We start from the raw sequence: 72,089 nt of genomic DNA, 5'->3' as shown, positions 1-72,089 counted from the left end.
TGAAAAAGGGAAAGCATATCGACCCCAGATGCTCTTTGGGAGGACAGTACAGGACTAATCCAGCCCCCTGATCATGGATGCCAATGGGGAGGCCCCTGCACTCCTGGGAGCCTCTGGAGGTGGACTGGCGTTTTGCCCTGGTGGGTGGGAGGGACTTCGAGAGCCCATCCCACTTGAAGGGATTCGCTCTGTCTCTGAACACATGGGGAGGGGCCTAGGCCCAGCACAGGAAGATTTGGTGGACTTGGTGGAGCCCTGGTTGGGGGCCCTACCCTGCCTGGGGAGTGGCGGGTGGATGGGGTGGGGGGTAGGTTGGAGGTGGGGGAGAAGGAATGGGGGTGGGGGGAGGGAGAGGGAGAGGGAAAGTACATGTGAAAATATTAATAATTTAATAAAAAAAAGAAAGAAAAAAAAACTTAAAAATGAAACAAAAAAAATTATTTCAAAAATAACTTTCTACTCAGTTCCCTAGAATATTTGTTGGTTGAAATGTAGTGTGTGTGCACATGTGTGTGTGTGTGTGTGTGTGTGTGTGTGTGTGTGTGATTAGCTTTTGGATCAGGAAGCAGAAATGTGACTGCAGCCTCCACTTACACTGGGCAGTAGAACACACAGGTTTTGGAGTCAGAGGCAGAAATATGATGAGAGTGTCTGAGGCCGAGCTTCTTCGTGAGTACACGGGCGTGGATAACCCAGAAGGAGTTGTGGGGGTCGATGCCTGCACTACCACACTCACAGGAATGCAAGAAATGAGTTGCTGAACTTGGCCGTTGTCTTACCTATGGGGGGGCTGGGAAGACACAGCCTTACGACAAAGGTAAAATCAGGCCAGCAGGTTTTGTACCCCTCCTCTGTGCTTTGATCACAGAAAGCCCCGTATGGAAAGGAAGACCCCCAAATCCCAGAGATCAAAGTCGTAACTGTCAGGTGTGTATATGTGTGTGGGGGGTTTCCACAAACCAGAGGATTCTGATGGAAGATAGTTCCCATGTGAATTTTTAGTGGGAAAGGACTCAGAGACCTGGCTTGTTCAAACAAGTGCTTGGCAAGATCCCTGTGAATCTAAGGTCAGCCTGGTTTAGATAATGAGTTCCATGCCAGTCAGGGCTACATAGTGAGACCCTATCTTAAAAAGAAACCAAAACAAAACAAAACACTGAGCATCTAATAATAATAAATATTAATAATAAACAGACAAATGAAGTAAACAAGGTAATTCAGGCTCTACATAAGAAAGTTAACAAAGTGGATGAAATGTTAGCAAGTTGAAAGAGTAAAAAAAAAATCAAACATGGAAGAGTGATTCAACATAAAAGAACCAAGCAGAAATGGTAAAAATAAGAGTTAATTGTTCGACGGGCAGTGATGATGGGCACGCCTTTAATCCCAGCACTTGGGAGGCAGAGACAGGTGGATCTCTGTGAGTTCAAAGCCAGCCTGGTCTACAAAGTGAGTACAGGCTCCAAAGCTATAGAAAAACCCTGTCTTGAAAAAAAGTTAATTGTTCAAATAAAAAACACAGTGGAAAGCCATCAACATAAACAATAAATGAAAATGACCAAAATGTCTAAGAATTCTGGGATATACATATATATATCCAAACGTGTAAATCCCTGGGGTAGAAGAAAGAGCTAAGATAGTGTCTAAAAGCATAATAGATGATTTATGTAATAAAGTTACAGCAGAAAATTTCTCAAACTTAGAAATGGATATTCAAACTCAAGAGGCAGACTATAAAGAACTTCTCCAAAACACATGCTAGTGAAGACATTGAAAAACAGCCAAGAATCAATATTAAAAGCTGTAAGAGATGTATATACTAGAGAGATAGCTCAGTGGTTAAGAGCTCTTACAGAGGACCAGGGTTCAGTTCCCAGCACCCACATGGCAGTTCACAACTATCTTGTCTATAACTCCACTTCCGGGGAGGGGGGTGTGGTTCTGATGCCCTCTTCTGGCCTCCTTGGGAACTTGTGCACAAATGGTACACATGCACTCAGCAAGCACACATATGTCCATATATATAAAATACATTAATCTTTTAAAAGTTATAAGGGGAAATTCAAGTTCACCTACAAAAGAAAGTGTATCAGAATCATAGCAGATTTCTCATTAGCAACTCTAAAGGTGAGGAAAGCATAGAATGACATGTTATGAACCCTGAAAATAAATAAAAATTGCCAACCAAGATTGCTGTACACAGCAGTTGCCTTGACAATTGATAGAGGAATAAGAACATTTCAAGACAAGTCCAAACTAAAGCAGTTTGTGGCAAGCCAGAAATGCAGAACAGACTGAAAAGAATATTATACACAGAAGAAACAGGGCTGTTTCATTCATGAGAACACAGGAGAGAATACATTTCATGTATTGGATTAACAAAGAGATCTAGAAGAGAACCACACATCCGCAACACAATAAACCAGCCAACTCCCAACACCAGTGGGGAAGAAGGAAAGGAATATGCAAATGTTAGCAATTTGAAACAAAAAACTTTAAAAATGGAGGGATAATTCAGCAAAACAGAAACGCTAAAAATCAGTTAATTAATTAAAAAAACAGTGGAAAGCCATCAACAGAAGTAAAAAACTTCTAAGAACCAAAAAAGCAACCAGTGAAGTGACAAGATGCATTAAACATATCTCAATAGTAACTCTTCTTTGTTCCTTCCTTCCTTCCTTTTTTTGTTTTTTTGCTATTTGTTTTTTTTTTGAGACAAGGTCTCACTATATAGACTGGCCATTGGCTGGCCTGGGACTCATAGAGATCTGCTTACCTCTATCTCTCCAGTGCTGGGATTAAAGGAGTGTGCACAATGCCAGGCCTTGGAGTAACTATTAATGTAAATAGTGTTGGTTCACCAATCAAGAGATTCAGCCTCACTGACTGGATTAAAACACGGGATCCAGGGCTGGGGAATGGCTCACTAGGTAAAATGCTTAAAACATAAAGATCATAGGACCTCCAGAACCCACAGAAAGGTGGACAGGCATGGCAGCCACCTGTAAGTCAAGTATTTAGGAAGCAAAGACAGGGAACTCCTGGGGCAAGCTGGCATCTACACTAGCCATAATTGACACACTCCAGGCTCAGTGAGAGACCTGCCTCAATCAACAAAAGTACTGAGCAACCAAAGAAGATTCCTGGTATCAACATCAGTCCACTACATGCATGCAGGCATGTGTGCATGCACACACACACTCACACATTCACACACTACACAAGTACTCACAAACATGTGAATGTATACACAAACATACACATGGGTACCTACACATATGTGAATGTATACACACACACACACACACACACACACACACACACACGTACCTACACACATGTGAATACACACGCATCACAATTAATATACCTAAATGTAAGCACTAAAAAAAAAAAAAAGTAGGAGTGACTCTTCATGACCTTGGTCTAAGAAATGGTTTCTTAGGTGTGACACTGAAGGCTTATAAAACAAGTGAGCCTGTTTGCATGTGCCCATAATCTCTATACTTAGGAGCCTGAGACAGGATTTGAGTTTGAGGCCAGCTTGGGCTATGTTTTTAAAGTATTCCCTTACAACATTCTGAATTTCATCGGTGTCTGTTGTTAATGTTTCCCTGTTCATGTCTAATTCTGTTAATTTGGGTCCTTTCTTCAATGAAATTGGGTGTGCCAGAATTTGATACACATATGGTTTGCACAGTAATGTCTTCTTGGTTAACTCTTTCCTTGGTTACACTGGTATCCCTCTTTATCTCCTCTAATTAGTTTAGTGTGAAGTCTATTGTGCCAGATATTAGGACAGTGACACCCACTTGCTTGTTGGTTCAATGTGACTGGAATATTTTTGTCCATCCTTTTACTTTGGATACATCTTTTTACTGTGCCTACTGCCTACTTTTAAGGTTGTGTTTTTGCAGATATCAGATAGTTCATTGATACATTCTGTTAGCGTCTTTTCATTGGAGAATTAAGAGGGTATTGATACTTAGAGTTATTATTGAGGTGTGTATGTTAATTGAAACCATTCTGTTGTTGAGTTTTGGTGGTGATGTTTATGTTCTCAGTGGTACTTTGTGTTTTAGTGATTTTGGCTTCATATTTCTTTCCTTGGTCTCTCAGCTTTGCTGTCCCTCTCTTCAGCTTAAAGTAATACTTCCTGTATTTTCCTTATGTTTAGTTTGTTGGGTACAAAATATTTTAGGCTGTTTTATATTATGGTAGATAGTTTTTATGGGTATATTGCTCTAAATTGCTCATCATGGTCTTTCAGGTGTTAGAATGCATTGCTCCAGGCTCTTTTGGCTTTCAAAGAATCCATTGAGAAACTGGCTGTTATTTTCATAGGTTTTCTTTTATATGTGATTTGTGTTTTTTTTTTTCTGTTGCAGCTTTCAATACTCTTTCGTTATTCAGTATACTTAGTGTTTTAACTATGATGTAATGTGGGAATTTTCTTCTCTGGTCTTGTCTATTTGTTGTTCCATGTGCTTCTTAAATCTTTATGGGTATATGTTTCCTTAGTTAGAGGAATTTTTCCCTATGATCTTGTTGAAGATCTGGTCTATGTCACTGACCAGGAATTCTTCTCGCTTACCTATTCCTACAATTTGAAGTTTTGGTCTTTTCATGGCATGCCATATATCCTACATATTCCTTTACTGTCTTTGTTTTTCATGTTCTTTGCTTATTTCATCTAGATCTCAACTTTATCCTTGAGTCCTGATGGTCTGTATTCTTCTTGATCCATTCTACTTGTGAGGCTTTCCTTTGAGTTGTCTGGTTGAGTTACTGGATTTTTCAATTCCATATTCATTTCAGCTTGAGTTCCCTTCAATATGTCTGTCTCTTTGCTAAATTCCACTTTCAAATCCTAGATTGCCTTTATCATTTCCATCAGCCTTACATGTGTGTTTTCTTGGGCATTTCTTAGGTGTTTGTGGCAGTTTGAATGCAACTGGCCCCCTTAATTCCAAAAAGACTGTCACTATTAGGAGTGTGGCATTGTTGAAGTAGGTATGGCCTTGTTGGAGGAAGTGCGTCACTGTGGGGGCAGCCTTCGAGGTTTCCATGCTCAGGATACTTCCCAGTGTCCACACCATTTCTGGTTGCCTGCAAGATGTAAGACTCTCAGCTACTTCTTCAGCACTGTGTCTGCCTGCATGTCACCATGCTCCCTGACATGATGATAATGGACTGAAGCTCCAAACTATTAGCGAGCCACCACAATGAAATGTTTTCCTTTGTAAGAGTTGCCGTTGTCATTGTGTCCCTTTGCATCAATAGAAACCCTAAGACATTGTTTATTCTCTTTAAGTTCATTTTAATTAAGTTCATTGAGCTGTTTATTTTGTATCTTTCTTAAACTCCTTGAATTCTTTAATGAATTTTATAATCCTTCTTCTAAATTCTGTGTCATGGAGTTCATCTAGGCAACTCTCATCAACAAACATTTCTCTATGACTAGCTGGTTTTTGAAGGAGGACACTGTCTTGATGTTTCATATTGTTTGTAGTTTTGTGATGAGATTGGACATACAGACTACATTTGTTAGTTCTGTGTCTGATATGGACAGAGTAGGTTGGGGCAGAATACAAAATGGACACAGGAGGCTGGATGTGTGTCCTGGCCCAAGCCTGGAGTTTATGGAAAGTTCTGGGGATTAGAGAGGGTGTGTGGAAGGAAGGATAAAATGAATTCACCTGGCTAGACCCCGGTAGAGGATGTGCAGGATATAGGTGGGCAGAGAGGCTGGATATGGCATGGGAAGGTCCTATAGGTTGAGAGCAGGAGGGTAGGTTTGCAGCAGAAGTCTAGAAGTTGAGGATGCTGTAGACTAGGCTGGGGCATTAGCTGTGGGGCCCAGACTAGATCCAGAGGATTGAAGAGGGTGCATGGAGGGGAGGATCAGGTGGACTCACCCAGCTGGACCCTGGCAAAGGACCCCAAAGTTCTAGAGAAAAATCCCAAGGCCAGGCTGTGTACAGCAGGAATGGGTTCTTTGCATGAGCTACAGCTGTGAAGGAAAGATCTAAGTTTCAGTGGAGTTGGGACCCCAGGATGTTAGAGATGCCAGAAATGTGGCATGTCTGCTGGGGAAAGCATCAAATACTGAGTGCAGCACTCTGAAAAGAGAAGCCATGTGTGCTACAGCTGCAAGTGTCTTAGGGGCAGTGCTGTCCAGGCCCACTGGACCTCAGCAGGTTCCTGCTAGACATAGAGTTACAGAATTTCAACTTTTCCTGACTGGATTCTCTTCTTGCTTTGGTTCAATCTCTCCTTGGTAAAGTGTCTTTCCCCCCTTTTGGAATGGATATGTTTATTTTGTGCCACTTTATATTGGGAATATGTAACTTTTCCCACCACTTTATAGGGGATCACAGTTAAAGAGATTGCCTTTTGGAGTGGCGTTGGGTTGTTACGACTATGGAAACTTTCAGACTAAGTGCATTTTGTAACCTGAGATGGACTTTGCTGGCCTGGTTTGATTCTGAAGTGTCCCCCATAGGGTCGTGTCTCAAATGCTTGATTCCCAAACTGAGGTGATCTTTGAAGGCTTTAGAAGTATCAGGCAGTGTAAATAAGTCAGTGGTGGTGGTGGTGTGGAGGGGCTTTTAGTTACATCCACTGTGACTCTGGCCCTTCTTTCTATGACTTCTGGACCATGCTATGCAAGTAGCCACTGCTCTAAACACCTTTAAGCTGTCAGGTGTTTTGCCACAACAATGAGAAACATGTCACTGTGTAGCCCAGGAGGCTTTAAACTCAGGATCCTTTTGCCTTATCCTCTAAAGTGCTGAGATTACAGATGCCCACCACCACAGTCTAATACTCTCTGTGAATGCATGTGACACTCTAGAACATTCTAGTGGATCCAAAAGCTTAAAAAAAGAAGGAGTAGAGTAACAAAATTTTGTATTTTAATTTCAGTTGATTTCTGTCCAAGTACACCTCATTATTGGCCTTACATCTTCTAAAAATTATAGAAATGATATAAAGCATATCTTTGGTTACAATGGTATTGAACTAGAAATTAATAACAGAGAGGTAAGTAGAAAATCACAAAGTATTAGGAGATTAGACAATATACACCTAAAAATTCAGGAATAAGAAAAAGGAGTCACAACAGAATTAAAGTATCTGGGACAAAATGATGTAAAAATGGTAATAAAAATTTAATATTAAAATGTGGGATCAAAACATTTTATCCAGAGCATTACATAAAATTTGTAGGTATACATGGTATCATCAGAAAAGAAAAAAATTTAAAGATTTAAATTTTTTTATTTTAAGTATATGGACCTTTTGCCTGCATTTGTCTGTGTAGTAGCCTGATGAGGTCACATGAGGGCATCAGATCTCCTGGGACTGGAGTTACAATGGTTGTCAGTTGCCTTGTGGGTGCTGGGAATGGAACCTTCCTCCTCTAGAAGAGCAGCCAGTGCACTCAACCACGGAGCCATCTCTCCAGTCCTTACAGAATTTTTAAGAGGAAAAAAAAAAATCACACTTCTACTTCAAGAAGCAGGGAAAATAAAACCACAGGACGGAAAAGTAAGTCAAAAGCAGAAATCAATGAAACCCAAAATGTTATTCTTTAAAAACACTTTTGCATGGATTCTTGGGGTTTTCTGAATTTCTCGAATCCAATGAAGAGTTCATAGAAAAACCAATCTAGCCTTGAAAATAAAAGGGAGGGGGGAAAAAGCTGGCGGTTGAGAGTTATGAAGTGCTTTTGTTACAGTCCTCTGCCAGTCAAACTAACAGGTCTTTAATGGCCCTAAGTAGACTCGCACATTTTTAGTCAATGATGTCTGTTTTTTTTTTGTGGTGAATTTTTTTTTAAGATTTTATTTATTTAGTATACAGTCTTCTGCCCGCATGCCAGCAGAGGGTACCAGATCTCATTCAAGGTGGTTGTGAGCCACCATGTGGTTGCTGGGAATTGAACTCAGGACCTCTGGAAGAACAGTCAGTGCTCTTAAACGCTGAGCCATCTCTCCAGCCCCAATGTCTGTGTTTTTTTAAAGAGTTATCATTGAAATTTAATAGCACAAAATGTCTTTCAAATAAATGATTCTGGGAAGATTTGATACCTGACTGAGAAAAAGCATTAACAACGAGCCTTTATTCCGTACCTTTCTAATCTAATTTGTGAAGAATCATTAGTATAGATAGGATAGAAAAATAGACACTTTTTCACAAGCTTCCATATGATAAGATTTTTTTTTTTAGGGCACAGAAAGGGTGATGCATTGGACTCTGCTAAAATTTAAGAGGACTTCTGCTCAACACACATGTAGGGGACAATCTTGATCATAAAGCAGAGAGAGTAAATAGAGAAAGCGGAAGTGGGGTTGAGGCATGAACTCTCAATATTCACCCTGTAATACCCTGTAATACAAAGCTTCACATCCTAAACCTCCCCAAACAGCACCACCAACTGGGGACCAAGTGTTGAAACACCCCAGCCTATAGGGGACATTCTCACACAAACCACCATGGATGTGTACTTATAGAGGAGATTTGAATGTCCTTTAAGTATATAAAACAGTAATCAATATTATTGATCATCCAGAATTTGGTAAACCCATAATCAAACACCACTACATACAATTCCAAGACAGCTAAATTCAGCAAGACTCAAGTGTTCATTGGTACTGCTAGGACTGTGACCAAAACAAGAGTTCTAGAAAGCTCTTTGGCAGTTTGTAAGAAAGTTAACTAGTTAACATTTGCTTAATTTATGATACACATATATCATAATGTATATCCAAGACATATGAATGTGTATGTCCACAGTTAAGGCTTGTGTAAGATAGTCCATATCTGCTTTATTAATTAACATACTTAAATTGGAGGAGCCCAAATGTTTATAAGAACAAGTATATATGAAAAACAGCATTATTCACTGTTGTAGAACATTATTTTAACTATGTAAAGGTGTGTGACATTTGTTTATGCTGCCTTTGTTTAACATGCAAAGATGTGTTGCTGTTTTACCTTGTGTGCCTAAGGCACCTGATTGGTCTAATAAAAAGCTGAATGGCCAATAGCTAGGTAGTAGAGAAATAGGCTGGGCTGGAGGGTAGAGAGAGTAGTAAGAAAGTAAGAGGAGAAATCTAGACTTGAGAGAAAAGAGAGAAGAGAATTAGGGAGAAAGAGAGGGAGATGCCTTAAGTCACCAGCCAGACACAGAGTACGACATACAAAATAAAAGAAAGGTAAAAAGCCCCAAGGCAAAAATGTAGATGAAGAGAAACAAAATGTAGATGAAGAGAAACAGGTTAATTTAAGTTATAACCAAAATATGCAGAGAACTCAAGAAACTAGTCACCAAAACACCAAATAATCCAATTAAAAAGTGGGGTACAGAACTAAATAGAAAATTCTCAATAGAGGAATCTAAAATGGCTGAAAGACACTTAAGAAAATGCTCAAAATTCTTGGCCATCAGGGAAATTTAAATCAAAACTACTCTGAGATTCCATCTTGCACCTGTCAGAATGGCTAAAATAAAAAACACCAGTGACAGTTTATGCTAGAGAGGATGTGGAGAAAGGAGAACACTTTTCCACTGTTGGTGAGAGTGCAAACTTGTACAGCTACTTTGGAAATCAGTATGACGGTTCCTCAGGAAAATGGGAATCAGTCTACCTCAAGATCCAGCAATTCCACTCTTAGGCGTTTACCTAAAGGATGCACATTCATACAACTACGACATCTGTTCAGCTATGTTCTTAGCAGCATTACCTGGAAGTAATCTAGATGTCTCTCAACCAAAGAATGGGTAAAAAAAAAATGTGGTACATTTACACACTGGAGTACTACTCATCGGAAAAACAATGGATTTTTGAAATTCACTGGCAAATGGATGGCACTAGAAGAAACTATCCTGAGTGAGGTAACCCAAAGACAAACATGCTATGTACTCACTCATTTATGGATATTAGACGCAGAGCAAAGGATTACCAGCCTACAATCTACATCACCAGAGGAGCTGGGAAACAAGGAAGACTCTAAGAGAGACATACATTGTCCCCTAGAGAAGGGGAAAGGGACAAGATCTGAGCTAATTGGGAGCACGGTGAGAGGAGGAGGGGAAAGAGAGTTAGGAGAAAGGAAGGGGAGAAGAGGAGGGGAGAGGAGGACATGATGGATCAGGAAGATTGAGTCAGGGGAAGAATAGAGGAGAGCAAGAAAAGAGATACCTTATAGGTTAAAGAGAAATCTTTAAACTAGGGCACTAGGGAAACATCCAGAGATTTACAAGGATGACCCCAACTAACAATCTAAGCAATAGTGGAGAGGCTACCTTAAATGCCCTTCCCCTATAATGAGCTTGATGGCTACCTTATAAGCCATCCTAGAGACTTCAGCCAGTAGCTGATGGAAGCAGAATCAGAGACCCACAGCGAAGCACTGAGCTGAACTCCTGAAATCCAGTTGCAGAGAGGGAGGAGTGATGAGCAAAGGGGTCATGCTGGGGAAACCCGTGGAAACAACTGACCAGAACAAGGGGGAGCTCAGGGACCCCAGACTGACAGCTGGGAAACCAGCATAGGACCGAACTAGGCCCCCTGAATGTGGGTGCCAGTTAGGAGGCCTGGGAAGTCTATGGGGACTCTCTGGTAGTGGAACAGTATTTATTCTTAGTGCACGAATGGACTTTGGGAGCCCATTGCCCATATAGGGATACTCTGTCAACCTAGGCATACTGGGAAGGGCCTAGGCTCTGCCCTCAAATGATGTGACAGACTTTTATGGTCCCCCATTGAAGGCCCCACCCCCCTGGGGAGCAGAGGGGAATGGGATGGGGGTTTGTAGGGAGAAACCCTGATTAAGCAGTACCGCTGCACTCATACAATAAGGACATCTGTTCAACTATGTTCACAGCAGCACTATTTGTAATAGCCAGGACCTGGAAAAAACCAAGATGCCCCTCAACTGAAGAATGGATAGAGAAAATGATGTGGAATATTTACACAATGGAGTACTACTCAGCAGAAAAAGAAAAAAAAAACAATGGAATCTTGAAATTTGCAGGCAAATGGATGGAACTAGAAGAAACCATCCTCAGTGAGGTAACCCAATCACAAAAAGACGAACATGGTATGCACTCACTCATTTTTGATTTTTAGACATAGAGCAAAGGATCACTAGCCTACATTCCACACTGCCAGAGGAGCTAAGAAACAAGGAGGACCCCAAGAGAAGATTGCATAGTCCCTCGAAGAAGGGGATGGGGACAAGAAACCCTGACCAAAGGGAATTGAAGGAGAGTCTTCATCCAGTTGCTGTTCGAAGCAGAAACAGACTGAGCTAAGCACTGAACCATACTACTGGAATTCAGTTGTGGAGAGGGAGGAGGGTTGAGCAAAGGAGCCAAGACGGGGATGGAGAGACCTGCAGAAACAGTGGACCTGACCTACTGATGGAATGGAGACCCTAGTCATAAAGCTGGGGAAACAGCATTGGACCAAACCAAACCCTCTGAATGTGGCTACCAGCTAGGAGCCCAAGACAGTCTATGGCTCCTCTAACAGCAGAGCCAGTCTTTATCCCTAGAGCACAAATGGACTTTGGGAGCCCATTTCCTATGGAGGGATACTATTGCAGCCCAGATACAGCAAGGAGGGTCTAGACCCTCCCCCAAACAATATGACAGGCTTTGAAGGTCCTTGGTGGAGGGTCTCACTATCCCTGGGGGGGGCATGGGTTGGGAACATGGGAGGAGGGGAGGATGAGGGGATGGGGGGATGGATATGTAAATATGAGTAATTAAAAATAATAAAAAATTAAAAAAAGAGGAACCACTGACCATGCCCACTTGGGCGTGATCAGAGTGATATAACAAGGGTTTAAGTAGAAGGGAGGCACTCACTGGGGTCCTTTTCTCTTTTTCTCCTGGCTGAGCTCTCTAGGAACCATCTTGTGGGTCCCTCCTGCTCCGGTGCAAACCTGGTCACTGGCTCCCTTGCGTGAATACTATTCCTTAATAAACTACCTGTTATCAATTTATTTCTGACTCCACTTTTTGTAAACCTCATTAGGGGTAAGTGGGGGCATGGGAGGACTGGAGGGGGTGGGAACTGGGATTGATATGTAAAGTAAGATTGTTTCTAATTAAAAAACCAAATAAAAAAAGAGCTAATGAGACAATCATAAGGCCAAGCATTCATAACTAATAAGAAGTCTCCATGTCATAATTTAGGAGCTGGTTGGTGGCCCAAAGGAAAGCCTGCTACAATTTACCACATCAAAATAAGAAAGGACAAATGATTTTATACACAAGTTGACACTGGATACAGCATTACATACCTGTGTAGGAAGAAGGAACACACGTCCTACAGGGCAACAGAACCATTGCAGTTAGCAATGATCTATTACATTCCATAAGATTACTGGAAGAGAGAGATTGGAATATTCTTTTAATAAATGTTTGGGGTGGTATACATGCCAATTAATCTAACTTCATCTTTACACAAAGTATGCATATATTGAAGTATCATACTATACCCATAAATAGTTACATCAGTTAAAAAGGAACTACACAAATGAATCTTTGAAACACTGTAAAGGAAAAGCAAGATATAAAACTGTATACACTGGGTAATTTCTTATATATGAAGTTCAAGGAAAAGCAAAATCAACTATGGTGATACTACAGTTGCAAAGACAATAAGAATGTTTTGCTTGAATTGTATTATGGCTGCAGAGCTTGCCAAAGTGTACTGAGTTGTACACTTAATAAATCTGTTTTACTGTAAGCAAATTATGGCCTCACAAAGTACTATTAGAATATATGGGCTGAAGAGATGTCTTCATGACTAAGAGCACCGGCTGCTCTTCCAGAGTTCCAGATCCCCTTTAATTCCCACCACTTACATGACAGTTCATCTGTAACTCCAATGCCAGGGGACTTGGCTCTCTCCTGATCTTCACGGATACTAAATGCAGGTGACGCACAGACATACGTGCAACAAAACACCACACACACAAAACAAAACAAATGAAAATCTCCAAAATACCATTAGAGTATAAATATGAGTTGGAATATCACACACACACACACACACACACACACACACTCACACACACTCACACACATACACACATACACACATACACATACACACTCACACACTCATACACATACACACATACACACACTCACACACACATACACACATACACACAAACACATACACACATACACACACTCACGCACACACATACACACATATACACACACTCACACACACATACACACACATACACACATATACACACACTCACACACATACACTCACACACACATACACACTCACACACATACACACTCACACACTCACACACATACACACACACTCACACACACATACACACAAACACATACACACACACATACACACACTCACACACACACTCACACACATACACACACATACACACATACACACATAAACACATACACACACATACACACACACACACTCACACACTCACACACATACACACACACACACACACACACTCACACACTCCTACCTCTTTGAGTCCAGTTTTATTACACTGTTCATATTTCTTCTTGAAATCATGCTTATATTACAGTTTGCTCTTAGAATTTTACCAATTTGCTTTCACTCTTGACATATCCTTTTTGAAAGATAAGTAATTTAACAATACAGATACTTTTACAGGAATGTTTATGGCTGTGATCTTCTTGTAGATAAGAATTCCGTAAAAATAAAGATGAAAATTTCTACTTCTCAATGATAGAGATGCAGGACATGAATAAGTTATAATGCTGTACAGTAAAAAACAGTGAGGTGTCCATACCTGGAACAACACTTTTGAAAGTCTTTGTGAATACCCTGTCAATTTCTGTGAAACAAAATGTTTATATATATATATATATATATATATATATATATATATTATATATATGTTGCCCAGATTTGCAAATAAGTCTTTCATAAGTCAAATGCAATTAAACTCAATCTAAATTACCATCAATATGATGAAAAATGAAGCCAGAGAGAATCCCTAAAAAGCAACTAAAAAGTAATGGTGTTTAGGCTAAAGAACAACAAAAAATAGATTTTCACCTACTTGTCATCATAAACATTGAATGTGTGGGGAGTTTACAACACTGGAGCAATGTTTGATTTAATGTGGAAAGAATAAGGAAGCAGTCATTCCAGAATTCTGTATTCGGTGAAATCTTCTAGAATCAAGGTTAAAGCAAGAATATTCCAGATAAAGGAAGTTAAGAGAGTAAATTGCTGGAAGAGTTGTACCATGGAAATGCAAAGATAAGTTGTCATTCAGGCTGAAGGACAATAATAGGAGAGTCTTGACTCTCAAAGATACCATGAAGAGACCCAGAAAAGGACAGATGTTGGGGTAAATTAGAAAGCCACCTCATTGCTGACTACTAAATCAGCTCTTCTTTCAACTTTGTTGAAAACTAAATCTGTTTTAATTATTTCACACCCCACAGAATTTATGTCAGTAGTTGAGTGGCTTTTATGACCATAAGTCTAATTGCTATTTTTATTGTAACCTAAAGAGGCTTTGATGCCCCCAGGGAAACACTAGAGTAATATTCAGAGAGGGTGAAAGTAGGGCTTCAGACCTACGCAGGGTTCATTCATTGAGGAAGCTTTATTTAAAGTTGAGAACCATGTGACACAGAGAATTTCGTTTTTGCGATTTTGGGAATGCTGTAGGAGCACCGTGAGAGCGAGGCGGCATTTCCGTGGTGACCAGGGGACGTAAGAAGCTATATCCTGCTCGACCTCAATGGTCTTGCGTTTGTAGCTGATGCCCCTGCAGGAACCTGCCCCAGTCTGAAGACAAGGGGAAATAGTTGTACCTTCTTTCTGATTTTGATCTTGTCATTTGTGATTCCGAAGGCTGGACCCAACCAAGAACTCTTACTGCTCGAATGTGAAGATTCCAGATTCTCAACCTTTATTGTTCCCTTCAACTGAGTCAGGTCCGCTGGTTCCACCTGCTTAGAAGTCATGGGTAAGCAAAGAGAAGCTCTTTAAGTGGTGGTGGTTGGCAGCTTTTTTTTTTTTTTTTTTTTTTTTCCCAGCATTTTACAGCAGTCAGAAGATCGTCAGCAGGTGGTGCCCCCTAGTGTTAGAGTACTTGTGTGCAGGCCTCTGATAATGAAGATGCTTGCCTTTTGGAAGTCAAGGTCACCTGTGGTCTCTGCTACTGTGACTGTCAAAGCCAAGTCCCTGGTGTATCTAAGACTTGGCCTCCATGATTCTTCTCCAGCTGTTAAAGTAGCCAGCTACTTTACCATTTTGGTGACTTCTCAGCTGCGCCCCCCTCGCTGTTTCTTTGTAGTGTTCCCTGCTCAGCCCACTCTACTAAAGACAGGCAAGAAGTGACCACTTTAGAGAAGCCTTTTGTTAAAACATCAAGGAAACAACAGAGAAGGGTGTCTTTAAGCCAGGGCACCAGGTGAGCCAAATGGTCTGCAAGTATGCATGGGTAGAAAAAAGTGTAGTTATCACAGCAAATCTGTGAAAGTAAAGGTTTGGGTTGAAAACAGTCATGACATTGGCCCTTTTGTCCCTGTTATAGTGTAAGACCCCAGGAAGCTCAGGCCTCCAGGATCTCAGCCCAGGACCGAGGCCACCCCAATCAGCATTCGGAGTTGAAAGCTTGATGCAAACAGCACAAGGCTTTATTATAGTTGTTTAATGAGCTAACCCCATGTTAGCTCAGGCCTTCCATCCATTCCACCATGGTGGATGGCTAGGAAAGATAGCTCGAAGAGTCTGCATACAGATCTTATAGGGCAGTGTAAGGGGAGTGTCTAGGGGTATGCACAGGCTCAGGATTGGTGTGCCTCCAGGCTTGGAGGGCTTGCCCTATGTTGATTGGTCAACTGGTTGTTATGGCCCATAGGCCCTCCCAGGGCCGTTGCTATGCTCTGCGCATTATTGCTGTGCACTTGTCTGTAAAGCACACCCAGAACTGTAAAGCATAGCACCACCAGCTAACTTCTGATTGGTTCCTTGCCACGAGGCAGGCACCTGACCTTCTTGTGACCAAGACAAGGTCAGACAAGTAGTATTCGGCTATTATGGCTGCCGAAATGGGGAGCTGGTCCTTTCAATAGCAGTCCCTCTGCTAAGTCACCAGGGGAGTTTTCCTCCTTGGTCTGGATGGAAGTGTTTTCAGGGCAAGTCTAACATAAACTGCTTGAAGCGATGATGGCTGAGTCAGCATCTTGGGGTCCAGAGGAAACAGTTGAGATCATCACATAACACCCCAAGACTTTCAGGAAGTGTTCTGAGTGGCTGGTGCTGGTTGGAGGCTGGTTCAACTGACCTTGACTGACAAGAGTTTTCTTCCATTCTATCTGAAGCAAAAATTTTGCTCAAGGCATCAAGACAGAGTCTAACAGCTGCTAGTTAGTGAGTCAGGTTGTCCCATGCTCCTAAAGTCTTTGCTTATGTAAAGGAACATGAACGCCAGAAGGATTCAAAGCTATTCATATGGCAAGCCTGAAGAAATTATCGTCAGTGTCGATAGAGTGTTTCATAGTATTGGAACAGTATTAACTTAAAAAAAAAACAAAATTCTTAACACTTTCTTTGCGTTTTTTTTGTTGTTGTTTTTATCTGTGGCACAGCAGCTGCACCTGATCTTATTGTAGCCTCAACTGCCGACTGTGCCTTCACAGCCACCTTGCTGCTGAGGCCACAAGGAAGGTGGAGGCTTCACTACCTGCCTCAGCAGCCTCCATGTTGTAAATGTTGTTTTAACTAAGTCTAAGTATCTAACTTTTTATTTTACCAATAAACACATGGGAGCCAGATGTTGGGGTGAAAACCTGCTAGCTCAGAGAGGCAGAGAAAGCTTCTGCTGTCATCTCAGAAAGAGTTTTCTTCCATTCTATCTGAAGCAAAAACTCCTCCAACTGAATGTCCCTCCCTTGCACTTCCTGTACCTGTCTCTCTCTGACTTCTGGACTTACCCCCGTTCCCTATGGTTATTTCCAGGTTGCTTGATCCACCTCTTGACCTATGGTTGATTTTATTTAAATAATGAAATCTTGGGATTTATAGTGTGATTAAAATGTCTCATAACACTTCTCAACCCTCCAGGGAGAATCGGGTCCCTCCCATCTATCTCATTATGCTTCAGAAGGGCACAAGGTGGGGAGGGGGGGGCTGAATACCAACTGGCATGACTGGTGGAATTTACTCCTTTGATTAACCAGCAGCCACACAAATCCTTAAGCTCCAGCTTAAACTCATACTCAACAATATCACAGTACTCCTGACTAACACCCAAAACGCACCCTCTTTTCAGAAGGCTTCTCTTAAATCAGAATTCCATGTAGATACTCTGTAACTGAATAATTATCACAACTCATTGTTCACGGACACTCTTTATAAAGAATAGTGAGAAAAAAAAGAGGAGGTGTATGCTGACTTTATACACACAGAGGGCAAACAAGAAGGCCATTGCACATGGCAGCTATAGTTCCCATTACGTGTTACATCTCACCAAAGGCTCTAATCAGCACCATTATCCAAGGGCTTATCAAGCCTTATAAGTCTGTTGACTCATAGGGCTCAAGTGTACAGCATCTGCTTGGAAACTTGAGCCTGTTGCAGGGCTCCATCTGAACCTTGCAGCTTTTGGAAAAGTGAGTAAATGACCAAGAGCAACATACAGATGAGGAATGCATTGACAACAACATCCAGTTTACCTGCTGCATTTGCATTCTGCCTCTTTCCCCCCTTCCATTGTAGGAGAGGTAGATTTGATAACTTGCCTATTACAGGAACTAGCTCTTAAATGCACCACACCACTGGGCCCGAAGTGTTTTTCTAATGCAGAAGGCCTCTGAAATTTTTTTGTTTGGTTTCATTTCCTACCCTTGGACATACAAATGCCTTGCAATTAATTTGACAGTCGTTACATTTTTGTTCACTTGGTCCAGTCATAATATCAGTGCATTGGATCAATGTGTAAACGGTTACCATTCTATTGCTGAAGATGGACTTAGAGAAGGAAGCATTAAGGAATTGGTCCTGGTGTGGGCTTTTAAAACCTCAACCCCCCACCCCAGTGACACAACTTCCCCAACAAGGCCACACCTTCTTTTTTGGCAGGGTGGGGTGTTTCAAGGCAGGGTTTCTCTGTGTAGCTTTGTAAACCAGGTTGGCCTTGCACTCACAGAGATCCACCTGCCTCTGCCTCCCGAGTGATGGTATTAAAGGTGTGTACCACCACCTCCTGGCTCATACCTCCTTTCAAAAAATAATTTATTTAACTTTATTTTATATGCATTGGTGTGAAGGTATCAGATCTCCTGAAACTGGGGTCACAGATAGTCATGAGCAGCCACGTGGGTTCTGGGAATTGAACCCAGGTCCTCTGGAAGAGAAGCCAGTACTCTTAACCAATGGACCATCTCTTCAGTCCTGGCCACACCTTCTAATTCTTCCTAAACAGTTCACCAACAACTGGGAGCCAATCATTCAAGTATGTGATCCTCTGCGGATCGTTCTCATCCAAACCCAACACAACATGTCATGTAGAAGAGGAAGATGCTGATCAAGATGAAGTAAATTATAGCATAGTGCTAACAGGATGAAATGCCCCTGGGGTGGGCATTGCTTCATTGCTAGCTGAAAGCACTTGCTTCATGTGGTCTTTGAATAACATGTATGGAGGAAAAAAATCTACCAGATCAATGGCTGCATACCAGATTCCAGGGGGGAGGTAGCATGTGCAAATTATGATACCACATCTGCTGCAGCAGCTATGATCAGTGTCACTGTCCAGTTTAGTTTACAACAAGTCACACAGACCCGATAGATAGTTGGGATGTGATAGGAATGACCACCACAGCACCCTCAAGTCCTTGATGGTGACACTGGTCTCTGCAACCCCATCAGGAATCAACTATTGATTCTGCTTTGCTCATTTTCTGTGTGGAGGCAGTTGTAACGACTTCCGCCTGACATTTCCCACCATAGTAACCTTCCCTTTACAGGTCAGGAAGACAAGTTCAAGGTTCCAGGTTTGGAGAGATGGCTCAGTGGGTAAGAGCACCAGGGCTGGCTGCTCTTCTGGAGAGCCACAACCATCTGCTTCTGGCCTTCTTAGGCACCGCACATGCACATGGTACACAGACATACATCCAGACAAAATGCCCATAGCACATAACATAAAAATAAATGTTTTAAAATGTAAATGTTTTGTCAGCTACCATATCTATTCAATTTTGCATTCCGGACACAGGAAATGAGCACAGGAGGAGTTCAGGGACCCACTGGTCATACAATGAAATGGGCTTCCATGATCACCTCTCTTCCGTTACTCCTACTCTGACTGTGGTCAGTAGGGATGTTTTGGTTCACCTACAATTCATGCCCTTTCAGAGACAATACCTAGTGTTCCCCCCTCAATTTGATTATTGTCTTTTTCTCTAGATGTTGTTACCTTGGCCAAAATTCCCTTTGGAGAAGGTTAGGAGAGAGATTAGCTGCATAAACTTTCTGTGGTTGTCTGGAGTCCTTCTGTGAGGAGACCCAGCCTATTTGTCATTCAAAGGGTCTAGGCTTCAATGTAGGGACTAGTGGAGGATTCTTGACTGTCTTTTACAGTTCAGGTTTGAAGTGTGTTTCTTTGACCTGGACCATTTGTCTTGTAAAGTAGAACTGTAGCAGACCTTTTAATTCAATTCACTTCAGGGACCAGTATGGCCAACTAACTAAAGTCACAGATTAGCACAGGATTGGGATTGCTGCCTCGACTTGACACTCACTTGACATTGATGGTTGTGTGCCAACACTTGGCCCATGATATCCCCAATACAATCACTCTAACTGCATTTAGGTAATTTCATTGCCACAGTTTCTGTTGTAAGGTAGCTTCTCAGGAATGGCAGGGCTCCTATCTTATACATTCAATTTCCACTGTCACATCTTCTGGCTCTTCACCCAGCAGGTGAATAGATATGAAATCACACATCCATTCTAACATCGAGAGCCTCCATGTCTTTAAATCCTTCCTGTGTGTGAAGCCAAGGCAGGTCCAGAGCTTCTAAGTCACTCACGTGGGAGTCTTCCTGTCCATGCTTTTGCCAACCAGAGAAGCAAATTGTCAGAGCCTGCTTACTTCTTGAAGACTATGGGTTACTTTTCTGTTGCTGTGATATAAAACCATGACCAGGAAAACTCATAGAAGGAGTTTATTTGGACTTTACTGTTCAGAGGAAACAATCTATCACAATCATGTTGGGGGGTGGGTGGGTGGGGCGCACAGTGACTTGAGTGCTCCCGTCTTGAACCACAAACATGTCAGGGATGGAGCAATGGGGATGGTGTGAAGCTGTGAAACTCCAAAGCTCCATCCCTCCAGTAACATACTTTCTTAAGCAAGGCCACACCTCATATGATCCCAGCATTCAAGAGGAGGAGGAGGCAGGAGGTTTGTGAGTTCAAGCCCAGCATGCCTACAGAATGATTTGTAAACCAGTCCCTCAATTTGCTGATCCATCAACTGGCTTTGAAGAGCCTCCCTCTTCTGTGCAGTAGAGTGGGGGATGTGGAAATCTAAGGCACTTGTTCATGCAGTTAACTCACGCCTTCAGCATCTTTTGAGCCTGATCTTTTTTTTTTAAAGACTTTTATTTATTTATTATGTATACAACATTCTGCTTCCATGTATATCTGCACACCAGAAGAGGGCACCAGATCTCATAATGGGTGGTTGTGAATCACCATGTGGTTGCTGGGAATTGAACTCAGGATCTCTGGAAGAGCAGCCAGTGCTCTTAACCTCTGAGCCATCTCTCCGGCCCGAGCCTGATCTTATATGTTCCACTTGCACACAGAAGTGCTGTTCTACTCCTGCGGGTCTTGATAGGTCAAAGGACACATAACTCACATGGACAGCTCCCGTATCAGCACACCAAAGGGATTATTTCTCAAAAGGCAGAGTTATTTGAAGAAAAGAAGATGACTTTGCCCCCAATTCTAGAGGATTTGAACAATGATTATCTGATGGGGGATGCAGAGGTTTTTTTATGGTGTACAATTTGCTATAGATGCTTTCGTCATCATTGGACCAGTTCACTGAGGGTGCCACTCCATCATAATGATTTCTAGTTGACAAAATTAGGAGTTTTTCACATTATACGTAACTGGTAATATTTTAGTTGCATTTTGATTTTAGATCTGCAGATACCACAATATTTAGCCCCTATCAAATATCTCTGCAGATTAAAATATTTGGATTCCTGCTCATTCACATGACCTCTTTCGCTTTTAAATTCCATCATCCCATGTTGTCCAGAGCATGAGTCTCCTAGTCAAACTAGCACCATCTCAACCAGATCAGCTGTGTCTGCTTGCAAAACATCATCACAACTAGGCAGGTTGCCTTCTGACATTCCCCTCGAGAAGGAGGGAGAGGGAGACTCATTGGACCCTCACCTGAGAATTCAGTCAGTTCTCCCAAGCAGCTGTTTGCAATTCTGCCCTAATTGCATATGGCTTTGGTGTCTTTGGCTCAAGTATAGAGACTTCAGAAGGCTTGGGAAGAGAGTTCCATCCATGTGGTTATGGGGAAGCCCTCATTCATATCCAGTGAAGGCTTTCCAGTGTGGTTGCTTGGGGTAGCCCACACTCCTGTAAGCAACTCCGCATCCAGCTTCTGTTAGTAAGCTCCATAAACTCATTGGTGCCCCCACCCCTGGGAACTGAACTTTGGTTGTTGTTGTCTTAGAGGGACAGAGTAGATGTTGCATGGTCCCTAGACCAGGAAGAAAAATTTCCCAATATCCCTTTTGAAACCCGGGAGCCTATTTCAATAATTATATATCCTAGGCTATGGAGAACAGATAGAACAAGCTGTACAGTGATGCTGGTACTCTATTTAGCAATGGATTTTGCAGAAGGTTTGGTCAAGGGGATGTTCTATGTCCCTTCTTTAACTGTTTTATTGGGGGGAGGCTAGGGTAAGAGAGTTACATAAAATGTATGCCCACCATGGTGGACTGTACCCTTAAATTATGAACTGATTAAATCTCCTTCTCCTTTAAGTTGCTTTTACAAGGTGTTTTGTCACAATGACAATGAGAAAAGTAACTAATACCAATCCACATTCCCACATTTTCATGTGTGTTTTGCTTGCATGTGTGCACATGTACTATATGTATGCCCGATGCTGGAAGAGATTGCAAGAGGATATCAGATCCCCTGGAAGTGGAGTAACAGGTGTTGTGAACTACCCTATAGGTACTGGGAATTGAACCCAGGTCCCTCTGTAAGAGCAATAAGTGCTCTCAACTGACAAGCCATCTCTCCACTCCCACATTCCAACAATCTTATGTCCCTAAACCTTGGGATTCCATCCTTTTTATAACATCAGAGATAATTTGGCATCTCAACTTTATGAGAGTTATGCCATTACAGAGTCAACCAAAGAAAGAAACTCTTCAGGTACTCCCTCCAAATTGCTGGGGACAAGGCTTTGGCTCCAGCTTTTCCACCAAGAGCACCCATGTAACTGGGTGACAAGCAGTGCCTTTTCCACTTTGGTCCAGCATCTGAAAATCTGTTAGCATGCAGATTATCAATTTTTCTGTCAAAAACATTGAAATCTTGACATTTTTATTTTGAAATGAATCTGACAAACCTTTAGAGTACACTTTGTGTTACTACCCATAATTTTATTTGTACGTATTATTTGGGATTGGATGGGGGGGCGTCAGTGGGAGGTATGGGAGGATGGGACGAGAGGGAACTGGGACTGATATATAAAATAAGATTGTTTCTAATTTGAATAAAAATATAAAAAAGAATGTAGAGGCCCCCCCCCATAAAAAACTGTAAGTTCTCTCTAGAGAATATAACCAAACTTACAATGCCATGAAGGGTTCCTACTCTGATAACATTTTTCTATATCCTCCAGGACTGCAGAACCTCAAAATCAGCCATAGTGTCTGTCCTGTATCCCCGTCTAGTCTGGGACTACAGTGCCTTGTCTTGTGTCCCTCTCCAGGCCCATGTACTTCCTTGGTGGTCACATGCTGCCCAGTGTCCTGCTGCAGTCCTGTTGTGTGTCTCTTTCCTCTGAGTTGTGTATGATCATTGGAACTCCCTAGTCAGAGTAGCTGAGATCACCTACACAAGCCAATCAGGAGATCAAGCCTTAACATTCCTTTGTGGAGGCAAAGTGGGGGTGAGGTGAGAACCACGAGGCCCAAGAGGCTTATAACCTTCAGGAGATCTTCAGGAGGCTCTTCCATCCTTGGGGTTATATAGGAGGTAAAAGCTTAACTCATGAAACTCTTTTGTAATGTAGCTGCTATGCATTGCTCAGTGAACTTCTTAGTGGTGCCTTTGGGTCACCTATGTGACTTCAAGTTCACTACCCTAGACTTGGGTGGAATTCTTTCTTTGGTCTATGGGTACTCTCTCTCTATCTGTAGTAAGTAGCACTACTTTTCTGTCTCTAGGAAAAGCTACACAGCATCTGTGTGTGTAGGTAGTAGTTGGTGACTTTTTTGATCCTTGGGGGCAAACCACATGTTAGATAGTGTTCATAGGGCCCAGTAATGGTACTTCAGATCCTGAGATTTTCCCCTTGGCTCCTCTGGGTAAAGATCTGTTGTTTGGATGCGGTGTTTATAATTTTCTTTTCTGAAAAGTCCTGGAGAATAGAACAGTCTTCCATGTCTGAGTCTTGTCCATGCTCAGTGAGTGGCTGATTTATAATCTGATGGAATTATTGGAAGGTGGTGGGCAGTGGGACCTGGTTGGAGGAAGCTTGCCCTGAAAAGTATCCATTCTTTGGTCTGTCTCTCCTCCTCCCTGCCCATCTCTTTGCTCCCTGTATAACCCGAGGTTGCCACACTATCAGTATGTTTTCCTCCAGAAGTAAGGAATGAGCCAACCATGGGAGGAAGCCTCCAGAACTGTGAGCCAAAAGAAATCTTTTCTTTTCTAAGTAGTTTTTCTCAGGCATTTGTCACAGTAATGAAATGTCTACCACACAGATTCTTTTGTTCTTTTCTTTTGTTTTGTTTTTCTGTTTTTCAAGGCAGGGTTTCTCTGTGTAGCTTTGGAGCCTATCCTGGCACTCGCTCTGGAGACCAGGCTGGCCTCAAACTCACAATGATCGGCCTGCCTCTGCCTTCCGAGTGCTGGGATTAAAGGTGTGTGCCACCAACGCCCGGTGATTTTTTTGTTCTTACTGTTGTGGGTTTCAAGAGGTAAGTGGTTTTTGATTGTCCAGCCTGATTTCAAAGAGAAATAGAAACCCAAGCCTGTCCTATTCTTCCTATAAGCATCCTGTGCAGTGGGCAATGGCAGCCTGTTAACCACAGTGTAGTCTTCACTCTACACAGAGGTCTACAATAGTACAGAGCTGGATTTCAACAGAAACTATTCCAGAGAATGGCAGATGACAACTTTGAGCCTCTGTTTCATTACTGTACACCACAAGCTATCAGATTCCCACTGTAGTATCCCTACAATATTTCAGCTCTTAGGTCAGGTAGTACATTTGTTTTTTAATACATTAACCTCATTTATTCATTCAGCAAATCTATATCAAATATATCCCAACAGTAGATATTATTCTAACTGTTAGGAAATTATTATTTTTCCTTATTTATTTAAATTAGAAACAAGCACCAGGCATTGGTGGCGTACACCTTTAATCCCAGCACTCGGGAGGCAGAGGCAAGAGGATCTCTGAGAGTTTGAAGCCAGCCTGGTCTACAGAGCGGGTTCCAGGACAGCCTCCAAAGCAATACAGAGAAGCACTGTTTCAAAAAACCAAAAAAGAAAGAAAAAAAGAAACAAACTTGTTTTACATGTCAATTCCAGTTCTCCTTCCCTTCCCTCCTCCCCTGCCCCCCACCAACCCCTTATCCCCTTTCTGCTCCATAGAAGGGTGAGGTCTTCCATGGGGGATCTTCACAGTCTGTCCCATCATTTGGGGGCAGGGCCTAGGCCCTCCCCCGTGTGTCTGGCCTGAGAGAGTATCCATTCATACACTAAGCATTAGTGCCGTTCCATTACCGGGGTCCCATAGACTGCTCAGGCCTCCTAACTGACACCCACATTCAGGGGTCCTAGTTCGGTCCTATGCTGGTTTCCCAGCTGTCAGTCTGGGGTCCATGAGCTCCCCCTTGTTCTGGTCAGTTGTTTCCATGGTGTGTGTCACGTCCTGACTTTTGGAACGGGAAACAGGGCACCTGGAAGAGAGAAAAGGGTGTTCTGGGGAGGACCAGCTCCAGCAAGTGGTGCGTCAGATCTGAGGTTTCAAACCAAGACTCCTTGAAAGTGTCTGCACTGAAACTCCCATGTTTTGGAACACGGTCCAAGAATGGAGTCATGTGAGGTGAATTCTGGGTGCTTGTTGGAAAACTCCAAGGAAAAAAAGACAAGAGTCTTGTGATCTCAGTTTCTTCAAAATCAGAATTGTTCTTGGAATGCGTTGTTTTGAACTTCTTCCTTGTGTAGTGCACACGAGTGAGTTTCCTTCAGATTATTCATTACAACTGGCTATTGTTATTTGTCTATATGCCTCAGGGAAAAACATGTTTTTTTCCCATTTAGCATGTCCTCATGATTATACACCTTACTTATGTGATTCTTCTTAACCCTCAGAATATTCAGATCTCTGAATAGAGTTGGCTCTTGCATCAGACTTTAGTCTACTTCATTCTCCTGCCACTGCCACTCTAGAGCAGTCAACAAGTGGCTCCATGCACAAGGACCTGAAGTTGGCTACGAGATAAGAGGGTGGGGACTCTCCCAGAAGGGGGTGTGTGACAATAATGGGCAGAAACCAGGGAAGGTTTTGTCTTATGTTGAGCTTGTGAATCATTTTCTAAAGAAAGGAGAAGCACAACTATTAAAATCACAACTATTAGGTTACAAGATGTTTGTGATTATAATCCTTGGTTTCCAGAAGAAGGAACTTTAGATGAAGAAATATGGGACAGAGTCCAAAAGAATATTGAAAAGACATGAATAAGGGGAAACAATTCCTGTTCAATTTTGGGTCACTTGGGCACTAATTTGGACTGTTGGGGTCAGTGGTGGGCATGGGAAGATAGGAGGGAGAGGGAACTGGGATTGATATGTAAAATAAGATTGTTTCTAATTTAAATAAAAAGAAAAAATACTTAAGGAGCATAAGGAGGATATTGATCACAAGAAAGATACAGCTAATATCTTGAATAAGTATAAACTGGATAACTAAACATTAAAATTGATAAAAGAGGCAAAAAAGGAGATCCCCTCTCAGGCAAAATCAAAAATTAAACCAGCACTTCCCATGACTATGTCAGTGACAACTTCCTCAGCTCCCCTGCTGGAGCCTCCTTTAAGTAAGTGTCCTCCACTGCCTGAAAGTGATCCAAGCACAGGGTGAGGAACTTATAATTAATCTAACTTTGAATTCTCGCCACTTCCTGGTGAAGATTTAGAAATGCAAATGCTAAGTTTACAACTTATGCGGCGCAGGGCACGCAGGGAAAAGGATTCACTTCCCAGTTCCTCCCCAGTCTCATGAGCTGTGCTCGGTATTTCCAGTGCAATTTCAACATAACCAAAATGTGTATGTGGACTAACCCATCTATTTAAAACTCTAGAAGAAAAGACAGTATTGGAAAGTATAGCATGAAAAATAAAAGACCCAGAGACAGATATTGGGTTCAAGCTTCAAGCTGAAGATCAGAGAAGCAAAGCAGCCAAGCCAGTAGATCTCACCTCTACCAGGCTGAAATGGCAGCCCTGTCTCTAGGAATCCTCAGAGGCAAAAGGCTCTGAATTCCTGTTTCCTCATTTTTCCCCCTTCTCTGCCCAGCCATATCACTCCTGTCTCTACCTCTCTAGTGCTGGGATTAAAGGCGTATGATCTCCAGTTCTGGGACCAAAGGTGTGAGCTCTGTCACTTTTCAATCTTGGGTAGACCAGGGTGGCCTTGAATTCAGAGAGATCCATCTGCCTGTCTGTGGAGTCCCGGGATTAAAGGTGTGCACCACCACTACCTGGCTAGCTAGTATGGCTGCTGGGATTAAAGGTGTGTATCACCACTGCCTGACCTCCATAGCTTGTGCCTGGCTTTGCTTTCTGAATCCTCAGGCAAGCTTTAATAAATCACAAATAATATATCACCACAGGAAAGTCCTCCCATATTATCTGGAGAGGGAAAGGAAGAACTACAGCCATTTGAATCCAGACTGAAAGAGGCCTTTGTGCATCATGTGACTCCTTCACTGCCTTTAAACTTATTTTCAATAATTGAATTGTCTCCTACAGGTATTGTGGCTCAAGAAGACAAACCTTTGGAATGGGTCTATTTACAAGATAAGGGCCATAAAACATTAACTTTTTACCTCATTCATCTTGCTCAATTAGTAAATCAGGAGAGGACTCAATGTCAACAAGTATACGGGTTTGATCCTTGCTGTACTGTATTACTCTTAACTAATATTAGGAGTGTTTTAAAAGTGTTACAGAACTCTATGGATTTTCAAATTTCATTTGTAGATTTTTATGGAAGCATAGAAAATCATTATTCAGCTGGTAAGATACAGGATTTCTTCATATGAACTGCTTTGTGATTACAAAAATTGTCCAACCTTGTAAGACCACTTTGGAAATCAGTATGGTGGTTACTCAGAAAAATGGGAATTAGTCTACCTCAAGATCCAGCAATTCCTCTCTTGGGTATATACCCAAATAATGAACGTTCATACAACAAGGACATATGTTCAACCATGTTCATAGCAGCATTGTTTCTAATAGCCAGAACCTGGAAGCAACCTGGATGCCCCTTAACTGAAGAATGGATAGAGAAAATGTGGTAATTTATACAATGGAGTACTACTCAGCAGAAAAAAGCAATGGAATCTTGAAATTCCCAGGCAAATGGATGGAACTAGAAGAAACCATCCTGAGTGAGATAACCCAGTCACAAAAAGACAAACATGGTATGTACTCACTCATATATGAATTTTAGACATAGAGCAAAGGATTACTAGCCTACAATCCTCTTCACCAAAGAAACTAGGAAACAAGGACTCTAAGGGAAAAATGCATGGACCCCAGGAATGGGAAAGCACAGGATCTCCTGAGCTAATTGAGAGTATGAGGGTAGGGGAGAGGGAGCTGCCAGAATGAGAGGAGGAGAAGAGGAAGGGAGAGGAGGAAATGGAGGAGCAGAAATGTTGAGTTGGGGGAAGAATAGAGGAGAGCAGGATGAGAGATACCATATCAGAGGAAGCCATAATAGGTCAAGGAGAGATCTGGCACTAGGGAGATTTACAGAGGCCTACAAGGATGACACGAACTGACAATCTTGGCAGTGGTGGAGAGGATACCCTAAATGCCCCTCCCCTATAATGAGACTAATGACTACTTTTTATGTCATCCTAGAGCCCTCATCCAGTGGCTGATGGAAGCAGAGGCAGACTCCCACAGATATACACTGATCTGAACTCTGAAACCTAGTTGCAGAGAGGGAGGAATGAAGATCAAAGGGGTAGGTACCAGGCTGGTGAAACCCACAGAATCAGCTGGCCTGAACAAGGGGGAGCACATTGACCCCAGACTGCTGTCTGGGAGGCCAGAACGGGACTGATCCAGACCCCTGAAGATGGATGTCAATGAGGAGGCCTCTGCACTCTTGGGGGCCTCTGGTAGTGGATTAGTATTTTTTCCCTGGTGTAAGAAGGGAATTTGAGAGCCCATCCCACGTCTCAGCCTGGACACATGGGGGAGGACCTAGGCCCAGCCCAGGATGATGTGGCAGACTTTGGGGAGCCCCCTTCGAGGGCCCTACACAGCTTGGGGAGTGGAGGGTGGATGGGGTGGGGGGTAGATGGGAGGTTAGGGGGGAGGGTTGGGGGGAGAGGAGGGAGGAGGAGGAATTGACATGTGAAGCAAGCTTGTTCCTTATTTGAACTAATAAAAATTGTCCAACCTTCTCCCACTCCACAGGCTCAATAAAATAACTAATTGATAGCCCATCTAAGGGTATGGGAGGGACTCATGGTTCAGATATTCGTGAATCTATTAATACTTCCTTTTCCTCAGCTCAATGGGTGGAACTGGCTGTTTGGAGACATTTTATGGTTAATTTGTAAACACTTAAATATTGCTTCAGATTCTGCTTATGTTCTAGGATTATTTCCGCCTTTAGACTCATACTTATGCACATTCTAACTTCCACCCCCCGGTTTTATTGCAGAAAGAAATAAGCAAGCTAATGCATTAACTTGCTTTATTTTTATTTCTCCAGAAGAAAATTGGGAAGAGGTATGCATCTGTCATTGCAGACGGTTCCACTGAAACATGAATTCCTTTCTGGCTCCTCTGGCCCCAGGCCATCAAGGACAATGGCACAGGGGAAGTAGACAGTCGAAGTCATCAGAAAGGTAGCACACCTCTCGCTGAAGGGCCAAAGGAGATATCAATCATATCATTAGAAGTCAGTTTCCCCACCTGGAGCCAAGTTAAGGTCCAGTGCACCGAGGAAGAAATTATTCTATGAAGCACATGGAGCCCTGTGCCACCTGGGAATATTTTTCTAGCAATGCTATCTGTTTTGACCTGTGTATCTTCAGTGGGTGCTTCTGAACTAACATAGTGGCCTTATGTTTCTCATCCTCCTTTGCTTCAGCTTGTAGACTGGATGGATCCAGCTCCTGCTATCGTTACTAATGACTCTGTGTTTGACTGGACCTGGGGACCATAATAGGCTCATTAACTCTCTGGAAAAGGTACTGCATTTAATTTTTCCTTGGAATGTAAGTCATTTCCTATTTTTCATAGTACATCATAACATTTGTATTCCTGTTAAAGACAAATATGGGCTTATTATAAGACACCAGAACTACTGATGATATGGGTCTCTTTTCAAGCTATTCTCTGATCCAGATGATGAGACCAGTAATGCTGGACACAGTTTGGATCTCTGTTCTTGGCAACAGAGTATTAACATAATGCTTTAACTGTTCTAATGTTATTTAGTATGTTTATAATTTGCTTGCTCACAGATAGTCAAATGATAATTTGATTTATTTACAATATCTCAAATCAAAACCACCCTGCACAGCCTACATTTAGAAAATAAAAAAGGTGATGTTGGAATACGGACCAAGAATGGAGTCATGGGTTAAGAATTCTGTGTGCTGTGAGAAAACTCCAGGAAGCAAGACAAGTGTCTTGTGATCTCATTTCCTTCAAAACACGGAATTGTTCTTGAAATGTGTTTTTGTGCTCATCCCAGGTGTAGCAGATAGGAGTGAATTTACTTCAGATTATTCATTACAGCTGGCCATTGTTTTTGTTTATTTGCCTCTGTGGAAAAACACGTTTTTTGCCACATGTAGCTTGTCTTTGTGATCATCCACTTTACTTACATGATTCTTTTTAACCCTCAGAATATAAATTGTCTGATGCTCCAAATAAAGGTATTGCATTAGACTTCAGTCTTCCCCATTTATTGGCCCCATTCTCCCAGGTCCCACCACCTGTAGGGCTGTGACACCCACATAGAATTTTTCTCTAGGTGATTATATGCCCCAATTTGAAGACTACTGGTTGAAGCATGCCCAACACATGGCCCATGGGGCACCAGCATCCTAGGGTAGATAAGAATGAATTCAGCCAAACACAAAACCATAAACTGACTGAAGTGTTCAGAGTTTTCTGTGATTTTCTTTTTGTGGCTCTGGAGCATGAACTTTGTAAATGACAATGATGCATTATAATAGCAGATTGCTGGGTTACCCTCTAAGCATTGCTATTACCAGGGAACGCACAACCTCCAGCTAGTTTTCTCAGAGCACCCTTGACCTCCTTGTTTCTCAGGCTATAGATGATTGGGTTCAACATGGGGGTCACAACACAGAAAAGCACAGACACTAAGATGTCCATGTCTAGGGAGTAGCCTTCCCTGGGTCTGTCATAGTTGAAGTTGGCTGTTCCGTAAAAGACCACCACCACAGTGAGGTGGGAAGCACAGGTGGAGAAGGCCTTTTTCCTGCCCTGAGCAGAGGGAATCCTAAGGATGGCAGAGATGATGAGCACATAGGAGCCTGCAGTGAACAGGCAGGGGCTCAGGCCGATGGTGGCACTGGCCACGTGGAGCACAGACTCATTGACAGAGGTGTCTGAGCAGGAGAGCTTCAGGAGCAGTGGGATGTCACAGAGAAAGTGACTGATCTGATTGGGTCCACACAGGGTGAGTGTGGCTGTCAGTGTTGTGTGAGTCACAGAATTGACCAGGCCACAGAGCCAGGAGCCAGTCACCAAGCAGACACAGACCTTCACACTCATGAGAACTGGATACTGAAGAGGGCGGCAAATGGCCACATAGCGGTCATAGGCCATGGCAGCCAACAAGACACATTCAGTTCCAGCACATGTCACAAAGAAGAAGATCTGGGAGAGGCAGCCCTCATAGGAGATGGTCTTCTTCTCCCTGAAGAAATTGACCAGCATGACCGGAATGGTGGTGGACGTGTAGCAGATGTCCAAGAAGCTCAGGTTGCTGAGGAAATAGTACATTGGAGTGTGGAGGGCGGGGCTGATTCTGGTGGCCAACATTATGAGCGTGTTCCCCAGGAGAGTTGTCAGGTAAATGGCCAGGAAGATCAGGAAGAAGAAGCCCCGTAGGCTGGAGTGGTTGGAAAATCCCAGGAAGATGAATTCTGTGATGTGTGTTTGATTGCTCATTCCAAACAGAGTTGTGGCTACAAAGAGAACAAAGGACTCAGAGTAAGTATGTGCTGAAGACACTGTCAAACACATTTCTGAATTACCCGAGCCATGTTCAGTAACATCAGGTAAAACAGCCATCTGGGCTATGGGGAGAGATTTAGAAGAGAGTGTCCGCTGATTTCCCAGGGGTTTTGCGCAGCTGCTGATTGGTAAGAACAAATAGAGTGGTGCAAAGTCTACAACAAATTGCTAACCTCTTTGTTTCCCTGGGTCTGCAATATCTCCTCCCTAACCCAGAAAGTGGCTGCTAAATTCTTCTTTGCATGTCTCTTAAGTTGCATTGTCCTTTATAACACAAAAGAAATTTCATCTCCATGCTGACTAAACATTCAGATGACTCCCTTCCTTTCGTTATAAATCTTGGGAGGAGAAGGTACAAGCAGAACATTTGGGAATGTTGCTTACTGCTTCTCCAGAATGGAATTTTAAGTCAGCCATTTAAATACGTTGATGTCATTTTTAATAGGAACTTTTTTTTCAGCATTTATAAGAAATTTTAACCAACTAAACTACTAATTTTCTCTGAGGTCTCTTGCTCTTGTCTTTGAGTCATTGTTGGAACCACTGATTTCTGTCAGTCTTAAACGTGAGAGACATTAGGAATTGTGGCTTTCTGATCTCAAAGTGGCTTGAACTCCTACACCGGTTGTTTGTTGACAGTGGGGCAGTACCTGTTCTGTCCCTCAGGCCATTCACTACATTGTGTTATGAATGGTGTTTGTTAATAACTGTTGGAAAAGAAACATGACCTTACTTTCATAATCTGTGCCCTTCAAAATGACAAACATGGTATGTACTCACTCATATATGGACATTAGACACAGAGCAAAGGATTGCCAGTCTACAATCCATACCTCCAGATAATCTGGGAAACAAGGAGGACCCTAAGAGAGACATACATGGTCCCCTGGAGAAGGGGAAAGGGACAAGATCTCCTGAGCAAATTGGGAGCACGGGAAGAGGGGGGAGGGAGCTAGGAGGATGAGAAGGGGAGAAGAGAAGGGGTGAGGAAGACATGAGAGAGCAGGAAGATTGAGTCGGAGGAAGAATAGAGAAGGGCAAGAAAAGAGATACCCTAATAGAGGGAGCCATTGTAGGTTTAAAGAGAATTCTGGCACTAGGGAAATGTCCAGAGATCTACAAGTATGAACCCAACTAAGGATCTAGTGTATCTTTGATAATTTTTTTGCTATTTAATTTGTTGTTGCTTCTCTAATAACCGTCATTTCTTCCCTTTGATTTGTCTAAATTTGTCTCTTGCTCTACAGCTTACTGATTTTAGATACTGTTTTGTTTTCTTTTTCTTTTTTCTTTTTCTTTTTCAGTTCTGAGAATCAAACCCAGAGTCTTGCATATGCTAATCAAGTGCTGTACCACTGGGCTATATCATCAGCCATTAAAAATTTAAAGTCAAGTTCTCACAGTATAAACTTCAATGTGCTATGTACTCCAAGCTGGCTGGAGAGACGGCTCAGGATTAAGAGTACTGACTGTTTTTCCAAAGGTCGTGAGTTCAATTCCCAGCACATACATGGTGGCTCACAACCATCTATAGTGGGATCTGCTGTCCTCTTCTGGCATAAAGGTGGACAAGCAGATGTAGCCCAAGCTTGTTCTGAACTCTCAATCTTCTTGCCTCAGCCATCTGAACTCTGGGATTATTAGTATGGAATTACATTATGTTTGGCTAAGTATAAGCTTTTCTAACATCAATATTAAAGAAATAAATGTAAAACCTGGCTTTTTGATATATTGGATTATTTTGATTCCCCCCCCAAAATATTTAAAAGTTTTCTCTGGACACCTCACCTCTGTCCACACTCTGTCCTTCGGCAGGTACCCAAGCCTCAGGTGAGTCTGGGTGCCGCTCTGTCTCCCCAACCTCCCCCATCAGCACCTGCTCCCTTCTACCTGAATCCCCGCCCTCTGCCCCCGGCAAGAGTGGACCTGCCCAGACTGGAAGGCCCACCCTGAGTCTGGACATACTTCACCTCTGTCCACACTCCGCCCTCTTTCCTGCGGTGGATGCCCGAGCCTCAGGTGAGTCTGGGCGCTGTTCTGCCCCCCCAACCTACCCCATCAACCCCTGATTGCTTCTGCCTGAGCCTACTGGGGCAAGAGTGCACCTGCCCAGACCAGGAAGGCCCACCCTGAGTCCAGACACACCCCACCCTTGTCCACCCACCATCCTTTGCCATCCCGCTGCCACCAGAGGCAGAGCCCTCTGCCAGCCACCAGAGAGAGAGAGAGAGAGAGAGAGAGAGAGAGAGAGAGAGAGAGAGAGAGAGACCCTACCTGCACTCACCGGAAGAAGGGGGATGGGAAGAAGACAGAGTAAGAACACACCCAACAACAGAAAGACCAATATGACACCACCAGAATCTAGGGACTCCACACCAGCAAGATCTGAAAAGCCCAATACAGAGGATGAAGAAGAGATGGACCTCAAAAATTATCTTAGGAAGATGATAGAGTCCTTTAAAGAGAAAACAAGAAAATCCCTTAAAGAAATAGAAGAAAAAACAAGCAAAAAATTACATGAGATGGAGGAAAAGACAAACCAAAAAATTCAAGAAGTAAACAAATCTCTTAAAGAATCTAATGAAAGCCAAGAAAAAACAACCAAACAAGTGAAGGAAGCACTCGAAACAGTTCAAGGCATGAAAGCTGAAATAGAAACAATAAAGAAAACGCAGAATGAGGTGATGCTGGAAATAGAAAGGCTGGATAAATGATCAGGAACTAAAGATGTGAGTATAACCAACAGAATTCAAGAGATGGAAGAGAGAATCTCAGTTGAAGACTCTCTAGAGGATATACAGTCATCGACCAAAAAAAAAAAAAAAAAAAAAAAAAAAAAAACTCAACTCCAACAAATTCCTAACACAGAATATCCAGGAAATATGGGACACCGTGAAAAGGCCAAACCTAAAAATAATAGGTATAGAAGAAGGTGAAGAAATACAGCTCAAAGGTACAGAAAACATATTCAAAAAATCATAGAAGAAAACTTCACCAACCTACAGAAGGATATGCCTATTAAAGTACAAGAAGCTTACAGGACACCAAACAGACTGGACCACAAAAAGAAGTCCCCCCGACACATAATAATCAAAACTCCAAACTTACAGAATAAAGAGAAAATATTAAGAGCAGCAAAGGAAAAAGGCCAAGTAATATATAAAGGCAGACCTATCAGAATCACACCCAACTTCTCAATGGAAACTTTAAACGCCAGAAGGTCCTGGGTAGATATCCTACAAACACCAAGGGAGCATGGATGCCAACCCAGACTACTGCACCCAACAAAACTTTCAATCAACATAGATGGAGAAAACAAGATATTCCATTACCAAACAAGACTTAAACAATACATATCCACAAATCCAGCACTACAGAAAGTTCTAGAAGGAAAACTCCAACCCAACGAAGATAACTACACTCACAAAAACATAGGCAATAGATAATCCAATTTTACCAAACAGGAAAAGAAACAGGAGGGCGAAATCACCACCAACAATAAACCCAAAACAAACAAGAACTAACAATCAATGGACATTAATATCCCTCAATGTCAATGGTCTTAACCTGCCCATAAAAAGATACAGGCTAACAGAATGGATACAAAGTCAGAATCCATCCTTCTACTGTATACAAGAAACACACATCAACTTCAAAGACAGGCCTTACCTCAGAGTAAAGGGTTGAGAAAAGATTTTCCAATCAAATAGGCCCAAGAAACAAGTGGTGTAGCAATCCTAATATCTAACAAATTAGACTTCAAACTAAAATCAATAAAAAGAAATGAAGAAGGGCATTTCATACTCATCACAGGAAAAGTCCATCAAGATGAACTCTCAATTCTCAATCTGTGCCCCAAATACGAAGGCACCCACTTTCATAAAAGAAACATTACTAAAGCTCAAACCACACATAAAACCACACACACTTATAGTAGGAGACTTCAACACTCCCCTTAAACCACTAGACAGGACCACCAGACAGAAACTTAGCAAAGAAACAAAGGATCTGACAAAAGTTATGACCCAACTGGGTTTAACAGATATCTATAGAACATTCCATCCAAACACAAAAGAATATACCTTCTTCTCAGCGCCACATGGCACCTTCTCTAAAACTGACCACATAGTTGGCAACAAAGCAAACCTCCACAGATTCAAAAGAATTGAAATAACCTCCTGTATCTTATCAGATCACCATGCTTTAAAGCTAGAATTCAACAGCAATACAATTTTCAGAAAACCTACAAACTCGTGGAAATTGAATAATACCCAATTACGTCATTCCTGGGTTGAGGAAGAAATAAAAAAGAAATTAAAGACTTCCTAGAATTTAATGAGAATGTAGAAACAACATACCCAAACTTATGGGACACTTTGAAAGCAGTGCTAAAAGGAAAGTTCATAGCACCAAGTGCCCACACGAAGAAACTGGAGAATAGTCACACGAGAGAATTGACAGAACAACTGAAAGCTTCAGAGAAAAAAGAAGCAAACTCATCACAGAGGAGCAGATGCTAGGAAATAATCAAACTGAGGGCTGAAATCAATAAAGTAGAAACTAAGAAAACATTACAAAGAATCAACGAAACGAAGAGTTGTTTCTTTGAGAAGATCAACAAGATAGACAAACCTCTATCCAAACTAACCAAAAGGCAGAGAGAAAGAGAGCATGCTAATTAACAAAATCAGAAACGAAAAGGGGGATATAATAACAGACTCTGAGGAAATCCAGGGAATCATCAGGTCATAATTTGAAAACCTGTACTCCACAAAATTCGAAAATCTAAAGGAAATGGACAGTTTCCTGGATAGAAACCACTTACCAAAATTAAACCAAGAACAGATAAGCAGTTTAAATCGACCTATAATCCCTAATGAACTAGAAGCAGTCATCAAAAGCTTTCCAACCAAAAAAAGCCCAGGGCCAGATGGCTTCACTGCAGAATTCTACCAGAAATTCAAACAAGAGCTATTACCAGTACTCCTCAAATTGTTCCATACAATAGAAGCAGAAGGGACATTGCAAACTCTTTCTACGAGGCTACAATCACTTTGATACCCAAGCCACACAAAGATATAACTAAAAAAGAGAACTACAGACCAATATCTCTCATGAACATCAATGCAAAAATGCTCAACAAAATATTGGCGAATTGAATCCAAGAACACATCAGAAAAATCATCCACCATGATCAAGTAGGCTTCATTCCAGGGTAGCAAGGATGGTTCAACATATGAAAATCCATCAATGTAATCCACCATATAAACAAACTGAAAAAGAAAAACCACATGAACATCTCACTAGATGCTGAAAAAGCCTTTGACAAAATCCAACATCCCTTCATGATAAAGATCTTGGAGAGAACAGGAATAACAGGAACATATCTAAACATGATAAAAGCAATATACACCAAACCAACAGCCAACATCAAACTAAATGAAGAGAAACTCAAAGCGATTTCCTCTAAAGTCAGGAACAAGACAAGGCTGTCCACTCTCTCCATATCTCTTCAATATTGTACTTGAAGTTCTAGCTAGAGCAATAAGACCAGAAAAGGAGATCAAAGGGATAAAATTTGGAAAGGAAGAAGTCAAACTTTCATTATTTGCAGATGACATGATAGTCTACATAAGTGACCTGAAAAACTTTACGAGGGAACTCCTACAGCTGATAAACACTTTCAGCAAAGTAGCAGGATACAAAATTAACTCAAAAAATCAGTAGTCCTACTATATACAGATGATAAATCCAATGAGAAAGAAATCAGAGAAACATCACCCTCACAATATCCACAAGCAACATAAAATATCTTGGGGTAATGCTAACCAAAAAAGTGAAAGACCTGTACAGTAAGAACTTTGAGTCTTTAAAGAAAGAAATTAAAGAAGATACCAGAAAGTGGAAAGATCTCCCATGCTCTTGGATAGGCAGAATCAACATAGTAAAAATGGCAATCTTGCCAAAAGTAATCTACAGAGTCAATGCAATCCCCACCAAAATCCCAACACAGTTCTTCACAGACCTTGAAAGAACAATACTCAACTTTATATGGAAAAACAAAAAACCCAGGATAGCCAAAACAACGCTGTACAATAAAAGATCTTCTGGAGGCATCACCACCCCTGACTTCAAGCTTTATTATAGAGCCATAGTTCTGAAAACTGGTTGGTATTGGCACAAAAATAGACTGATAGACCAATGGAATCAAATTGAAAACCCTGATATTAACCCATACACCTATGATGCTAAATCTATACAATGGAAGAAAGATAGCTTCTTCAACAAATGGTGCTGGCACAACTGGATTCGGACATGCAGAAGATTGCAGATAGATCCATATTTGTCACCATGCACAAAACTCAAGTGCAAATGGATCAAAGAAGACAACATAAATCCAGCCACACTGAATCTTCTAGAAGAGAAAGTGGGAGATACCCTTGAACGAATTAGCAGAGGAGACTGCTTCCTGAACATTACATCAATAGCACAGACATTGAGATCTTGAATGTCTTGAATGTCTCCTGAAACTGAGAAGCTTCCGTAAGGCAAAGGATACAGTCAGTAAGCACATAAACCCCAGACTGCTATCTGGGAGGCCTGTACAGGACTGATCCAGACCAGAAGATGGATGTCAATGAGGAGGCCTCTGCACTCTAGGGGGACCCTGGTAGTGGATTAGTATTTTTCCATGGTGTAAGACAGGATTTTGAGAGCCCATCCCATGTGAAGGGATGCATTCTTGGCCTGGACACTTGGGATAGGGCCTACAACTGGCCCAGGATGATGTGGTGGACTTTGGGGAGTCCCCATTGAGGGCTCTATCCTGCCTGGGGAGTGGAGGGTAAATGGGGTGGGGGTTTGTCGGGGGTGGGGTGGGGGGAGGGGGGGGGAGGGGAGAGGGAAAGGGAGAGGGAGAGGGAGAGGGAGAGGGAGAGGGAGAAGGGATTGATATGTGAAACAAGCTTGTTCCTAATTTGAACTAATAAAAATAAATAAAAAGAAAGAAAAAAGAAAAAAGAAAAAAGTTTTCTCTGAAACGTTCTCTTTGCCTCACAAATTATTATAAAATGTATTGGTTTATTGTTTCAATATTAAGGGATTTCCAGGTATCTATCTTTTGTTGTTACCCCATGAGAGTTGAAGAGCTTCCTTTAACATTTCTTTTGGAATCTGCTAATGGTACACTCTCTCAGTTTTGTTTACATAAGAAAATCCTGTGTCTTACTGTTGAAGGCTATCTTCTGTGTTAATAGGGCTATTGTACAAGTGCTTTAGGGATGGCCATGACATTGTCTTGTTGCTTACATAGTTTTTTTTTTGTGATAAAAAGTTTGTTGTAATTCTTATGAAATAAAGTTATTTTTTCTTCAATTACCTTTAAGACTTCCCTTTCTTTCTTTCTTTCTTTCTTTCTTTCTTTCTTCCTTCCTTCCTTCCTTCTTTCTTTTTCTTTTTTGTGTTTTTTTTCCAATTTGAACACAATATACTTAGGCTTTTCCTTTTTTAGTAATTTTGCTTGGTGGTGTCTGTCATTCATTTTGGAAATATTTCTTCAAATATATCTTTTGCTGTGTTCATCTTTCTCCTCCTTCTGAAATTATAATTCTCTGTGTTTTTTAACAGCTTAATATTACACCGTGTCTCTTGTACATTCTGGTTTAATTTTTTAACCATTTCCTTTGTACTTTGCTTTGGGTAATTTCTGTTGACCTGTCTCCAAGTTTTCAGTGAAAGACCCCAACTCAACCCAGCTTGATACCCACCAGCATATATTTAAAAATCACTTTGGCCACACACAGCTCTGGTACAAAGAACACATGAAGTGGTCGGTCATGATGACTAGTTTCTGGAAATTGTTATTATTACTGGTTTCTATTATCTTCAACAACTGTCTAGTTTCTAAAAATTGTTATGGGTTACTCTGCTCCAGAGCACTCAAGTTTTGAAAATAAGTATGTCACTCTGTTCCCAGAAAAACCACTAGCTGTCCCATGGCCTTGCAGGTGTAAAAACCAAAATAACATTCCAAAACCCTCATGGGCAAAATTGTAAGTTCAGTTCCCAACCAATCAGTAAATGACTCATGTATGTTATAGCCAATCAATATGTTGTCATACTCCTGCCGAATGGCCAAAAAGACATAAAAACTGCTTGCTTTGGAAACTCAGGGCTGTTCTCTTCCCAGGGAACTACTCCAACTCATGGGAATAAAATCCTTTTGCTTTTGCATCGAACTTGTGTCCTGTGAGTGACTCTGTGGGGTGCGTCTCCCGGAGTTGGACTTCACTTTTGGGTCCAACACCAGTACTTTCTTCTACTCTGTCAAACTTGGCAGTACATCTGTTGCTCTTGTTCCTATATTGCTGCTCTCTATTAGATATTTTTAATAGTTTTTAAATCTCTTTTGAAATTACCTATTTCATCTTAGATGCTTCTTAGCGTTTCCATTAAAGGCAGTAGCCTATTAATTATTGAAATTCTTTGTCAGATAGTTTGCAAATCTCTCACAGTTGAGTCTAGTTCTGATATATGTCTTGTAGACTATTTTCCTTACTTTTAAAAATTGCACCGTAACTTTGGAATTAAAGCTAGTCAAATCGTAAAAGACAGATCCTGCGGTTACATTTTTTTTTTTTTTGGCTTAAAGATGCTCTTCCTTTTTGAGACATTTCTTAGGAGATTTAATCTAGACAGTAGGTGGGTTAAATTTGAAGTTTGTTATTCTCGTCATCGCTCTGAATACGTCACGAGCTTCAGTAGTAGTGCACTTGACTCTTAGGGAATAGACGAGCGTATCCACTTACATGCTTCTGCTTGGCTTTGGATATTCTTGTTTCCTGGCTCTCCAGACATAATCTCATTGGTAGACTGTTTCTGAGCAAAAGAGAGGAGAGTCCTGTTCTAGGTGAGCCTCAGCCTTGGACACTTCATACCACCTCCTGGGTACATCGCCTTTCCAAGTGATCCTAACCCTTCTTCAGCTATCGCACTGTGCCTGCTGTGTGTTCCTCGCCTCCCTCAGGGTCAGCTGCTCTGTTCTCTTTCCCACATTGCAGCAGTTCTCACAGTACCTTAATGTGGCACTTTCTGTTCTCTTATTCTAAAAAATTCATGTTTGGAAATATGAATATGAGTTGTTGTTGGTAGGAGTCTTGCCTACAGCTGTCCTTCCCTCCTTAGCCTCTCCAAGAAACCGCACCTTGAAAGACACATCCCCGAATATCTCCCTGACTTCCCCGTGAGCATATGGTAGAATTCATAGAGAAAAATTAAAAAAGTACATACAAGCCATCTCAGATGGCTCTCAAGGACTCCACGTTTTGATGTTAATCTATATTTAGCCTAGCAATTCACCAATTATTCTTATTTGAGTCTTATTAACTTGTGTGACATCTAGTTCTTCTAATTTAGGTAACACATACATGGATTATTTTGGTTGCTGATGTCTCTCAGAATTTCAGCTTAGTTATTTGCTTTGCAATCTCAATTCTCCAATAAGCCCAAGAAAAGATATTGATATGCATTGTCATCAGACTTTTTTGAGGTTGCTGTAATGATTGAAACACCATTATTTTTGGATCTCCAAATCTCCCAGTAGAATCAAAGTCTACACAATAACTTTAGAAAGTAGCTTGGCAATTTCCAGTAAGTTATAAATATAGTTATTCTACAACTTGGCAATTTCAGTCTTAGAATAGTCTCAATAAAATGAATAGCTCACAAAAAATTTGTATGACAATTTACAGTAACCCTAGAAAATGGTATGTCTGTCAATAAAGCAGACAACAAATTGTGGCATATTATATAGTAGAATAATCAATGCAATTTAGAAAAGCACAAAATGCCAAAACATTAATAGCACTGTAAGCCTAAACAGTTTTGGATGTATGAAAGAAGCAAGGCATAAAAGAATACATGTTGTATTTTTTTCCTTAAAATTAAGTTCAAAAGTAGCTAAATATAATATGATAATCAAGTAAGAATAGTGACTATTTCTAGAACTTGGAAATGGTATTATTTGGAAAACAGAATGAAGGTGTTTTCTAGATTGAGGAAAATGTTCTGCATCTTAATTTTGGTGGCTTATATGTGTAAAATTTTATCAATGTATGTGCTTATAATTTTACTAAATAAAAAGTATGACTTGAAATTTCAAAATAAGATAAAGAATAAAATAAACACAGGCAATTTTAATGCAGTTTTCCTCTGAAAATTGGTTGGACTCAGGCTTACTTTTTAAAGATCATTAACACTTTCTTTTCCTTTTTAGGGGCATTATTTATTTATTTTCTACCATATTTCAGTACATAACACATTTTACAAATGATTTCTACTTCTTTCCTGACAATGATCTATTTGGAGGATTAAATGTGATTGGTGGGCAAATGGGACTTGGGTAACATGGTGTGTGTGTGTGTGTGTGTGTGTGTGTGTGTGTGTGTGTGTGTGTGAACACGCATATTATGTGTATTTCATTGATTGAACGAGAGTGTCTGAGAACACTGGTCCATAGCTAAGGGGAGGTAAGCTGGCCTCCTAGGTGTTGTTAAGGTGGAAATCTCAAGGAAAACAATATGGATCTAATAATCTAAGGCCAAGCAAATTCAGAGGATGTCTGTCGGCTTGACTGCTATGAAATGAGGACCCTGAGGTCTCTGGGACATCTGTGAACTTCTATGAGAGCTGCATTGGCTCTAGATTTTGGGTCTTGGAAGCCCCTGCCTCTGTATCCCTCAGACACTGAGAGTCCTGCTAGTTTTGTAGGAGCGGCTAAGCCAATCTAGCTGATTGCCATTAGCATTTCTATTAATTCTTAAGAGCCTTGTAACTTATACTTAAGCAGAACCTCATTGGTGGCCACCCCAGGGTAGGTAGCAGCCAACCAGCCTCTTGAGTATAGAAACAAAATGTGTGGAGCTCTGTCAGGCAAGGTCAATGAGGACAAAACCAGCTAAATATTTCTGCTATAGGGACTCAGAAAGTATTGTTCCTCTTCTATGGGAAGCTTACCATGTCTTCTTGGAAGCTAGGCTTTGGTGTGAGAATAGGCAGGAATGCAGAATGTCAACAGTAGGGGACCATAGACAACTCTTTAGATGAGGGCAGATTGAAAAGTGGGGGACACCTGAAGGGAAACATCTTGAGTTTTAGAAAATCATCAGCTCGGAGAACAGAAAAACAAACAAACAATCCTGCATGCCTAGAAAATGCACGAACATCCATTCATTAAATCTTGCATGAAATTGTGAAACCCAATGACCAGAATCCCTCATTGTTCCAGTGCCTCAGATATAAACTGCTTTATTTAGTCCAAGAGAATCTTCTGAATGCTAAAACAAGAGCAAAATGAAATGGTCCATAACTAAAAGTATAGCATCTGGGAGCTCAGGGAAAAAAAAAACTTGTAAACACTATAGAGTCCACAAGGACATGGGGAAGACACCATCAGTTTGGGATCACTCGTTAAAATGGGTATCACGCGGGACGTAGTGTGTTTAGGAGGACATGGTAGATTAGCTTTGAGTGATGCTGAATTCTAGTCAGCATGGGATATTCACAAAAATTACTTCCAAATAGGCTAGAATTGCAGATGTAGGTTTGAGATTGCTCATCTCAAAGGCAGAGGCTATAGCAGTGGGTACGTCCTGGGGAGAGTGGATGGAACCGCTAAAGAGGAAAGCCAAGATGAGGACTGGGAGCTTAGCATCTATAAGATGTACTGAGCATGTGCAGAGGAAGGACTAAAAACACCAGCTTGTCTTGGTTAGCCGTTTGCATTGCGGTCCCTAAGTAGTCTCCCTAACTAATGAACGCGCCCCTTGTTAGCACTGATTTACAGTCAGCCAACACGGAAACTGCACTGGGACCTGCATGTTCTTATTCTTATGCCACGTGTGTGTTTTCTTTTGCCAGCTGCACAGATGAGCTTCAAGTTATTCTAAAACCAGTGGCAGGTATTTATTTTGTTTATGCTTTGCATATGAACACCACAGACATGATACCCCCGTTATAGGAAGATGTCCAGATGTGTACACTGAAAGAAATGGAAGCCCTTACCACATTTTCTCCCACTGTTTATCACTTAGGGGAAATCGGAACCTAAGCTGTGGGAATCTGAACGGGGAAAGTGTAAATAAACATTCAGCGTTCAAAAATAAATATATTTCTTCCTTTTGTTTGGTTTGTGGTAAGTTCTCACTACGTAGGACTGGCCCAGGACTTAAAGTCCTTCTGGATCAGCTTCTAGAGTTAGAATACCCCGGTTTCTGAAGTTTCACAGCCTATCCACTGTAAAGTTCTTGGAAACTGCTGATTAGTTGCTGTCAATTCCCGAGGAATTCCTTCATGAGGCATTATTTATCTGTATCTCCCTATGCTTGTTTCCATTGATTACATTGTCTAATTTAATTTCTCCTGAGGTGTGGTAGGTGGTGACATCTGATCTTTTTCCTAAGCCCTGATGCTGACTCTGTCAGCGTAGGGCAACTAGGTCGAACAATCATCACCAAAATGTAACAAGTGTTACAGGTAACACTCTGAGACGATGTACATTCAACCCTTGGAATTTACATGCTGCTGCAGTGTTCAGTAACCTCGATGGTAAGCTGTCTGCTGTGTAATAGTGACTTTACTTCCTCAGTCATAGGATGTGTGCATATAATAGAAAAGGGAATTTGAGAGTGAGTTTTCTTTTTTCTTTTCTCCCTCCCTCCCTCCCTCCCTCCCTCCTCCCTCCCTCCCTCCCTCCTCCCTCCTCCTCCCTCCCTCCCTCCCTCCCTCCCTCCCTCCTCTCTCTCTCTCTTTTTAGATTTATTTATTATGTATAGTGCTCTGCCTGCATATACTCCTGCAGGCCAGAAGAGGGCACCAGATCTCATAATGGATGGCTGTGAGCCACCATGTGGTTGCTGGGAATTGAACTCAGGACCTCTGGAAGAACAGCCAGTGCTCTTAACCCTTGTGTCATCTCTCCAGCCTGAAGTGAGTTTTCTTTTCTTCTCTTTTTCTTTAAGATTTTAATATTTTTTGTGTGTGCATTGGTGTTTTTGCCTGCATGTATGTCTGTGTGAGGGTGCCAGATCTCAGATCTCTTGGTACTGGGGTTACAGACAGTTGTGAGCTGCCTTGTGGGTGCTAATAATTGAACCCAGGTCTTCTAGGAGAGCTGCCAGTGCTCTTAAGAGTTGTGTTATCTCTCTAGCCCCGATAGTGAGTTTTCCTAAGGTGTTTCAGTATATGTAAAAGCCTGGCTTTTTAAAAAGCTTTGTATAGCTGGGCATTGGTGGTGCATGCCTTTAATCCCAGAAGAGGCAGGCAGATCTCTGTGAGTTCAAGGCCAGCCTGGTCTCTAGAGCCAGTGCCAGGATAGGCTCCAAAGCTACACACAAAACAACAACAACAACAACAACAAAAAACCAACCCCCCCAAAAGTTTTTGTATAATAGTTTAAAAGAGGTAAATTTTTCTTTAAAAATTAAAATTGAATTTAGTATAACTATCCAATCAAAAACTCAGTGTATTACTTTGAAAAGTTATGTTTTATGTACCTGAATTTAGCCAGGATTTTCCAAATTGAGTGAGAATAGAGAATACAGTAAATAATAATACTGTGCCTAAATGCACATATTGTGATAATCTTTCAAGTGAATTTTATCTATGATATGTATATGCTTTGACTCACTGGGCTTTCACAAGAACCTATGAGATGATGGGTACTATTTCCATTTTGCAAATAAACTGGGGTACAGAGAGAGTTTATTTCATAACAATCATGACTTATAACAATATTTTGCTATGGATAATAGTATATTTGTAAACTGTTTTGTAATCTTCAAAGCCCAAGAATTCTTATCTTTGGTTCTAAGAATTCAATGCACATGATTAATAGTCCAACACAGCTTTCATTAGAAATTCCAAGTCTCAGGGCCTTAAGGAGCTTAAAGTATTTAAATTTCAATAGAAAGTTGCTGCTGAAGTTAAGCATAATTTTCAAACCTAAATATAAACAAACTGTGGAAAATAAATAACCCTAGAGGTCTTAAAAGAGATTTTTTTTTGCAACAAATGAAATTTTCTGTTGACTAACCTTAAGGGGTTCATTTCCCCAAAGGAAACAAAATGGGCATGAACGAAACAAGGAACTGGTGACTGTGAAACCCTTACAGCACATTTGGGAAACATCTATTAATATTTGCTTCCAATAGCACAAAGCAATGATTAAAAAATTTAAATCTAATTCTCATGTAGTCCAGTAAATTGCTGACCTACTTTAAACATGCACGTGTGTGTGCACGCGCGCGCGCGCACGCGCACACACACACACACACACACACACACACACACACACACACACACACACACAAGCCCCACACCACCACCACACATGCTCATCAATTTATCTAATTGAAAACGTAAATGATTTCAAGTGTTTGTAGCAAATTTAACCTATTCTCTGGAATATATGAACTATTTTTTTGAGGGGTGTGGGGGTGCTGAGCCCAGAAATCTGTGTAGTTCCATTAACATGGGTACTGAGGACCAGATGGAACCTTCAGCGAGCATACCGCAATGCTACTGCTCCACCTTAAATATTTGTGTAAATCTCCTGCAGGTCTCATGGGCTCTCAGGTAATACTGATGCAGCTGGTCTGAGGACCACACATTGGTAGGTGAGCCTGAGCTGGTCCCACCTAACAGACAGAGATACACCTACTAATAACCAGTGGGTTAAAAGTCTCAACAAATTCATAATGTTTCTCAGAGATTTATCCTAGCATTTAATTCTTCCAGAACTCCATACCTCATTTGTGCTTCTCCATGTATGGGAGCGGGGGAAGGGAAGATAAATGACTATTTCCTTTGATATGTAAGATCCTTCGAGCTACAACATTCTTCAAGTTATGAATTCTTGTTTCCTTTCAGCTCTTTCCCAAAATCTTTCCCTGATATTGGCAAGTCTCAATTTAAATTTATTCAGTTCTGCTGTAGACTCTAATGCAGCCCTATGCTAGTATTATGAAGAAATCCAGGATCTGGACCTCATCCTTGACCCCATCTAATAGGAAAATAAAATACAGCATGAATCATGAATCTTGATGCTATTTTTGTGTAATTTAAAGTTATTGCCTGTTTATCTTTTGCTAGAGAGCCCCTACTTGACTACCTCTAGGAATAGTGCACGGATTTCCTGCCTGAAGCCCCACATTCCATCTTGAGGTCTAACCTTGGGTCTTTCAATTCTGTATGGAAAAACTAAAAAGGACCTTGTGTGAATGTGCACTCAATGAGTCTCTGATGAATAAAGATCTTTCCAGCACATTTATGGACTAGAGATCTCAAAAGGCTCTTTAAGGGCAGCCTTGAATGACCACGGGAAGATTTGGAGAGAGATTTGAGAATGCTGGGGGACATTTCTGTCCAGCAGTTTGCATGCAAATATCCTATAGACCTGACTTAATGGCTGGTGTGGACATAAATGTGGCACTCTGACCCTTTGGTCTGTGAAGGACTTAGGTCCAGTCCCTTCCAAGAGCAATGGTCCTAGTGGAGACTGTCTGGAGGCATTGGCTCGGTTCCCAATCAAAAGCAGCAATTCCGTTTCTTGCTTTCCTAATTAACAATCATCTCAAGGAGAAATGATTGAGGATGGGAAACTCCAGATAGATGACATTTCTAGCAACAATGATGTGGGGTGAAATCAGTCACTTAAGAGCTTGGGGCTTTACAGCTGCTAATAAGATGCTTGCCACCCATAGGCTAAGCATCACTGCATTTCAACAAAAGATGAAACTCATAGATGAACAAATGAACCCAATGGTATTTTTGTAGTCTTTAGACTTCTTTTGGTCTCATTTTGCGTTTGTGTTTCCTCCATATCTTAATATATATATATATATATGTATATATATATATATATATGTTCTTGTTTTTCGTGGATGTGTGTGTTTGTTTGTTTTATTTTTTAAAGAGAGTGAGAGACAGAGAACATAAGGTTAGTTGAGTACAGAAGTTGGGAGTGAAAGGATCTTGGAGGAATTTGGGGAGGGCAAAACATCATCAAAATATATTACATGAAAAATTTTAATAAAAGAAAATATCTTTTAGTTAGTGAATAAATATATCTCTAAACCCATTTGTACAAAGTTAATTATATTTTCTTAAACAAACATCTTGCTTGCATATATTACCATACTGTATAGGATCCTGGTGGAAATGTGTCCCTGTGCTTTCTCCGTGGAAATTAATTCTTTCTGCCCTGCTTTTCAAAAGCAGAGGATAAACACTTAGCATTGCATATTATTTACCACAAATAAATTTTCCATTCACACTATTTCACTTAAGGAATGCAAATATCCCTTGAGCTTTAAACTAGGTAATCTCTGAAGTGAAATCCACTCTGGTTTTGTAAGCACCATTTCAGAAATTTATACATATACAGAAGGATATTTAAAATGTCATTTTCCATGAATACCACCAAAATTGTAATGGAAATACATATAATATCCTACAATGTTTTCATAAGGGGTTAGCTATATCTGGATACTTGAAGTCTTTTTCAATAATGACAATAAATAAAGAAACACTCTCGACTCTTGCCAAAAGCCTTAGATTTCGGACTTTGGTGTGAGGCTTGCTGCTTTTCAAACTAGTATCTACCTACCTTGAAAATATATTCTTTGTTAAAATCTGACAGTTGACCTCCAAGCATCAGGAAGGAGATTCTTCATTCTGGAAGCTTCATAGAGCATATGCATCGCTTGACACGGGAGTTGGAAATCCTTTGCTTTCTCCACAATTCACTTTTCCAGAATGGCCATTTATAAAGGACCAGCCTTTTGGGAGCATCCCATCTAATCTGCCTCTGAGCAGCTGTTCTGGGACTCCTGGCTGTGCAAGCACAACTCAAGGGCAACTGCCGGAATAGAAATTGGAGAAATGGAGAGCAAGTCTCTCTTGGATTCATTAAGGTCTTGGCAATCATCTTTCCCAAGTCTGCAGTGAGGAGATCAGTTTCCTATCTCTTTTGGGACATTGGTAAATGAAGTTCACTTCCAGATTTTTGCTAAGAGGTGGTGGGCTGCTAAAACCATGAGGCTGGCTTCCCCTTACATTAGAGAGAGGATGTAAGTACAGATGTGTTCTTACTTAGACAGGCATCTGCAACTACAGTACTGCAGTATGCCTGCTGTCTTAGAGCCGTATCTTTCCTAGTAAGGACTGTTCATCTGGACACAATGTTTCTGACTTCACTGCCAGTACCAACTATGCCATTACCCACCCTGACTTTTGGTCCCTTTGTTTCTCCTGACCTGCTGGTTCTATTACATGCTGTGGATGGAGTCTAAAGGAGAGGAAGCCAGAGTCATCGAGCAGCTGTGTGGAGTACACGTGGAGAAAAAGCCTATAAGGTTTTAAGTCTTGCAGTATTTTACTGAACAAAAATAAAAATAAAAACATCAAGCCACGCTAAAAGTCATGTCTCTAAAGCCCAACAATCTCATTAATACCTTGGTTTTTATACATGTGGTGGCTCAGCAGTCAAGAATGTGTGCTAATTTTCCAGAAGACCGGACTCTGGGTCTCAGCATCATATTGGGTGGTTTATAGCTACCTGTAAACATAGTTCCAAGGGGATCTGACACCTCCAGCCTTCAGAGGCACCTTAACACACACACACACACACACACACACACACACACACACACACACACACACACACACACCACACTAAATCTTAAAAAAACATTTCTCATTTACAAGTGTTTTTAGAATAAACTATAAAATAAAGAACAAAACAAAATAATAAAACTATTTTAGATGATTATTGGCCATCAGGGCCTGATCTGCAACCCCAGCCTAGTATGGATGAAACTTGCAAACATCATTCTAAGTGAAAGAAGTCAGATCCACAAGGCACATAGTATTTCACTGATACGATAGCACTATCAACACACCCAGCATACAGACATAGGTTTTTTCATAGGCGTGCAATAAAGACTTCATGGAAACACAACCCAAAATTACATTTGTTATAACTTTCACACATACTAGTGGTGGCAGCAAAATTGGAAAAATTGGAAAGAATTATAATATAGGGTTTTAGGGAGAAAATGGTGCAAATATTCTAAAAGGACTGGAGGACACAGAACATGTGATATATACAACCTGCAAACTAATGAGCGCAGGTGTTATTGTCTGTCCTAGTATGTGCAGTTGTCGATATACTCACTCTATACAATGATCATTGTTATAATTATAGCTTAAACATTCTTGGTTATCTTAAATTGAGGACATCTCCAGAGTGTGAAAAACTATCTAGAATTCAGAGAAGGGAGACAGTGGATTAAGAGCACCTACAATTTTCTTATACATCCAGGAGTCTGAAATAGACCATTAAGCAGATGGAAAGGCTCAGAACAGCAGTAGTGAACAGTAGACAGAAACCAGACAAATCTAAAAAACCAATCAAAGGACCCCTAACATCAGGCACTAAATAACGTGGTGGGGGAGAGAAGAAACCCATAGCAGGTGGGACTCTCCCAGAAGAGCAAAGGAAAGCCTTGGTGAGTTCTATAGACACACAGTCTGGCTGGCCCACTAACAAACACAGTTAAGGTGAGAGATCAATATGGGTGAGATGGGTGAGACGACTCGGTGAAAGTGCTTGTTGTCAAGCCTGAAGAACTGAATTTCATCCCTGCGAAGAGAGTGGAAGAAGGAGACTCCTGAAAGATGTCCCCTGACTTTCACAATGCACTGTAGAATGTGTATGCCCCCAAATAAATAAATAAATAAATACAAATAAAATAAGTAAAAATATAAGAGACAAATGAGAATGTGCATGCAGTCTCTAAGATTGCTATGGTAGGAACAAAAGAACAGAGTCCTCAAATCAGCCAAAAAGTTCAATAAAAATAAGACCCAGTTGTTTGTACTTGCAAGAAACACCCATGTACTGATAGGCAAAGACCCACCCAGACTGAAAGTTAAAGGATGGGAAGTAATATTTCAGACTAATAGGATCTGAAAGTAAGGTGGGGTAGAATACTCGTCTCACAGAGCAGACATCGAGCCAAAATTAATCAGAAGAGATATAAGGCCACTGTATAATAGCAAATGGAACAACAAGATAATATATATATTATATATATGTGTATAATATATATTATATACAAATATATATAAATATATATAATATATAAAATATATATAATAATTATATATATATATATATATATTTGAAATAGACAAAATAATCATGACATTCATTTTGGAAACACAAAGAAAGCTGGTTAGCCAAACCAATTCTAAGCCAAAAGAGCAACGTGAGAGGCATCACAATATATAAATTCAAATTCCTTGCAGTGTTATTGTCTTAGTATTCTATTGCTGCGAAGAGATACCATGGTCACAGCAACAGTTATTAAAGAAAACATTTATTTGGGGTTCGCTTATAGTTTCAGAGTTTTAGTACACAGCATGAAGCATAGCAGCATGCAGGCAAACATGGAGCTGGAGAGGTACCTGAGAGTTCTGCATCCAGATTAGCAGGCAGAAGGAAGAGAGAGCCACTGGGTCTGGCTTGGGATTTTGAAAACCTCAAAGCCCACCTCCAGTGACACACTTCCTCCAACAAGGCCTCACCTCCTAATCCTTTCAAATAATGCCACTCCCTGGTGACTCAGCTTCAAATTTATGAGCCAATGGGGATCATTCTCATTCAAACTACCACAGCTATAGTGACAAAACCAACATGGTATTGCCACAAACAGACCCATGGAGCAGAATAGACAATTCAGAAATAAGTCCCCGCAGCTATAGATACCCAATTTTCTACAAAGGTGCCATAAAGAGGCACTGGATACCCACATATTAAAGTCTGAGACTAGATATTTATCTACAAGAACTAGTTCAAGATAAACCAAATGCCCCAGTGTAAAATCTGAAGATTTGAATCTACTCAAGGAAAACAGAAAAAAGAATTTTCAAGATAAGGATGCAGGCATGGGCTTGAATAGAACTCTGATAGTTTAGAGAAGAAGAGCAAGACTTGGCATATGCATAACTAATCAAACAACTTCTGAAGGTAAAAGAAATGGCTAGGGATTTGTAACAATAAGTCCACCAAAACCACCCAAGCCCCACTGCCATGTGGACTCTTTCTGCCAGGCCATCCGAGTTCCGCCTGCCGCCACGTTATGGTCCCAAGTAACACACAGAGACTTATATTAGGTACAATTGCTGCTTGGCCAATGACTAGGATTTCTCATCTGCTAGCTCAGTCTTAATTATCATAAATCTATACATTTTATAAGACTTATCTTATTGGATGCCAGCAACAAGTGTCCTGTCTTCTGGGCTCACATGGTGACTCTGCACTTTCTACTACCTTTCCCAGAATCCTCCTTCATTCCTAGTGCCACCTATCTTGTTTTCCTATTGGCAAACAGTACTTTATTTAGCAACCAATAAGACAATCATATACACAGAAGGACCTCCGCCATCATGCAGAGAGAGTCATGTTACACATTGAGACTGCAGAATTTGTTCCTGATAATACAGAATACAATTCTGGTTTTAGAGTTGTATTTGGCTTTTCTCCTCTAAATCCAAGCATATTGTTAAAATAAGCTTAAGAATTTCTGTACTAATTCAAGAAACCATTGATATAATACAGAAAAGGAGAAAGATTAGGGACTGTCATTTGTCTTTTCTTGGCTTTTTCTCTCAAGGTGTACACCCTTTCATAATTCTTATTTTCCCATGGTTGCCTTTCAGGGTATGCATACATCTACAAGCAAACATTTTTCTGCTAACATTTATGTTTGAGTACCACACAGCCAATGAAGACCTGCCTGACAGCAATCCCTGGATGCTCTGGAAACAAAATGGCCCACACCTCTTCGAGTACATTGGATCCAACTTGCTTAGTTTCAACTGACACTCCAGCCAGAACTTTGGGTACTGACTTCAATCAACACAAGAACTTCAAATAAGATAAAGACTTCAACCTGAACCTTTAATCAAGCATCTCCCACCAAACATGGACTGGATATAACCCATTCAGGACTTTCACTACACTAACATTTTCTTTCCCCACAGGACCCCATGAGGTTGTCATCGTGCCAGTTCAGCAGGAAGTAGCATGGAGAATACTATGCCCCCTTTCCCCACTGTTGACACCTAGTTAGGGCTAGTTTCCTATTGTTTAAGGTTGGGTTTGGAAGGAAGTGTTCAAGCTTGGACATCTCTTTCAGATGACTTTAAGGTTTAGTTGGAATAGTTATAGTGAAGATGTGACATTAGTAGATTATTATAACTTTGTGTGATTTACCCTTATGATTATTAATGATAGATAATTTATACCATTAAGTTTAATCCTCTTTTGTACTAAAAGGGGAGTTGTAGGGGAAATGTTAGCCATGCCCTCTTGGGGGCTGGTACAGGTGACACAGACCACACACACTAGGGCATGGTCAGTGATGTAGCAAGACCTTAAATATGAGGGTCGCACGCAGGCAGCTCTCTCTCTCTCTCTCTCTCTCTCTCTCTCTCTCTCTGTTCCATGGTTTGCCTGCTTTAGAGGACTGACTCATTGCGTGAGTACTTTCCTATTAAAACATCTGTTCTTCAAACTTGGTCTGACTCATTTGAGGTACACATTAATTGTGCCCCACTTTAGGGGTTGAAGAGACAGACAACAGAATTAGAGAATATCTTCACAAGTCATTCATCTGACAAAGGATTAATATCCATGATATATAAAGAACTAAAACACCCAGCCCTCAAAACTAAATAAGCCAATCAATAAATGGGCAAATGAACTGAACCGACACTTTCAAATAAAGAAGTACAAATTTCATGTATTTAGCCAATAGAGAACTACAAATGAAAGCTATAATAATATCTCATCATATCCAGTAAGGATGGTTTAGAATCAAGAAAAAAACAAGGAATAAAATAACATACTGTCAAGAGTGAAGAGGGAAAAGAAACCTTATACACCATTGCTAGGAATGTTAATCAATCCATCATCAATGGAAATTAGGATGAAGATTCCTCAAAAACTTAAAAATAGAACTTCCATATGATAAGTTTCACAGCTTCTGACAATATAGTCACAACTAGATTTGGGTTACTTAAACTTTTTAAAATATACCAAGTGTTTATTATAGCACTATTCAAAGAGCCAAGTTGTGGAATTAGCGTAGATGCCCAACAGATGAATAGATAAAGAAAACATGGTGCATATATACACAATGGAGTTTTAATCAGAAATGAAGAATGAAATTCTCTGTTTTCTGGAAAATGAATTGAACAGGAGACCATTATATTAAGAGAAGTAAGACATGCTTGTAATGACAACTATCACATATTTTATTTCATATTTGGAATGGGGAGACAGGAATGAGAGGAATAAGGGAGATAGAAATGGTTATAGAGGCTAGGGATGTAGCCTATTAGGTGTAGGTGATGGGGGATGTCCTTCTGTGTATGTTTGTCTTATTGGTTGATAAATAAAGTACTGTTGGCCAAAAGGGAAGCAAGTTAGGAGGGACTAGGAGTGGAGGAGAATTCTGGGAAATGTAGTAAAGAGAATTCTTGTTATCCAGGCAGGAAATGACATATCAGGCAGACTCAGAATATAAGCAGGGACAAGCAGGAAATCACTCTCTTCCTCCTCCTCTCTTCTCTGTGGAGCTGCCATGTGATCCTGGAAAGAGGATGCATTATGCCAGCATCCTCAATAAGATAAATCTTTATAAAATATATAGATTAAGAAATCCTAATCAATGGCCAGCAGCATTGTACCTAATATAAGTCTCTGTATGTTATTTTGGATGCCCACGTGGTGGCAGGGTTCAGGTGGCTGGCATAAAGACTTATCGTTACACAATGGTAGAGTACCTGCTTACCATACACAAAGCCCTGGGTTCAATCCCAGTATCTACATATACTGGGCATGATGATGCCTACCTGTAATATTGGCACTCTAGAAATGGAGTAGGAAGATTAGAGGTTCAAGATCATCTTTGGCTACATAGTGAGTTAAGGTACATGAAACACTGCCTCAAGAAGAAATGAAAAAGTAAAAAAAGAGACAAGACCATGGAGGAGGTATATATGAACAAACATTGTTTCATGCATGCATAAGAAGTCATAATGAAATGGATTAGTTTGTATAATTAAAACATGTCAATAAAAGGCTAACAAATAAAAGCCCAGTGTCAGGAATGTGCTATCTCTTTTGCAATTTTTGGCCAGTGATGTCCCATAGAAATCCAAACATTAATTTCCAGTGCTGTTTATCACCCTCAAGAAGTTGAAAGTGGAAACCTATTGTAGAAGACAACATATATTTGAGTCTTAGAATATTGAGATGCCAAGCTAGTATTGACCTCGAAATTTCGTCACTACCAGCCGATTTTAATAATGCCAGAAGATGCTGTGCATGCCATGGAGGTAAAAGTAGTCTTCAATATTTACCTATTTGTGAACCCTGAGAGCTGTGAAAACAACGTGCCTGGAAAGACATACCAACTGCTGCAATAGTGGCACAAATGTTATGGGAACAACCAATCTATTTCTGATTGGATATAAGTCCGGTTTCACAAGTTAAAACCCATTCACAGAATCATTGTTGGGCAAAGAACCTGTGGCTAGGTCTGTGTTAGGCCCTAGGAGAGAACCTAGTACTGTCAGTCTGATACATGGATATAATATTAAACAATTCTAAATTACCATTATAGACATAGATTAGTATATCTCTCACCAGAAAAACTTCTATTTTTAGTACATGGTGATTAAAACAGAGACCCATAACTGGTCAAGGTGCAAAGAGTTAGAGATTTTGGAATGCTCAACAAAAGTGAGTCATTTGTATCACATCTCCTCCCATCACTGCAGAAGAGGAAGCAGACTGAGTCAGAGGTGGTGGATGACTACAAGGAAACAGTGTCTTCTGGACATAGCTAGGAAACTGCATGAACTCACAGTGGTTGTGACAGCATGCACAAGATCTGTGCAAGCTCAGTACAGCCGAGATCCCAGGATGGTGAGGGAACACAGCCATAAAGTACTACCCCTAGCCGAGGAGCTGTTGGCAACTGATAACTTCCAGGAAAAGGAAAGCCAGTTTTCTTTAAGAGTTTGGTCTTTGGTAAGACAACCACACACCAGTGGAAGGCTACACACCCAAGAATATATAGGCAGCACAAATTGAACTTGATGGGTGTTTTAAAAAATTAAGAAAAAGAGAACAGAAAATTGGGTAGGTAGGGCAAAGGGGTGTATCTTGGAGAAGGTAGAAGAGGGATAAAGTATGATAAAAATACATTGTATAAAATTATCAAAGAACTCAAAAATGTTTTAGTGTACTAGGCAAAAAGGAAAGAAAGAAAAGACAGGTAAATAATCTAGTTGTTGATCTCACTAGAGAAGTCATGCTTTTTAATAAGTTTCCTCAGGACACCCTTGACCTCTTTGTTTCTCAGGCTGTAGATGATAGGGTTCAACATGGGGGTCACAACACAGAAAAGCACAGACACCAGGATATCCATGTCCAAGGAGTAGCCTTCCCTGGGTCTGTCATAGTTGAAGTTAGCTGTTCCAAAGAAGACCACCACCACAGTGAGGTGGGAAGCACAGGTGGAGAAGGCCTTTTTCCTGCCCTGAGCAGAGGGAATCCTAAGGATGGCAGAGATGATGAGCACATAGGAGCCTGCAGTGAACAGGCAGGGGCTCAGGCCAATGGTGGCACTGGCCACGTGGAGCACAGACTCATTGACAGAGGTGTCTGAGCAGGAGAGCTTCAGGAGCAGTGGGATGTCACAGAGAAAGTGACTGATCTGATTGGGTCCACACAGGGTGAGTGTGGCTGTCAGTGTTGTGTGAGTCACAGAATTGACCAGGCCACAGAGCCAGGAGCCAGTCACCAAGCAGACACAGACCTTCACACTCATGAGAACTGGATACTGAAGAGGGCGGCAAATGGCCACATAGCGGTCATAGGCCATGGCAGCCAAAAGAACACCCTCCGTGCCAGCACATGTCACAAAGAAGAAGATCTGGGAGAGACAGCCCTCATAGGAGATGGTCTTCTTCTCCCTGAAGAAATTGACCAGCATGACCGGAATGGTGGTGGACGTGTAGCAGATGTCCAAGAAGCTCAGGTTGCTGAGGAAATAGTACATTGGAGTGTGGAGGGCGGGGCTGATTCTGGTGGCCAACATTATGAGCGTGTTCCCCAGGAGAGTTGTCAGGTAAATGGCCAGGAAGATCAGGAAGAAGAAGCCCCGTAGGCTGGAGTGGTTGGAAAATCCCAGGAAGATGAATTCTGTGATGTGTGTTTGATTGCTCATTCCAAACAGAGTCGTAGCTACAAAGAGAACAAAGAATCCAGAATAAATGTGCTGAAGGCACTGTCAAACATGTTTCTAAACCAGAGCCATCTCCATTGAGGACTCATAAAGGAGTCTGGATGGGAGGTCACCTGTGGGGTTAACCTTAAAGTGAGCCAACTTAGTTGGTTGATGACAGGTGAGAATAAGTGGAAGCACAGGGAAAGCCAACACTAATTCCCCAATGATTGCATTGTTATAAGCTTATTGTCTCACAGTCTCAATACTACCCCTCCATTATCATCGTCCTTTCTTGTAAACATCTAACTTTTCTCTAAAAGGCATGAATTTTCATTGCCAAAAAAAAAAAAAATCACAAGAATTCAGTCATCTACAGGCCAGATTAGTGTTCCTCCTCAGCACACTGCACTGTAGGGTCTTCTTGCTTTCATTTTACACATAAGTGAGTGGGTCATCTTCTGTGAGATTGTACATGACAGGAGAGCTGCACAATGACAACACCACTGACATGCCAACATGTATGGGAGAACTCTCACAGGGCCTCACTCTTAGATGAAGAGCTACAAATGAAGGCTCTTCTTCTTCTTCTTCTTCTTCTTCTTCTTCTTCTTCTTCTTCTTCTTCTTCTTCTTCTTCTTCTTCTTCTTCTTCTTCTTCTTTGGTTTTTTGAGACAGGGTTTCTCTGTGTAGCTTTGGAGCCTATCCTGGAAATAGCTCTGGAGACCAGGCTGGCCTCAAACTCACAGAGATCTACCTGCCTCTGCCTCCTGAGTGCTGGGATTAAAGGTGTGTGCCACCAACGCCTGGCCATGAAATCAATTATTGACTGCTGAGAGAATCAGTTTTCTCCAGGGATGAGCCCCCCTGATTGACTATCCAATACCAAAGGGTCATCTGTAAAAACATAAATATATAAGCAACACTAAATGACATCAGGCAGTGGTGGCACACACCTTTAATCTCAGCACTTGGGAGGCAAAGGCAGGCAGATCTTTGTGAGTTTGAGGCCAGTCTTGTATACAGAGTGAATTCCAGGACAGTCAGGGCTACACAGAGAAACCCTGTCTCAAAAAACTGAAAACCAAACCAAGCAAAAAACACTAAATGGACTTAGTAGGATATAACAGAAAAAAGAAAAAAGGCCAAGGGAAGGGAAGAAAGCAAGGAACTACACATGAAGATGTAGGGCAAGAAGACTTCTTCACTCTAAGTGGGTTTGTAAATTGGTGCAGCTACTATAAGAATCAGTGTGAGGGCTTCTCAAAAAACTAAAATGAAGCTGCCATTTGACCTAGCTATACTACACCCAGGCATATGCCCACAGGACTCTATATACCACCTAGACGTACTTGCATGCCATGTTCATTGCCATACTAGTCACACCAGCTGGGAAATTGAACCAGCCTGGATGTCTACCAATGGATGAATGGGTAAAGAAAATTTGGTGCTGATACACAATAAAAATCTTATTCAGCCACAGGGAAAAGTGGATAGAACTGGAAGACATATCAAGCAAGGGAACCCCAGATCACAAAGAAAAATCCTGTACGTTTTCACTCCTGTTGGAATCTTACCCCTCATTGTTAGATACGTGTATCTGTGTGGGAGAACATAAGAGTGGAGGCCAGGGAACTGGGAAGGGGTCTAGGGATGAAAGACAGAGGGAGTGGGATAAGACGACAGCACACAGGAGAGATGGAGCTGGACAGGGAAATCCCAGGGTAGGGGGTACACCCCAGAAAGGGAGGCAGAGAGATACACGTGTGTGGAGAGAACCAGCTGAAAGTAAGTATGTATGAAGAAGCCATAAGGAAAACTGTTCGTTGACAAACTAATGAAAAGGTAAGTAAACACTAATGACAACAAGAAAAATGAAACAAACGGACAAAAATGTGGGATGTATTTCAGTGGTAGAACAAGCCTGGGACCCTGGGTTTGATTCTTGGCACTGGAAACTTGTGAAAATAGATTTTTCCATTTTACTTTATACAAAATATAATTCTTTTTTTTTTTAAGGGAAGACAAAAGCAAGAGGTGTTTTTCATGCGGTGTTCTTTTCGGGTTGATGAGATGCAAGTCTAACCTAATTGATTAGACTAAGACCTCAATATTTGCCACTCTCCTCATCCCCCTACTTCCTCCCCACAGGGAGAGCTCAGTAGTTTGCCCCCTCCCTCCCCTAGACTTCTGTGACTATATTTGAATCACTTCCCTGCCTAATGTCTTCTGTTTTCAAGTGGGTACAAACGAACCTTACTTCCCTCATCGAGATTAATTTGGAGACATAAACCTCATCAGTAATTCCATGAGCCCTGCACTAAATCAGACACCACCCTCCTAATGTAGGCATGTACTGTGGGTATTTTACTGGGCACATTTGTGAGAAGACAACAGGTTAGTGACCCAGAAAATATTAACAGCAGGAACCAGAAGTAAAATAGACAGCCCGAGTTTGTCCAGTTGAAGGCAAGAGAGTCTTTTGTATTCAGGTGTATAGAAGAAAGGCCCCAGAGGTCTCTGGGATTCTAGACAACTTCTCCGTGAGTCACCAGTAGAGTACTGTTTGCAGCCACTTAACCACGTCCCTGGTCACTGGGGCATTCTGTTAATTGCAATGAGCTAGTGTGTCAGCCTGACTGGTCGATATCAAATTCCACAGCTAATTCTAAAAAGCCTGGTGAGCTTTTGCTTCAAGTACAATCTCCTTTTGCTACTCCTGAGGAGTCAACCAATGAACAAGGCAGGGATGCAAAGACTGTGTCAGAACCACTCTGTGAGCAAGGTTCTTATAAAAACAGATAGATAATAATCCAGCAGAGACCTCTGAAAATATTCCTTCTCATATCAGAGAGGGTCAGGAAATGGAGATGTTTGGCTGTCTAAAAGCGAGCCTTTGGCATGGCAATAGGTAAGATGGCCATGGAATGTGAGGGCACCTTGGAGGGACCTGGGCTTGGTTTTTGGAAATCTTCAACTTTGGGAAATGGGCAAGAAACACAAGTGTAGCCAGGCACAGAATCTTCCATTTTATCCCAAAAGGGACATGTAGTTGGGAAACCCGCCCCAGAGTACCTTGAGGTTTTTTTTTTTAAATTACCTTAAGGTTTTTAATCCAGAAATGTCATTTGAGAACTACAACATGGAATGGTCTGCAGTTCGAGTTGTCTATCAGGCTTTGGAGTTTGGAGAGAATCTCTGAAGCCATAGTTAGGAGGAGCCAAGCTTGGAATACTTTTAAAGTTCGTGGGTGGTTAGGACATAGTCAGGGTCTGACTTGATTTGGACAGGTTGAACCATTGGCAGAGTCATTTATTAAAACAGAAATTAAAGAATTGCTGCAGGTGTGGGGAGGGGAGAGAGTGGAGAGTTGGGTAATATTGATGCTAGTTCCTATGGGGTATATACTTGTGTATCCCAATAGGCAATGGCACACTTCCCTACCTACCTACATACCTACCTACCTACCTACCTACCTACCTACCTACCTACCTACCTACACACACACACACACACACACACACACACACCACTGGGGAGACATGCTAATCTTTTTCAGACACAAACCTGAGAGTCATTGCCTTAAAGAGAACTATTAAAGTCATGAATTTACAAGACAGAGCAAGAAGAGAAGGCAAAGGTGAGAGCCTTGTAATCGCCTGAGTTGTAGGGATTATGGTTGTAAGAGGCATGCCAGAAAGAGACTTCAAGATAGGTGTGCTATCCCTGTAGGTTAGCTGTGGCCATCACTCCAGCATAAAGCAGCATACAGAGTACAGAGAACCACACATCCTCTTAGACAAGCTTTATGTGCACTGTTTATTACAACTGCACTCTTCTCTGTTTTCTCTATCAGCTGCATGGCTAGATCTAAATTCCTTGGAACTGGGGCATGCATTTTCTTTTTGTTTTTTCGAGACAGGGTTTCTCTTTGTAACAGCCCTGGCTATCCGGGAATTGACTTTCTAGACCTGGAACTCACAGAGACCCGCCTGCCTCTGCCTCCCAAGTGCTGGGATTAAAGGAGTGAGCCATCACACCTGGCAACACGTATTTTCTTAACTGACAATACTGATAAATTCTCTACTCCCCTTTTGTAGGTGCATGTTGAGGGTTATTCATAGAAAGAAATGAAAACCTTTGTGGAAGGCAAACTATAAAGAGCAAGTGATACATAACTTGTGCATAACTAAATTATGAAAGTGAACGTTTTTAATACTCAGAGATTAAAAACAACAACAAACCATTGCCTTTGAAACTACATACACTGCTTGTTTTAAATGACTTCAAATAAGGATTGAAGGCAATCTTTGAGAAATATACCCATAAAGCATTTAATATACACGTTCATATACACATACAGTAGATGCAGAAACACAATGATGGTGTTTTTTTCTTTAATCTCATTGGCTACTCTAATTTTTTGTGGATGGGGACAACATGAGATGTGACATCTACCAGATTTTCCACATTCTTCACCCTCATATTGTTTGTGTATGGCAATAACAGTGACTTACCATCATGGGAAGCCTCTATGAACAACTCCCCATAGGCACTGCAGTTTGTATGAGACCCTGGGGTGTTGAGCACCTCTTGGAAACCACACTCCATTGCACACAGATAGATTTCCATCTGAAACCTTCTTGATGGTGATCACCTTCCTCTTCCTAGGAGGGGAGGATAGATTTCACAGTAGACAAAGAATGAGTTCTCCTAGGCTCAATCTATACACACACACAAGGACCCCTTGACAAAAAGCTTTTTGAATTCAGTTTAAAAGAAGTATGTTTTCCTTTAAACATTAAAATAGATCCACTGCAAAACATCCAATTAAAACCACAAGATGAACTCAACAAATGAATGACAAAAATCTAGTTTAACATACTGCAATTCAACTGGGATCTTCCAAATTGGGTGATGAGTAGGGACACAAATTAGGTAACAGTGCTAGCACTCAAGAATGCTTTGTCAGCTAATTGTAGGTGTCTGTGTCCTTGAAGGAAACAGACCTGGCATAAAATAAGCCAAGGTAATTTGTTTGGTGATTAAATCAGTTGAACACAAGGAAATGACATATTATTCATATCTGATTGTGCCATGCAAATCAATATTTTTAAGTTTAATTTTCATGGCACTAAGAAAATTGCTTTTCTATTACACACACAGACACACACTATTAGGAAGAGTTTTTCTAAAAGAAAATCTAGATAGATTTTAGGTGTTTTGGCCAACTTGATTTACCGTCTTTGGATATAAACTACTTTCACTTTGATCTGGGTTACTGTTTGTACACCGTCACATGACATGAGCATGCTGGACCAGATGAAATATTTGAATGTCATGTAGTTGAGCATCTGTTAAACCTTATATGTAAATTTGGAACATTTCCACCAGGCGAGGTGGGCGGAGGCCCCTCCCATCTCAAATGGCTAGTGGTTGGATGATGAACTGACCTTTTTGTTCTCACTTGTGCAGCTTTGGTCTCTTAATAAATTTCCACTGGAAATTGGGGCACTGTGTCTCTATCCTCCTGTACTTGTAGCTAGTCTCCCATTTGGATCCTGTTTAACATACCCTATCCATCAGGCAGTCTTTGTGATTACCCTCATCAATTGTCACCCACTCAAACATGAAAATACTGCTACGTCTCCTGTTTGGTGTGTGTATTTCCATCACTTGTATTAATATGCATGTGCAAAAATCAAATAAGACACTTACACAAAAGGTCTCAGTCCTTTCCCTCACAGACTTCTCTACAAGTCCGGTGACTGGCAACAACAATGGTATAGCAGCATAGTAGGTACTGTTTATTGAACACTAATGCTGCACCAGATGCTATGCTGAATGTCTATCTTTATGAACATGCTTAACGTTACACAAGGACTACTACTGGGACTGGAATTTTATAGAGTCCATCTGACCTATTATTCTGTCTTTCTAAGAACATTTCATGGAAGAAGGAAATGGGAGAACAAAAAGGAAGGAGGCAGGAAGGAAGGAAGGGAATAGGGGAAGGAGAAGAAAGGAAGATGGAAACAGAAGAGTGGAAAATAAGGGAAAACCTATAATTTTTCAAAATTTCTGAGAGCTCAACCAAATCACCATCCTTTCCCCTAAACAATAACAACAAAACAAACACAAATAAAGTTATTGGTTATATCAGTCACTTTTCATTTCTTAGAATTGTAACTATAAAAAACAATGGAACGATTAGCAGTTGTACTTTCTATCAATGGTCCTTATCTTTAGGCAGCCGACCACAGAGTGCTAGCTGGGCATGGGTTTCTTGAGTGCCCATCTCAATCATGATAAATACTGCTGCTTTTTAACCAGTGTATTTAGTCTCAGGATTTAGAAGAGGGCAACTCTATGGGAAATTATACTTCTACACAAGCTCACAGCCTAGATAGGACAGAACTAATATTCAGATTTACCTCGTGGGGCTGGAGAGATGGCTTGGTGGTTAAGAGCACTTGGTAAGAGTACCAGAGTTCCCAGCACCCATGTGGGATGGCTTACAACCACTTGTAACTCCAGCTCTAGGAGATCCGACACCCACTTCAGGCCTCTGTGGGCATCCGCTCACGTGTGGCATACACTCACACAGATATACAATACATATAAATGAGAATAGATCCTAAAACAACAACAACAACAACAAATTTGAGTCCCTTCCAATGGATACATATGTCAGAGTATGGAAGTGGCTTCCAATCACCTCTTTGTGAGAGATCCCCTCGGGTCCTTGACCCTGCCACCATGGAATTGTATATTCCTGATGGTGCCTGATCTCCATGCCTATCTGAAGCTTCCCAGGATGCAAAGCCTGAGGTACAAAGCCTATTAATTAACTACCCAGGTTAACGTTAAGACCCCCAGAATCCAAACAGTGAAAGGAGAGGAGCCATCTCCACAAATTGTCCCCTAATCTCCACACACACTGTATTCTCTCTCTCTGTGTGTGTGTGTGTACGCACACATGCACACTCAGAGAGAATTAATTAATTACTTAGTTAATTAAACTCTTCCACCAAACACATGGAGGAACAAAGAGGTTGAAAGGAGACAACTGGGTTGAACTGTAATGGTTAGCCCTATTCAGCAATTTTGGTTCAAAAAACACTTGAGAAATATAACAGCTCTCGAACACATAAGTTTGACACCATGGGCACAAGTGACATCTTACTGCTCAATGTCTATGAGCCAAGTCCCCCATAGTGACCATGTAATGGTGGCAGCCTTTTTCCAAGCCAAAACAGTTCTTCTCTCTTTCCCAATCACCAAATCATCTCAGAAGATAAGTGATTGAGAAAATGAAAATAACCCAGTCTAGGAAATTTTTTCCTAAAGTGATGGAGGGCAAGAAAATAATTTGCAGACTTCAGAGCTTTATTAAGCAAACAAGCTGATCACAGCATATTTCCCAAGGATCAGTGTGCTTTGAAATCAACATAAGAGCCCTTGGCTGAGTGAATAAAAAGGTTTCTGATTACAAGTGTTATGCAAACTCAATTACATTTTATTTAAACAAATTTTTGTCTGCTCCTACTGTCAAAGCATAATGAATTAAAGGAGGAATATGACCTTATGTTTCTTTCCCTGAAAATTATAACCACAACTGTGTTTATCAGATTCATCGTAAGACTAGTATTTTGTATTATACATTGTTTACTGTGAGTATATTTCCCACCATATTATCTCATTTAAGGAATTCGGGCATCCCTTAAGATATTAAGTAAACAATTAGTGTCATTTCAATTCTGGCTTTATTATTGCTACTTTAGTAACTGACCTACATAAAAATGATATTGAGACTATTGCTATTATATAAATGTCATGAAAAGGATGATAAAAATATGTACCAGGCTTCATAATTGGCTTTTCAGGGTTGATATCCTGAGCTGGGCAGAGTGTTTCTCATGTGTGATAGTTAATAAACAAACTGCTTACCACCGACGCCTGTTGAAAGCCCGTGTCTCTGGCTGTGGTGTGAGTGGGCATCCGTGCCCTCCACAACATTGGGCTTTGGTAGAAGTGGTCATTAACCTTCATGCATCATGATGACCCGGCATCCTTGAGGTCTGCCTATTGCGCACTCATTGCTTCAGGGAGGAGTCAAAGCCTGTGATTTCTCCATATTACACATTTCTTGAATGGTGACTTATAAAGGTCCACACACTAACCTTTAGGGAGCAGCCTGGCTAATCTCTCTCTCAGTAACTGTCTCGAACGCATTAGCACACAAATACAAGGGCAACAGTCTAAATAGAAGCAGTGGAAATGAAGTACAATTAACTCTCTTGTGCATTCATTAAGGTCATGAAAAAAATCATCTTTTCCCAACATGCAATGAGAACAGCTTCCTATCTCTTTTGGGACATTTGTTAGTGAATTTCAGTCCTAAATATATTGTTAGGATTATTGGTGGTTAAAGCCTGAAGGCCTGTCTGTCCTCCACCCAAGCACATAGGCTCATTTGATTGGTTTCTCCAATGTACAGGTGACTAGCAGCCATGGCCAAGAGCTATGGATCTAGACTTAATGCTATGCATCCTGCAGTTGGGTGTGCATATGGCCATAGTTCTAACAGCATAGCTGCTCTCTTAGCTTTTAATAAATCCCAGCAGGGCAGCTTTTTTGGGTAGAAGACTTCTGCTCCTTCTTAACAGCACCATTATGCCCAATTCCTTGTCTTTTCATTGTTCATAAAACAGTATTGACACTGCTTACTCCTGTAAAGTTTAAAGGAAAGAAATCACAGTTATCAAATGGCTTTACTGGACACAATCAGGGAGAGAGCTATGAGTCTGAAAATACTGCATTTTTTATTGCATCATTTTTTAAATTAAAATAGACAGCATTGATCATCTGTGAAAGTTAATCTTCATTGTCAACTTGACTGGCTTTGGAGTCACCTAGGAGACACACCTCTGAGCTTGTCTGTGAGGTTCCCAGAGAGGCTTCATGGATGGATAATACACCCTGAATCAAAGCAGCACCGTGCCAAGAACTGCTGTTGTGTGACACTATTCCTGACAATAGACAAAATAAAGGTGTCACCCAAGTCTAAGTTGGTGAACCAATGAATTTTTGAGGTGGGGCAGGGGGACTATTTTCAACAGTATGGAGAGGAGTTAGTTACAAGAACAGAAATTATTCAAAGACAGCTGCACCACCAAAAGTCCACCCACCATAGGCAACAGCTCACAAAAGCTGGAAAACTAGAAAGCATGGTATAGCACACAAGCAGATCAGCTGTCCAGAGAATGTGCTGGTTAGGTTTGGTTTTTGACACAAGCTAGAGTCATCTGGGAAGAGGGAACCCCAACTGAGAAAATGCATGTATAAGATAGCCTGCAGGCATGTTTGTGGGACATTTTCTTGATTAATGTGGGAGGGTCCAGCTTATTGGGGATGGTAACTGAGCAAGCCATGAGAAGCAAACTAGTAAACAGTGTTCCTTTATGTCCCCTCTTTCAGTTCCTGCCTCCACGTTCCTGGCCCCAGGCTCCTGCCCCATGTTCCTGCCTTGACTTCTGTTGTGGTAGACTATGATTGGAACATGTAAGCCAAATAAACCCTCCCAAGTTGACTTTGATCATGGTGCTTTATCACAGCAAAAGAAAGCACACTGGGGCAGAGGGTGTCTCTTTAAGGCACCACATGTGATCTGAGTCTCTTCCAAGCAGCTTGGCCAATTTCTGCTTCTTCCAGACAATTCTAGTCCAAGCCTCTCCCAGACTTTCAGCATTCTTTACAGATTACGTATGCTTGGAGAGGGAGGGGCCTGGTAAATCTGGTCTGTTTCAGGTACATCCTGAAACTATTGAGTTGGTTACTTTCTGAGCTACACAATTATGAGGACCATAGTTAAGATCCCAGTACCCACAAAGCAAGCAAAGCCCCATGAACCCCTGTAATCTAAGATTCTAAGAGCTGGGTCTTGGGAGCTTGCTAGATTCTAGACTAACCAAGAAATGAAGCCTAGTCTGGGAAGGGAATTTTCTCAGAGGAACAGGTGGAACAATGTTATGTAACTGTACGATAGAATATGGCTTGGCATATAAAGGAGTGAAGTTCTGATACACATTACAACGTGGGTGAAGACTGAACACATTGTACCAAAGGTTAAAAAAAAAGACAGAAAATGCCATGTATTTATTATATATTTACATTGACCTTAAAAGCACAAAATATACAAATTCACAAGGACATAAAATAGATGAGCAGTTTCCCAGAGCTGAAGTTTTTTCAGGAAACATAAGTAATAGCTAATGGATAGGGCCTTTGGGGTCCAGTGTTGAAAGCACTCTGGAACACCAGTTCATTGGCAGGGTACATGAGATCAGTGTGTGGAATGGAACGTTTGTCCTCACGGGATGGGGCAAAACAGCTGTGAAGAGGGACTAAGTGGAGAAAGCACTGTAAAACTGCATGGAATGTTCATCTTCTTCCACAACTAACAATGTTCTCAGAAAAAAATATTATCTCACCAGAGAATCCATGTTTTCTAGTAAGCTTCCTCAGACTGCCCTTGACCTTGTTTCTTAGGCTGTAGATGATGGGATTAAAGATGGGAGTCACAACACAGACACTAAGACGTCCATGTCTAGGGAGTAGCCTTCCCTGTCATAGTTGAAGTTGGCTGTTCCAAAGAAAACCACCCCCACAGTGAGGGGGAAGCACCAGTGGAGAAGGCTTCCCTTCTACCCCTTTCTTCTATCCAGGTAGAGGGCATCATCATCATCTAAGGATGGCAGAGATGATGAGCACATAGGAGCCTGCAGTGAACAGGCAGGTGCTCAGGCCAATGGTGGCACTGGCCACGTGGAGCACAGACTCATTGACAGAGGTGTCTGAGCAGGAGAGCTTCAGGAGCAGTGGGATGTCACAGAGAAAGTGATTGATCTGATTGGGTCCACACAGAGTGAGTGTGGCTATCAGTGTTGTGTGAGTCACAGAATTGACCAGGCCACAGAGCCAGGAGCCAGTCGCTAAGCAGACACAGACCTTCACACTCATGAGAACTGGATACTGAAGAGGGCGGCAAATGGCCACATAGCGGTCATAGGCCATGGCAGCCAACAGATACTCACTGGCTGCTTCTGTCACAAGTAAAAAGATGGGTAGACAAGGTCTTCTTTGGTCATGGTTTTCTAGCATTCCTTTGACTCTGGTATAGCTCATGCCTAAGAAATTCAAGTTATGGGTGAAAGAACGCATTGGAATGTGGAGGGAAAGGCTGACAATACTCACATTTCCCAGAGAAATTGACTGTTAAATGAATGAAGTCCGCTAAGACCAAGAAAACTGGTTCCTTTACTTCAAGACAGCAGGAAATTCCATAATCCTGATTTAGTCACTGTTGTTTGAATTCCCATTTCATTGAATTCTGTCTCAACTGAAGTGATAATTTGGAAGTAAAAATCTAAAACCATAAGATATGGTGACAAACACTGAGAGAGCTGACTGATCCTTCATTTCTTGGATTAGGCAGCATTCTCAAGATATTGTAGCTTGACTCTGAGAACAGGGTCATTCCTACATTCCCTAGCTCTATGCTTCTTCTTGTACATATCATCACTGTCTATTAGCTTTTTTGCATTCTATAAGTAGCTAAATTCTAATAGGCAAGAGTTTATGATAACTCATACATGCTCTCCAAACTGCTTAAAAGAAATGGAAGAAAATTAACTCAGTGCCAAGCAGGAGCCCAGCGAGCAGTAGGTGAAATGATCTTCCTTTTGTCCCCCACTTTTTATCTGGGATGTTGCCAGAAAGTGCCACCCACCATTGGGACGTGGCTTCCCACACCTATTAAGGTAATAAAGATGCTTTTCAGGTGGTTCTAATTTGTATCAAGTTGACATTAAAACCAAGTATAAAAAACCAGTCACTGTACAACTCAAATACATTTCACCCCAGTCTCCTTCCAAGAGAAAAGTCACAATACCAATTTCTGCCTTATAGACTATGAGGTCACCTCCATATGACCTCCATACCCCATGTGAGCATACAGTAACACCGCATAGTGTCATTTGCAGATCATTAAGATTATTGATCATTGGTGCCTAGCTCAGTGTTCATCAGAGATGCTTCCTTTAGCAGGATGGTAGCAGATGCAGAGAACCACACCCAAACATTAGGTGGAGCTTTGGGGAATTCTATGGAAGAAGGGGAAGAAGGATTGTGAAGAACCAGAGGGGTCAAGGGCACTGGGAGAACACAGTCCACTGGATGAACTAAGCAGGGCTAAAAGAGGCTCACAGAGACTGAAGAACAATCATGGAGCCTACATGGCATGGATCCGTGCTAACCCTTCTGCACACATGCTGCGATTGTTTAGCTTACAGTGTTTGTAGGACTCCTAACAATGGGAAAGGGGGTATCTCTGACCCTTTTGCCTGCTTCTAGGACCCTTTTACTCCTGCTGGGTTGTCTCATCCAGCCTAGGTTTGTGCCTCATTTTATTGCATCTTGTTAAGCCATGTTTGGTTGATATCACTAGGAGACCTGCTCTTTTCTAAAGGGAAACAGAGAAGCAGCGGATCTGGGGGAGAGGGAAAAGAGTGGGGGAACTGGAAGGAGCAGAAGGAGGGGAGGCTGTGGTCGGGATATATTGCATGAGAGAAGAATTAAGAAAAAGGATTATTGATCATATGACTTTAAAATACAGAGGCCCGGAGAGATGTCTCCCTGCTGGGGGGAGGCGAGGGGGTTATGAGTAGGGGTGGGAGGGAGAACTGTGGTTGGAATGTAAAAGGAAATTTAAAAAAATGAAAAAAAAAGTGTGTACTGCTCTTGAAGAGGACTGGCGTTCAGTTCCCAGCCCGCAATTTTGAGTGGCACCCTGGCTTTACATTGTGATCTGACATCTCTTTGTTCTCCAAGGACATTTGGACTTGAGGGTACATACTTCCAGGAAAACATATACACACATGTACATAATCTAAATAGTAAAAAAGGACACTGCAGAGACTGGATTGGATTATTTGAGTGTAACTGTATTCGTTACTTTTCCGTTACTGTGATAACATATCACTAACAGAAGCCACATATCCAAGGAAGTGTATTTTGGCTCATGTCTCCAGAGAGATAGAAGTCCACCAAGGCCAGGAGACACAGTAGGAGGCAGGCATGGCTGCCAAAGTAAGAAACTGAGAGCTCACCTCCTCAGTCTCAAGCAGGAAGCAGAGAAAAAAATGGAAGTGACACAAATCTTTAAACTCTCTAGGTCCACCTCCAGTGACATACCTCTTGCAAGAAGGCTACACTTCCTGAACATCCCCAATAGCAATGGCGGCCAGGTGTTCAAATGCCTGAGCCTATGGGAGCATTCCTCACTTAAACCACACTAACTGCTCTAATGAAAGGAGCAGGTAAATGCAGACACTGTTCTCCAGAGGAAGAGGAAGTCTGAGGTCAGAATCACACCTAGGGTTCAACACGCCATTGCTAGTTCTAAATAAAAGGGTCTAACCATTAAGGAAAAGGTGGCCTTTGTCACACAATAATGAGAAATTGCATTTTGCCAGCTTGAAGAAACTTGGAAGTGGGATCTTCCTCAGAGAGTTTTTAAATACTCACCACCCCCATTTTCTTTTCCTTTCTCCCCAGCTTTACCTCTCAGAGAATAAAGAGAATATGAAAAAGGCAAAGTTATACCATTCAATTTCCTATTTAGTAGCTCCATAAGTGCAGAAAGACAAGCTGGGATCTGGGACCTTCATCCATATCAGTGGTTTTCAGTTAAAGCCACCACAGTGTGTGTGTGTGTGTGTGTGTGTGTGTGTGTGTGTGTGTGTGTGTGTGTGTGTGTGTGTGTGTGTGTCTATGTGTACGAGAACATGCATGCGTACATTAGCACACACCCACACTCATGAACAAGCATGTACATTGTACCAGAAATCATGTGTGGAGGAGGAAAGCTTCAGAGGAAAGCTTCTAGAAATCAGTTCTTTCCTTCAACTCTGGGTTCTAGTGATGATGAGGTTGGCCCTTTGGCTTGGTGGCCGATGGCCAGCCAATACTACCTAATTTTAAAACAAAGTTTAGTTGAACTACAGTCACACCCATTCACTTAGTACGTGCTGTGTGGCTGTTTTACACCACAAGGGAAGTACTGAGCAGTTAAGTAAGAGATCTAAAAGCCCACAAAAATCTAGTATTTATCTTCTCACCCTTTACAGAGGAAAGTTCCACAAGTCTTTGTGTAAGTAATTTTGGGGATGGTTGTGACTTTGACAGTACTGTTTAATCTAATTTAAATTTCAAAATCATCATTTTGCCACTTGTTAACCTTGACCTTAAGCTGTTTACTTAGCTTTTTAAAGTTTGAGTTTTGTCATGTTTAAGATGAAATAATGTGAGAATTACAGAATGTTTGTGAAAATTAAGTTAAGAAATTAATAACGGAGCAACGAAATATTGGGAGGTGTTCAGTTGGGGAACACAGACTGTCTTGGGGTTTCCATTGCCACAATGGAACACCATGAGCAAAAAGCAAGTTGGGGAGAAAAGGGTTTATTTGGCTTATACTTCCATAGCACTGTTCATCATCAAGGGAAGTCAGGACAGGAACTCAAACAGGGCAGGAACCTGGAGGCAGGAGCTGATGCAGAGGCCATGGAGGGTGCTGCTTACTGGCTTGCTCCTCATGGCTTGCTCAGCCTGCTTTCTTATAGAACCCAGGACCACCAACCCAGGGGTGGCTCTACCCACAATGGGCGGGGCCCTCCTCCATCAATCACTAATTTAAAAAATGCCTTACAGTTGGACATTAAGGGAGTCATTTTCTCAATTGAGTTTCAGTCCTTTCAGAAAACTCTAGCTTGTGTCAAGTTGACCTGAGACCAGCCAGCACACATACTCTCTCTCCATTCTGCCCACACCCCCACTTCAAGCT

General features: G+C 41.4%; 2 protein-coding genes and 1 pseudogene across 2 annotated transcripts; all 3 read right to left on the bottom strand.

Annotated features, from left to right (window-relative positions):
* Positions 1–27,931: 27,931 nt before the first annotated feature.
* LOC100772228 (olfactory receptor 5V1) lies at positions 27,932–31,757 on the bottom strand (the record flags this gene model as incomplete). The annotated part of the gene is made up of 2 exons (XM_027393515.1): positions 30,845–31,757; positions 27,932–27,954 (listed from the first exon to the last, which is right to left on the bottom strand). Coding segments are annotated over exons 1-2 (936 nt in total), but the record flags the coding sequence as incomplete, so codon positions are not given.
* Positions 31,758–56,242: 24,485 nt separating this feature from the next.
* Positions 56,243–61,795, bottom strand: LOC100774104 (olfactory receptor 1052). The gene is made up of 2 exons (XM_027393523.1): positions 61,702–61,795; positions 56,243–57,204 (listed from the first exon to the last, which is right to left on the bottom strand). The coding sequence occupies exons 1-2, from the start codon at positions 61,793–61,795 to the stop codon at positions 56,243–56,245; spliced, it is 1,056 nt and encodes a 351-aa protein (XP_027249324.1).
* Positions 61,796–67,435: 5,640 nt separating this feature from the next.
* On the bottom strand, positions 67,436–68,371 carry LOC100773809 (annotated as a pseudogene).
* Positions 68,372–72,089: the final 3,718 nt, after the last annotated feature.

The sequence above is a fragment of the Cricetulus griseus genome (genome assembly GCF_003668045.3).
Source record: "Cricetulus griseus strain 17A/GY chromosome 1 unlocalized genomic scaffold, alternate assembly CriGri-PICRH-1.0 chr1_0, whole genome shotgun sequence".
NCBI lineage: Eukaryota > Metazoa > Chordata > Mammalia > Rodentia > Cricetidae > Cricetulus > Cricetulus griseus.
This window is presented reverse-complemented; position numbering and strand designations above follow the sequence as displayed.

Coding starts and splice junctions, on each gene's coding strand:
- LOC100774104 (XM_027393523.1), bottom strand. CDS start 61,795: ATGGAGTGTGGTTTCCAAGAGGTGCTCAACACCCCAGGGTCTCATACA. Junction 57,205..61,701: donor CATAGAGGCTTCCCATGATG/GTAAGTCACTGT, acceptor TTCTCTTTGTAG/CTACGACTCTGTTTGGAATG.